Here is a 72,089-nt window from a genome sequence, read left to right as displayed (position 1 = left end):
AAAAAAAAAAAAAAAAAAAGCACCTAAAATTAAAAGTAGAAAGGTAGATTTGAAGAAAGATAAAAAGAACATGTCAAAAAGTTAAAATTAAACGAGAATGAAAAAACGGAACCGGTGCCCGGACCATGCTCTCTTCAGCATGTCTTCAGTTCCAAAGTCTGACGCTCTATCAATTGAGCTATACGATCCTGATATACGAAACAGTCGTTATTATGTCAATACAATTGATTGGTGTTACAACATACTTAGATGGAATGCATAGCCACCCAGTGCCAGTATATATTTGCTCAAACTCCAACTACAACAAGCAACCAATTTTATTGAGGGCGTTTCTTAGGTATATCCTTGTAGACGGGGTTTTACGGTATTATAAAGCATGATCATGATATTATGCGCTAGTGTGTGTTTCCGGGGGCTATTTTAGATATAGGCCTACATGTATTTCATTTGTAAAATGCTGAATATTTTGTAATGGTGTCATCTTGTATATGCCCCCCCCCCATGTTTTTAGCCCTTTTTAATTAATAGAAGCTCGATTATTCTTATTTGATGTTATATTTATTTGGGTTCATTAATCATAATTTATGGCAATGATAGTTGCAAAATAGAACACAATTTTTAACCTATGATTTTCATCATGCGCATGAAAAAATACCATACTTATAATTATTTTAACACCACAGAATGTATATTCGTACTTTTTGGGTACTTGGGTTGAGTTAAACTACTAAAAACGAGATCTGTTCAAAACTAGCCTCCAATTAAGTTGGTTAAATCAAACAACGAAAATTTTGCGTATGCCATAAAGGCAGGTGAAACTAAAATGCTTTGTCACAAAGTAATTTATCATTTTGTCATAAAGCAACTGACTGAGACTGAACTAAACAACTGAAAAAATCTTGAATCACCGGGAAGACTTGCGGACCTCAGGAAAGCAGATTACGAATGTTCGATGGAGCATTTAAAAAATGTTAATTTAAGTGTCGATCGATCATCAAAGCTAGACCCCAAATCGCTGAATCAAATCGTTGCTCCATGTAATGTTTCCTCAGGTTAGCAAGTCTTGTCCGTTTTGCAGAAATCATATGATACGATTTCGCATGTAGCAAAAGGCTGCATGCATGCAAAATCTTTCAAGACATTCAAGCAAGAGACTTATTTCTTATTGATCACAAAAACATGAAGTGTTTCATTTTGGAAGTATTACTTGTCCTTTCGATGCTTTAATTAAAGAAAGTTACAACATAAAGTTCCAAGAGTATACTCCCCTTTGTAACTTGCTCACATTGTGCGGATTTGCAAAATCCTTGTCTTCGTGATTGGGTCACTCGGCATGTATGTCACCGTTTCCGAAGTGTGTTGAAGAAACTTGGTTTCCCCAAACGTGTTTGCCCAGGCCGTTGCCAAGTATGCCTCTGTCAGTGCCATGATTGGAACCAGCATCATCAGTGGACTTCGGGTATATATATAAATGCGCATTTATAAATGCGCACGTGACATCTACAAGTCGCCATACCGTGTTCAACGATGTAAGGTACCCGGATGTGCACAAATTCCACACGCAAAAGTATAGGCGAAAATGACAGGTTACAAGGAAAATTGGTTTTGCAAAATAGTGGCATTGATTGCAAAGGGCAAAATAATTTGACCCGAAACATAAACTCTTTATTTGGATTTGCCATTACGAAAAAAAAAAAATTTTGACGAAAAAGATAGATATAGCTGATTTAAAAAGTTATATTTCATTATTTCCGTGCTAAATGGGCGTGGCAATTGGCCATATTGATGACGAAATGTGATTCTTACTGGCATTAAGGTCAGAACTGGGTAGCTGCCGATGATGTTATTTGATAATGTTTGCACGTAGGGAACTTAGGGGCTGTCATTTTCTTCGGAAGGAAGGGGTCATGGATTTATTTATTTGGGAGTCAAGTTAAGTATCCCCCGTAGCGCCGCCAATGAACATAACTCTGACCCTAATTTTAACTCTAATTATAACGTAAATTGAGGAAACTATAACTTTAGCCCTTTTCGGTATAATGACCCTCTCAAACTAATCTCAATTCTAACTTACTCATTCGCTCGCAAATGGACAAAAAACAAATTCAAAATGTGTTTTTAAGCACCTTTTTGTGTCCCCCGTGCTAAATCGGTAATCTGTACACCCTTTGTCACCCTTTGACGTACAATTTAGAGTATAAACACGTAGATGACTGTAAAAAAAAAAGAAAAAAAAGCGCAGTGATTTATAGTGCGCTACGCACAGGCACAACGCCTAGACGTTGATCCACAAGCCTCCGCACACTTTTACAGGTTGTCGCTGACCACTATGGCCCCACATCATTCCATAAACCATTAAACAACAATTCAGGGACTTTGCTGCTTCAAGAGCGCACACCCTAGACATTCCACAAATAACCATCGCAACCAGGATCAGCTCCCCGAGTTTCGTACGGGTTACAACGAGACAAATTAGCAGTGAGTTCCTTGTCCAAGGGAATTTCAAGCTAACTCAATTTTTCCACGAGAGCATACTAGGCACCACCAGGGTTCGAACTCGCAACCTCTCGCATCATAGTCGAACGCCTTATCGATTGAGCTAACTTGACTGCTGTACATGATCTAATCATCCCGGCTGGAAGATGTTGAGGAAGACTCGTATACTATACATCACGCTCATACGTTATATGACAATATGACGTACAATCACGTATGTGATGCATGTTTGAGGTTTATTCAGCTAGTAAGTTAGATCTCGTCATACACATTATTGTCATGGTATATTGTAATTGTATACGTCAATTTTGTTCAGTTTGATTCAACCTGCTTATAAAGTTTTACTTTACACGGAAGGGGAAAGTTACCAAAAAAACAATTAATTTATGAGTGTAAAAGGGGAGGGGTGGTTTTGGGGGAAGGGGGGGGGACAAATAATATTTATAAAATTATAAATAAGGCGAGAAAGAGAGAAACCCTGTTCTACGGGCGAACGGACCTTTCAAGTAGGGTCGGTCGGTCGGTTGGTATTTTAAAAAAATTTTTTAAATAACCCAAAAAATCACAAAAATCTGTAAATAAATTTCAATTTGAGAAAATTGTCCTGAAATTTCCGAAATTTGGGGTCGGCATTCATTTGTACAAAAAAAATTGTTTCCCAATTTGTTCAAAATAGAACAGGCTTTTCGTTTTTCGTCGCATAAGTAAATAAATAAATAAATAAATAAATAAATAAATAAATAAATAAATAAATAAATAAATAAATAAATAAATAAATAATTAAATAATTAAATAAATAATAAATAAATAAATAAATAAATAAATAAATAAATAAATAAATAAATAAATAAATAAATAAATAAATAAATAAATAAATAAATAAAAATAAATAAATAAACATTAGTTATGTTTGTACATGGGGGGTGCTGTGAAATAATCATGATCCTTTGCCATGATTTATCCTTGCAAATTTATAGCATCGAACCTCCAGCCAATGTTCCTTGCCAGTGCTAGCCACGAAACAAGGTCACAAATGTAGCCACTCTTTCAATGGTCGCCATTTCAGTGATTAACAGTGATGTAATGCAAATATGGCGCTAGCCAACTGGTCACGTGCGCATTTATAAAAGCGCATTTATATATACAACCGAAGTCTACTGATCATTTGGATATTGCTATTTTAATACCAAATACTGATAAAATTGTCCAAATATCAATATTTAGAATTTTCCTTTTAAAATTTCTCACCCTTTTATTCACCCTTTCACTATATTTTCAGGGAAAAAAATATGTCTCTTGCTAACCATACAAAATTATGTTTTAAGTCACATTGAAGATTTCAAATCAATGAAAAACCAAAAATTAATAAAAATGGGTAAAAAGCGTAATTTTTACCAATATTTTGTACTTTTAAGACTAAAAGTATTTCATATGAAAAAGATTACAAATTAATTGCTATGAACAGTTACACAGCTTTAGTTTGACACCACAAAGACATCAATAGCTTACCAAATACTGCTAAAATTGTCAAGTGACTTTTCGCATTTCATTTTGCATTTCGCACCTTTAAGTTCACAATTTTCATGAAAAAAGGGACACAAGCATGTAATCAGAAGGATATTGTCTCTTAGGCTAACTATACATTTTTACATTAACGATTTCAAAACATTTGAAAAACCAAAATGTAATAAAAATTGGTAAAAAGCATGATTTTTGCCCAATTTTTAACACTAAAAGTACTTCATATGAAAAGGATTACGAATTGATTGTCATAAACAGTTACATTAAAGTTAAACAGATTTTATCTGACACCAATACCCCAAATACTTAAAGTAGTGATTTTTAGAATTTTCAATTTAAAATGTTTTTTTTTGTTTGTAAAATTTTCATGAAAAAAGACATTTTTCTAATCAAAAGTATATTTAGAGAATAAAGGTATTGTTTTTAGCCCCTGGAGTGCATCTATCGTCTCATATAACACGGGCGACATCATTATTTAAGTAAAACAACGAGGCGAAGCCGAGTTGTTTACGCCAAAAATAATGATGTCGCCCGTGTTATATGAGACGATAGATGCACGACAGCGGCTAAAAACAATACCTTTATTCTCATTCTTAAACACTTCAATTCAAATAAAAATATCATACAAATTTTAATCAAATTAAATCCCACATTTTGCAAGGAATTACCTAGGGCCTAAAATCGATCAGTCCCGTTGTTGCTGTGCGCCTCCGATTGGTCCAAATAGCGAGTACGCGTATCGCGTCGACGCACACGCACTGACCCGTGTGATATCGTGTCATATCACACGGGTAAAGCTGGGTAAGAACCAATAAGATTGCAGGAACGTTCTCAAGTGTTTAAGAATGTCTCTTAGACTAATCATACAGAACTATATTTTAAGGCACATTAAAGATTTCAAAACATTCAAAAAACCAAAAATGGTAAAAAGCATGATTTTGTGTAAACAGTTTTGCGTACTTTTAATTTGACACCAAAAAGGCATCATTAGCTTACCAAATACTGATGAAATGATCAAAATAGTGATTTTGAGGATTTCCCTTTTAAAATGGAGGTTTTTGGTAAAAAAAACCAAAATTTACACCCCCATGACAGCACTTTGGCGAGTAAGAAATAGGATTTTGAATTTTGTTGAAAATTCTGAATGTTGTAAACTCTCGCTAGATGGCGTCTTTTAAAATGGCCGCCAAAATACAATTAAATTCATGACAATCTAGGCTAGAATAGCATACTGATGGAATATATTGACTGAACTTTGTACTTTTGAGGAGGCTGAATAATACTATTTGGGACCAACCTCATTGACATGTGGGGACCTCTATTTTTCAAGATGCATGTATATAAATATACGGTCAAAAAATCACACTTTTACGGCATTTGTTTCATTAACTGTATATTTATCATATAGCAGGTGTTGGCTGACATTGTGCTCTGCATTTAGTTCAGTTTTTGGCCGGGATAAATGACTTCGGGACAAAAACGAACGATATACACGTCTGTAAAAGAAAAGAAAGTAATATTATATTAAGGGTACAGCCTATAGGAATAAAGACCAATCGAACATATTCTTGTTTATGCCATAATATTGTAGTCTTTCAACCCTTTCATAACTTCAGCTGTGTAACTTACGAAAATTCCCGCTAAAAAGTGGTTCTTTTAATTTTTGAAAATCTGGCTTTTTCGTACTGATCATACTATAATGATCACCAGACAATAATGTTCTAATCACACTATAGACTGTGTTGACATGAGACGTCAATTGCTAGGCAATTCTCGCTATTCGCAATAAGGGCGCCGCCAGCGGTTTGCGATGTAATCGTGATGTATCATGGGAAAATCGTGATGTATCATGGGAAAAGGTCGACATCAAGTCCGCGCAATACGAATATTACCATGCTATTACATAGGAACACGTGACAATATTTTTTAGTTTGTCAATATAACGGTATTACACGCAAATCGATAGAGAAAAAATTAATTGTGCACATTTCAAATCACATTATTAAGTATTATTGAGTATCGATTCGCGTGTAACACCTTTATTTTGACAAACTAAAAAATATGGTCACGTGTTCCTATGTAATAGCATGGTAATATTCGTATTGCGCGGACTTGGATGTCGACCTTTTCCCATGATACATCACGATTACATCGCAAACCGCTGGCGGCGCCCTTATTGCGAATAGCGAGAATTTCGGTCATATGCCCACGGATATGTTATGTTCAGTACGGTGTACCATGAGGAACATGCTAACTTAAAATAATTTTTGCAAACTTTGATAATTTTTTACAAACTCAAATTATTTTTTACAAACTCGAATAATTATTACAAACTTTAATTTTTGTTGTTGCAAACTTTAATATAATGTATTGTGCATGTAGAGGCCCGTTTATTGTCGGATTTCTGTATTTAGATCACGCAGGGGACGCACCATTAGATTCTCAGGGGTGCATGGGAGTTTGGGTCAGGCAGAATTTTTTTTGTATTTTTTATCGCCTCCAAAGGGAGGATTTATTTTCACCGCCTTTATTTATTTATTTATTTATTTTTCAATTATAATGTATACCTTTATACAAAGTTGGGTGGGAGAAATTTGTTTTACTCACCAGTGAGGAAAAAAATTCCATCTCACTAGTGGGCGAAGTTGTTTTTTCGTCTCACTAGTGGGCGAAATTTTTTTTCAAAAAACTCCCATGCCCCTTGGAAATCAAATGGTGCGCCTCTTAACGCGGCTGTGTACTCTAGACATTGTGAAATTCGATGGAAGTGCAAAATGTGACCACTTTAAGCTTCAACGGCCATTATTTCAATGTTCATTTTCTCGGTAAAATGACGATTTAGGTACACGATAACTCAATAAATACAGCATCTAGGTAAGCAAATATGATCATCGTAAAAAGCACGATTGACTCAAGAAACGGTTTCTCATTTTTTTATATTTTGGTCTATTTCCGATTTTAGGCATCATTTTGTGCAAAAAGGCGTTTGTGAATTTTAAAAAGTTCAATTTGATGTCTTATATGGTCAATATCTCAAAATATAAGGCCAATTGATATAAAAAAATATAAAAAACCGTTTTTGGAATGGAGCCTCAAGTTTGAGCTAAAACAAAATAAAATATTTTGGAAAGAGTGTTTTTTTTTTTTTTTTTACCTAAAAAAAATTGCAAAAAACTCACTTTTTTGTGATTTTCTTCAGAATTGTTGTTTTTTACCCCAAATCTGTATTTATATTAAGATTTATTGATGTCTTGCCTTCATAAAAATGTATACTTTTATATGTCTTGTGCGAATAATTACAAAGTTATTGCACTTTTACTACATGCATGTCTGAGAGTACACAGTCTCCTTAACAACAATTGGGCGCTATTAATACACATTAATGTTTTTAAGCAAATAAAATTCCAAAATATGGTACGTTTTCTGCCTTTGCTTGCCACGTGGTAAGCCTATGTTGAGGTTGCGATTATATGTTAAAAAAATTCAAGATGGATACCAACAAGTCGTGTGGCCGAGCGGTCTAAGACAAAAAAAAAAAAAAAAAATCATATCGCATCGCGCATAGACTCAATCTCGATAGCCTGAGTCTCGCTGGGAGTCTTGCTCTCTCGTGAAAGTCGAAAGTTTGCAAAAAATAAAAAAAAAAAAAAAAAATTGTTTGAGTTTGTAGAAAGTTATTTGAGATTGTAAAAAAATTATTAGAGTTTGTAAAAAAAATATTTGAGTTTGTAGAAAGTCAGTAAAGATTGCAAAAAAATATATGAGTATGTGAAAAATTATTTTAAGTTTGCATGTCCCTCATGGTACACCGTAGTTCAGGGACCGTGCTTTTAAAAACCCGCCAGATCGCAATCAGGCCATTGACCTGTGTAGTGGTCATACGTTGCTCGCTCAACCATAACATCATGACTGTCCCTAATAGCTACTCATTAATAATGCGTTGCGTCAGGTCATGGACTCTATTCAATAATTTTAATCCTTTCTTTAAGGTCAATAGATGAAAGGGAGACCTTGAAAAACAGATGTGTGTTTCTAGATAATATTTTATCATCCAAGCTGGTGATCTAGGATATTTCTAGGAGGCGACACTTATTAATTCATACCGCTCACATCTTTCTTCATCCAATGGACTTTGGGGAACTGCTGAGATAATAAGTGGATGTTACAATCTAATCGGCTACAATCGGCATAGTTGATGATATCTGATTCTGATAATTCACTAGTAGCAGCGAAATTACAGCGCTTTGTATCCTCTGGTGCACTATATAAATCTTATATGGATTCATGTTATTTATTTATTTTATAAATATTTCTTGTAAACACAATCTAATGTGGTGCTCACTACATGTAGAAGGCCTGGTCTGCAAATGTTCAGTGCATAAATCTAGTAAAGATAAAGCTTCATATGTTTAGTGTAATCAAATGAAATACCAAAGCTGGATATTATACAATCGTGATGCATTCCTTCTTGTTATGGACGACAAGTATTAACTTTGATATTATTATGGCAATATCCATTCCCTTCTCAATTGATTATGCTTTCTTTTCGAAAAATAAACCATGAGGCCTAGAGGCCATGATATAAACCTATATTCGGTATGCGGAAACCTTCCACGGTTAGGGCGGCGCTTGCACTCGCATATTCGCTAAACTGCCGCCTCCTTCATTTGCCAACCTTTATCGAGGGGCGTGTTTGAGGTTTTATAGTCATACATGTAGGCCTACCATTTTTCACCCTGATGTGGCAGTCAACGTCAACGCGTTGAAGCAGCTGTTTCGTTCGCGCATCTATGTGGCGTATTAAGCGTGTGCATGTGTACACCAGCGCTTTGACCGAACGCTAGTAATTATTTGGCTGTGCCCAATTAAATGCTCACTGTACTGACATCACTACTACATCAGGATGAAAAATCGCATATCGCAAACCAGCCAAATTTGTCATAGGTTTGAATTGTAATAGGAAAACCGTGAATATATGGTCTCAAACTCTGAAACATCTGAGCAGAAACGTGTCCTTTTTACTGGTTTAAAGTGAGTCTGTAGCTGTCGCCATTTTTGGAATATAATACAACATTCTCTGGCCAAACATCGGGTTAAATGTAAGTAAATAGTTCAAATCGTCTAAATTCAATAATATCAAACAGTCACGGACATTAAGTCAAGGCTACATGAGAAGTTTGGGGTAGGTCACGCATTTCCTTGGTATAAAAACAGCCAAAAGGATGTCCAAAATTCCCTCTTTTATCACAACGCGATTTATTACGAAACAGCATTTTCATAGGGCATACGCTGGTTCTTTCAATTCTAATTTAAAATCTGTTCGTCACATGCAGTCTGATTTGGTATCTATGTTTTCATCAAAGTCTTGGGAACTAATGTGGACAGTAGTTTCGTTTAAAAACGGATACTGTTTAAAATATCAGTATTTACGCGAGCGACATTTTGAGTGTGTAAAATGCATTGAAAATTGTCGGCTAAAGAATGCATAAATTAAAATCGCGAACAGTAATAGCAACAATAACTATCTACATTCCAAGCGGAAACGCTTTTCATAAGCATACCACTTATTTTTGGGCAATCGCTGCAACCGAAATATGAAATTCCAGGCCATCTGTAAAAAAGAGCGTGAGCATATTTTACTATGAACTTGGGACATCAAAACACATGTTTTAATTGGTGTCAGACCTATATTAATGATACGATAATTGTGCCCCCAATAATGGCTTTCATTTGAACTATTATTTGTTAAACTGCTATTTTTACTTTTTGAGAAATTAATGAATTTATCGAAAAACTCGACGGAGAGTGTCACCGTAACAGCTACATGCCTTAAAATAAATTCTTTACTCTTCAAGCTCTTTAATGAAACCAATGCCGTAAAAATGTGATTTTGGACTTTATATCGTCTGTAGAGCGTATATGTATAATGCATCTTGGGTACTGAATAAGGATATTGGGTCCAACCTCGAGGAATCATAGGAACTCTCGCTATAAGGCTGGTTGAAAAATGACAGCTAAAATACAATAAATGCCATTCTGCGATTTATAGTGGCATATAGCAAGTATAATATATCAATTTTGTTCTTTTATTTTCAATGCTAAAACATAAAATGTAACAAAAATACTTATTCGCCATGACCTTTTGTGTTCCACTTGCTTGCCATGGTTTAATCCAAACTTTGTTTCTTTAATTTTCATCTATGGTATTGAGGTACCTTGCTGTTGTACAATGCACGTGGCGTGGAAGAAAAGTGCACTGGCTTCAAGCTGATGGCATGTGAAGCCAACGCTCTGCAGTGTCTTTTGTTCTATTGTTTCCGATTAGAGCGCTGACATATTGGAAAATGTTGCCAATCAATATTCATGAGAGTGTACATTCAACGTCCAGCTTTCGAAATTGGGTGACTTGTGTTTGGCAGGTGTGAAATGGCTGCCTAGTGCTGTTAATAATAATTATTTTCTTTATTCATCACTTTCTTTTCCTTTCTCTGCACTTATTCTTTCTTATTCCTACACTTTAGCAGTGGCGCGCGAAAAATGTTACCAGGCCTATTGAAACTAAACTGTTGAAATATGGGACAAAATGGAATAAATTCGCGCGAAGTACTAAAAAAGTGGCATTTTGTGGCTAACATGGCCAAATATGAGGTTGATTTCGCCATCGCTCTCCGTCTCCCTCTCTCTCTCTCCTTCACCCATCTTCCTTTCTTTTTTCTTTTTGTCTTCCTCCCCTCCCTACAATCACGATCACACATCCGCTTCTCCACTTTTCACCCCTCGACTCCTTCACTACCTCAATTGCCTCTACTGGCCTTTAAAATGGATATTCGTGATATTAAGAAACCCATTTGACTTCATTGAACAGGCCTATAACCATGATAACAACATAATATAAGCCTACTGCGAAGGAGTTAATTGTAGATACATGTAGTGACACAGATAGACCTATATACATAGCAGCTATGGCACGTTGTTACGGTAATCGATCAATAACTCTATTGTATTGATTTAAATGAGGTGCCTAAATAAAGATGGGTCGTAAATAATTGTACTTCGACGGTATAGTGTGATTTTGTGTGCTGGCGAACACTCAGTCACACCCTTGGGTTTAATCAGGACAATAGGTACCTCTCAGTCAAGTGGGCGCTTTCACATGACATTCTTTTGATCACTTATTGACAGTAGCCTGCCTGGTAAAGCGTCAATACGCTGTCAGGTTAGTTACCGATTTAATGGCAGAACTCTTTTGTCTTGAACAAAAGGTACCTCTCGATGAATAGCTTGGTGGATTTTCAAATCGGCACAAAGTTACAATGCGTTATGTAATCCATTGCGCCTCCACGAATAAGATACCTCCGTGTGTGAAGCAGGGTTCTACAGATCCTGTTGTTAAATGAATGCTCTTGTCCTTAGGGTATAGTATATCACTTCATTGGCAGCAGATGAGGACAATATCTGACATTCAGTGAGCAGAATATGCCATTCATTTGATGGTATTTTGGCGGCCATTTTAAAAAAAACCGCCCTCTAGCGATAGTTCCCCACAATTCTCCAAAGTTTAAGTTAAATATTATTATTCAGCACCCTCAAAAGTACAAAATTTAGTCGATATACAAGGTGTCCCATAAACAATTACCGGGGTTAATGAATTTGAACTTGTCGAGAAATAGGCATCAGAATCCAAAAATGTAAAAAGTAACGTGTTGCCCATCTTATTTTGCATCTTATACGCTAATTTGATTTGAATCAGTGGACTGATTGCGAAGAAATGAGCGATTATATAACGCATGCGTCAAGTAACTTCATTCCAAGTTTGAAAAAGATCACTCAACACAATGTGCACTCAGTGGGCTTTATATTTTGTTCGGTGAAATCCTTTTTGTTCTTCTTAAACAATCTGTTTCTAGCAAAACATTTAATTAGGTTTTCTTCAAATTTGAAAATACTGTACGAAATAAAAAAGAAAGCTTGCATGTAAGATGATACTCGGTACTTGTTATTAAATCTTGTTTCGTTAATGTTAATTGATATAATTATCTTTAAAGAATTATTGCATGAAGAATTTCCACATGGCTAAAAAGTTAGTTTTCTTGCACATTAATGGTTTTGGAATATTTCCAAAAAATGGTATTGTAAAATGTCAATGTTATAAAACATCAACATAATAATGCATTATATCCAAAATCACACGTATAGCTGTAAGCACTTGATCATTGTCATTTTTGGCTCAAATGTTCTTTGGAAAGTTAAAATGTTAAAACATAAAGAATTAAAGCTGGGAAGCTTCCAATTGCAGAAATCAAAGTCTTTCGGACAAGCTGTTGCTTCAAATATTGTTATGAAAAATGATTGCAAAAGTTTTAACTTTAAACAAAGATTAAAAACATTAATCATAATATTTCACAATATAAAAAATTAGCAGCTACAAGCTCATCACTTAATCATGTCTTTCTGATATTGCATAAAAATGAATTAAAGTTGTTAATATTATAGCTATCCAATTTCGGCAATCCATGTTAAGTTTCTTATAATTCAACCACTGTGTATCAATGCGAAGGCAAATCAAAAGCCAAAGAATCCAAAAGAATGAGAAAATTTAAATTCTCACCATTTTGGCCGTTTCTCATCAAAATGTCCGTTTTCTCATCCAAAACTTCCTCTAGTGTTTGTTAACCCTAACCAATATAAATCTTACAAAATCTTACACGGAGAACCACTGCGCATGCATGCATTAGTCGTGATACTATTGCGCAATCACCCTAAGTCATATATATGCCCACCAAATCGCTGGCCGGGCAAGCGATTCCCCCATGGCATGAGGTCGTTGATCGTGAGCGTGGCACCCGAGGGGTCCCAAGGTCAATTCCCTGGGGCGCCAAGTGGAATCATCTTTCTTCATCTTCTCTCCTTTTTCGTTCCTTCTCTGCCTTCCGATAGCAAAAAAAAAGCACGTTCCTCGTTAGGGTTAAAATCCTCATGGTCATGTGGAATTCTGCGCCTCATGTACAGATGAAGGGTTGAGATTGAGTAGATTGAGTAGGTTGACGGACCGTCAATTTGCTAGTCTATATAATACTCTACTACAGTCTTTATGCACACACAATATATAGTAATTAACATAAACCTTCAAATGTTTTTAATAATACATATAATTTGTTTACTTCGTCTGGAAATGAGCGATTTTTTATTTTATCTGCAAATTATAGCTCTCGTCATGTATCAGTAGATATGTTGAATAATCACATAAATATATAAATAATAGCCTGTTTCATAAATTTTAGCGTTTTCATATTATACAATGTGTGTAAATATATCACTCAGTTTCCCAAATGCATAAACTATTCAATACACAGTTAATTAAAGCATGATATTAATAATAAAGGGTCGTTTGATTATGTTAAATTAATCAAGCCATTTATGTTGTTGCGACTTTCCTATATTAACAAAGTTTTAAAAAGGTGTATTCCCTTATGTGTCGGAAAATTTTGCACAAAATATCGTGTGACTTTTTCACTTTTCTCACGCTGTCAAAATCATTACCTACAGATACCGTACTGGATATAACGTATGCTACTCACAGGTATACACGAAAAGATATCAATACCGTGTGAGATACTACTGCTGCTCTGGATGGACAGGTTCCGGATGCTTAACTGGTAAGAGCACGATTGGAGGATGTTCTGATCAACAACCTCATCAGGACCAGGGGTGACACTAAATGCATTTTGTATTAGCAACGCAAACCTAGGATAAATTTTGCTGGCTTGCTCTTTACAAAATGAGGCAAGGTATAGATCAGTTATGAATAATTCACATCACCACGTGTGATTAAGGTCACCACATTATGATGTCGTAAGTTAGGGAATCGAACATGCTGAAGAGAGTAAAAACGCCCCTAGCACGGTTAGACCGGCCGGAAGTGGATCGCATCAGGCAGCAGCTTTGTTTTTCCAAGAAAGTCTTCTAATTTGATAAGGGAATGGTTTTTTCTACAATAATGTCGAAATTAAGACTTACTGTCAATACTACAAAGGAAATGCATGACAAGTAAAATATATGAAATACAAAAGCGTATTTGAAGTCAAAACATGTGTTAAATCACGTGACCTTGCATAATGGTGCCGTAGTTGTCTCTGTGTTTGTATTCATGTCCTCCTGTGAAAAAATGTCAATCATCACTATTCAGATATAATGGTATTTGGCTCCAGGCATGAATTATTGATTTTATATTAAAGTAGGTAAAGAAACTCACACAATAGTGTTCGACTACGGTGTTAGAGTAAAGCACAGATGAACCCAAAATTTGATAAGTCTAACTGATGTCAGACTAAGGTTCCAGTGACGTGACCTGGATTTCAGAAAAATCACTTGAGCTAGCCTGCAGCATTTTCAGATTGGCAACTGGTTTACATGTAGTTAATTGTCATTTGTATACTCGATTGTTTATCTGGGTAATTAATGCTTTGACCTAATTTAGTCACAATCATCAGTAACAACGACTATACATGTGATGTGAATCTAGTTGTGACAAAGGTCATACATGGGTCAAAAACGTTATTTCACCTGAAATGCTTCTTTTCCCACAAAATTTACACATGCATTGTTATTATCTAATGTCTATAATCTCCATACAGATTTGGGGTCAAATGTCATTAAGGGGTCACTTCCGGTGTAAAACGAAATACCTTCAAAATGCTTATTCTGCCACAAATAACGTAGCAGAGTTGCACTTGCACACATGCATTGTAAATAGATTAGGGGTCAAAGGTCATTAAGGGTCACTTCCGGTGTTAAACCAAATACCTTCATATAGTTTAATTATCCAAGAAAAACATCACAGCGACGGTATGTTCACACATGAATTGCTGTTGCACAGTGTATATTTTTTATTTGGGGTCAAATGTCGTTAAGGTGTCACATCCGGTCTAAAACGAAATACCGTCAACAATTTATTAGCCAAAAAACATAACAGAGTGACGATATGTTTACAAATAAATTGTTGTTATATGTGGTATTTTTTTATTTGGGGTCAATGGTCATTAAGGAGTCACTTCCGGTTCGAGACGAAATACCTCCAAATGCCTCTTCTTTCAAAAATAACAGAGCAGAGTGATGCCACACGCAAACAAAATGGAGATTTTTGGTCAAAACGTGCATTTTCACCCCAATGCGCTTTGGCGAGTAAGAAATAATTTGTTGAATTATGAATAGGATAGACCCTGTCAGAATCCTGAAACAAGACGGGTGATCAAATCGATGCCAGCTGATTGGGCTCTAAGCGTTTTTAAGAAAACGTGTTGAAGAAATATGTAACACCCAATACAAAGTCATTGTGTTGACACTGTCTATAAAGTTTTGCTGCTGTCTAGTTAGTGACTTTTGACATTTGAGGTAGAGACTACCAAACGGTACATCTAGGGGTCATTATGCCTTCTGCTTCAGGGTCCTGAAGCTGCTTTATTGCCGGCCCTTTGTTTTAACATTCTAGGCCATAGGGCCCATAATATTTTAGATCTGTTGGCTTCACATACCCGTGCCAATGTATTATGCTCAAGGGCTAGCAATTCACCAGAGCCCAGAACTGCTTGATTTGACCTTATCTTTTTTGTAAAAATCTAGGCCCTAGGGCCCTATAATCATGATAATACTAAACATTATGGGGTTTATGTACCCTCGATATATAATACTCAAGCACTATCAGTGTACTAAAGTCGGGGCTCTGAAACTGTGTCTTATTTACTGATAAACAGTTTGCCCTTTGTTTAACATTCAGGGCCCTGGGCCTATAATGTTTGGCCTATGAGTCTCGTGTACGTATGTTTTAGGTATAATGCTCTAGTGCTGTCAGTGAACTCAGAGCCCAGATGCTGCTTTATTTCCTGATAAACGGTCAGCGCTTTGTTTCGTTTTAAACATTTGGAGCCCTCATCGCCACACTAGAATTGTTTGTACACCTTTGACATTTCCAAGAGACCGAGGACAGGTATTACGGCCGCTAACCGAGGCTTTTGTTAAATGGTCGTATATGCATATTAACGGATGTTACCTTCTATTGATCAGGGTTTAAAAACTGAGGATGTCATCGGTTCGTTTGTGTCTGGTGTTACTGAGTATTTATTCCTGAAAGTGTCCACTGTTTACAATGAAAATCAACTAAATACACACATTCCCACCCATGTACAAAATAGCTTTATCTTTTTATTATCTTATTGTTAACACAAAATAAGTACCGAGTAATAACGTTTTTTTTTCATTTAGAATCATGTTTCAACGATCCAACTATCACATATAACAGAGATCCAGCAACGTCATTCAGCATCACTTGGAAATGGGATCCTAATGCACCAGATTGTCCTGGCGAAGTGATAGTACGATACGCTTTAACAAATAAGGATAATTGTGAAGAAATATCACCCCAGCAATTGATAACTGCTTTTGACGGGGAAGGAAGTGCAAGAGCATCTATAATAGAAGGATTGTTGCCTTATTCTAAATACACAATTTATATTGGTTTACGGTCTAATGGAACTGAACGCCAGTTTACGCAAAGTCAGAATCAGACGGCAGGAGGTAAGTATTGGTATTACGTAGTTGTTTAAATTATCATTGCGTTTGATTTTCTTTCACATTCATGGATATGAAACAATTTATTATCCTGATGATATGAAAACATGATAAATAATCGCACCATGTTCATAAAAGAAAAGCATACGATGAATGACAAGCTGGCAACAGTCAATGTGGCAACATACCATATCAGGTCGGTATAGAATAAAATAAAATAATTGATTGGTAATATGATTTTAATTTGGAATGAATTGAAAAACTTTTGTATTTACGTTATAAACCGATGACAAGGTCAACATTTAGGATACAGGGTGTATCAAAATTAAGTATACAGTTTGAAAAATGCCGCTAGATTAAAAAGTATGAGATATGTGGTCAAAATTCTCTAGTTGATAACTTAATCAACATCTTGTCCTCCTATAGCTGAAAAATCACTAACGTGTGACCAATAATAAGAATTTGGTGGCTACTTTTGTGAACCGAGTACAAAAAGCAGTTGCGCGAAGTCAATCAAAATCAAAACAACATACAAATCACAAAAAAGTCTCACCACTTTCTTTACTGTTTACAGTTATTGACAGTTTTAGTCGTAGTCTTCCACATGCCCACAATTCTTCTGTATGCAGATTTCGGCTCTTATCAACATGGCGTTCACACCACGTCTAATGAGATGTCTGTCCTGCCTGAGAATGTCAACTTGTGTAATTATGCGTCTCTGAAGTTCATCAGGAGGACTTGTGAAAACATTTATTGCAAACTCTGCTTCATCGCCAATGATGAAATCTTCCAGGAAACGTAGAGGGTGGGCAAGAAGTTACTGACGTAACACAGTGCGACGTTGTTGATCTGCTTGCTGAACTTGATGTCTCCTTATCGTCTGATAGGGATGAGATCGCAAGTCATAAACGAGTTATTCTGTTAAAGGTTGCAGATGGTATTCCAAGTCCATTTCGATGGCAGCTAATTTGACCTCCTGCTTGCACCGCCTGCAGAGTGTTATGGACTGCTTGGATATTAGTAGCAGATCTTCCAGTTCGGGGCGACCACAATGTTCTCTGTTCAGATTACGACTCGTTCCAGTTATCTCATACTTCGCAACATTTTTGTAAATAGCGACACGTGAAGGGGGCGTGCATTTGGGTACTGCTGACGGAATCTCCGAAGCACTTCTGCTAGACTCTGGGTGCGATGGTACATTGCAATAAGGAATGCCCTTTACTCTGGCGTGTACTGTGGAGTATCCATTTTAATGTTGCTATTCTCCTTGTCAAATAAAACCTAGCATATGTAAGGAGATAGTTGCCCAGATTTACCAAAATGTAACTCACACATGCACAGAATTGGAACCCTAACAATGAGGACAAATTATCTGTACACCTGCATGTATCTCTTGACTGCACAACAATAACAAGCACCGGGCATTTAAACCTAATTGACTTCGCGCAACTGCTTTTTGTACACGGCTCACAAAAGTAGCCACCAAATCCTTATTAATGGTCACACGCCAGTGATTTTTCAGCTGTAGGAGGACAAGATGTTGATTTAGTTATCAGCTAGAGAATTTTGACCAAAGACCTCATACTTTTTAATCTAGCGGCATTTTTCAAACTGTATACTTAATTTTGATACACCCTGTATAATGGCAACCATCGCCTGTGATTAAGCATTAAGATTACTGATATTGCTTGCTTACTCGCTTATGTCGACTCTTGGCTCTCCAAACTGCTCTGTCTAGCATACAATTTTTGATGTCTGGGCCTGTTAATCCCGTATCATCTGCCAACATCTTAATATAATCCTTCTTGGGTGGACCTCTTGTTCTCTTTCCATGTTTGGGCTGTCACATAAGAACAGTTGAAGCTGCTTCCTCTTCGCTTCTTGCACAGTGCCCTGCAAACTTTAACCTTCTAATCCTGAGTCTCTCAGAGATTGGTAACAGATTCCCATATAGTTCTTTATTGGTGGTGTGAGTTTGCCATGAGATATCTAGTGCCTTCCGCAAGAGACGGGTATAGCAGCCATCCAAAGCTTTTCTCATTTTGGTTGTTATTTTCCATGTTTCAACGCCATATGTTAGTACCGATTCTACAGTGGTGATAAATAACTTGATCTTTATAGAGCTCTTGGCAGATTACTTTTCCAGATCTTGTCCATGCTGTTGCATGCTTTCCAAGCAAGTGCCTTTCTGATGTTGAAGTCCTTCTCACTACTGGCAGTCCATGCACCTAGATATATGAAGTCATGCACTATCTCTAATTCGCTTCCGTCCAGTGTTTTTATTGAAGACGGAGTTTCCTTGTGCAGTATTGCCTTGGTCTTCTTGGCATTCATTGATAGTCCAACTTTCTGTGCAGCAGCTTCAACAAGATGTAACAGTTCTTGCGCGTCTTTGAGGTTGTCAGCTAGAAGTGCAATATCGTCTGCAAAATTGTGTTTGTGTGCGGGCCTATTCGCCTACTGATATTATTTATAACTATTCAATTGAAACGCAGTTTGCGGAGAGTGTGAATCAGTTGGCAGAGGGCAAGTATTATTACGTGATGTTTGAGTTATTAGAGAGTTTGCGAAATGAAGTTTAAAAAATTGCTTCAATACAACTTCAGATATATCGATTGGATTTCTTGCTTAAATTTACTTCAACACGAACGTCTGATTGTTTACTGCACCAACAGTGCCTTGTCGCTTAAACTCGAGACAAGTGTACCAGTGGGCGATCAAAAGAAGGGCATGTGTAAGAGCTTGTGAGCGGTTGCATCAAAATGTCTCCCTTTTGTTTGGTCAAATGAGTTATCAGTCACACTTCAAGACAAAAGAATTTAGGCGCTTCGTTTGAATAAACATAAACGAACTCGCTATACTTCTCAGCAAAGATTATGTTTGGACCCAGCGCCAATCTCCTTATCATATTATTTTGAAACTAGCTATACGTTTCAATTATATTTTTATGATAGTTATATGCCTATACGAGGGCTGGTCAATAAGTTCCCGCAACTATGGTGTATCTCCGCTCATGCATGACTTGGATGGCTGTTACTTCCGCTAAATTCAAGTTTGTACTTTTGTCTTTCAAAACGAATATGTATTAGCGATGCTGAATGCTTGATTACGTAATGACATTAGCATAAACACAACAGGGTATGGGCACTGCTTGATTTATGGTGAAAAGTAGTCAAGAAAATCTCACGCCAAATTGAGGTATTGATACATAATTCCAAATATCTCTTGAATAAAAGTATAGAATCTGGCACTGTTTTTGCAGCTTTGTAGACCGATAACATAGGCATGATGCTGGACTCTTTTTAGACATATGTGATGCGATCAAGCAAAATCAGTCGGAACTCGAAAATATTAAATTTTCAGTTTCTTATATGATAGTAAAAAGCATTTGCAAAGCTGCATTTTGCAGAAACCCCATTGAAATTGAGCAACCAGTTCCAAAGATATGAGCAATTAAAGAGTTTCAAAAACAAAAGGAAACAAAAGGAAATATTTCCTTTGTTTGGCTATATCTCAAAATCAATATTTCCGAGTTCCGACTGATTTTGCTTGATCGCATCACATATACCATTTTTATTAAAGAAAAGAAATCGTGTTGAATATCTCCAATTTTTAGTAGGCTTTATCACCCATTGTTCTTTACATAATAATAGATAGAAAGATTAATCGATGACAAAATTTAACCAATGGTACCTGGTTTGATTGGGTATCTACTGATTATAAAAAAGGGAGGTCCCAGTGGTGAAACCATAAACATTTCTTTCTTAATGAACCCTTAATTTCAAAAGGTCTTGTTTTTGTAATTAAAGTAGCACACCGTAGAGGCTCTGGATTGAATAAGAAATTTGAATTTCGAAAGGTGTGTCTAATTTTAGCATAAGACTTGGTATAGCAATTCACTCACACAGCTACTGTTCCGCAAACCTTGTATTAGTCATATTTTTAGAGCGTTTTTGATGAATTTTTACTTTTTTCATACATTTTTGGTACTTTCAATCATGCATACCATCAACGCATGCGCATATTTCTATTTTTGTTGCAACAAATTCTATTGTCCTGACTATGATCTCTAATACCATACCAATAACCATATTTGGTTTTGTTTTATTTTTGAGATAATTTGGATTCTTTCTTCTGCTGTGTGGGCTCTTTTTCGCGATTTTCACTTTTTTCATTTTTGCTTGTTGTTATAGGCCTATTTTTGGCGAAGTTCAAAGACGGTCCCTTTCCTCATCTGTTGACGGATACATTTCTTCTTTCACAATTATCAATTGAATATACTCAGATTACCTCATACCAAAAATAAGGCTTATAAATTGCTTTGGTCCTTACTTCTGCTTCTTTTTATTACACGTTCCTCAAAGCCACGTAATTAAAGGTACTCTGATACAAATTGTTGTGCGTTTTGAAAGACAAAGGTACAAACTTTATTGATCGTAAGTAACAGTCATCTAAGTCATGCATGAGCGGAGAGGTTGCGGGATATTATTGACCAACCCTCGTACATGTATTAGTTAAAAAGGCTCAATTCGTCGGCCTTATCGCATACTGACGTATTTGCATCGAATTTGAAAATTTAGCGATTTTCATTTGCTGCATAATCTTGATTAAAACATTATTGTCGATTAAAACCTGGTTAAAAGTAATGCAAATACACCATACTTTCGATGTAATTCAATTATCACTATCAGATCATAACTTATTCGGCAAAAATCTCAATATTAAATCAAATACGTCGTGCAAATACGTCACAATGTGAAACAGTTGCGCAAATATGTCACTGTGTGAAAAGGACAAAACAACAATTTTACCGCGCAATGACAAAGTCGCGCAAATACGTCACTATGTGAAACGGCAAATTCTTCAAATTGCAGATACGGTGTACTGGGCTTGCGCAGTATAGGTGATCGGCAAATACGTCGTTATGTGATACAGACATTTCAATATTTTGCAAATACGACATAATTAAATTAATTAATATCTTACTAATTAAGCCACTTTGAGGCATGATTTTTGGTAAGTAGAACATAACAAACTAATGTACCAATTTTCTCAAAAAAATTTAAAATGTCGAATACGTCAGTATGTGATTAAAGTTAACGTTAGCTTTGTCAATTTCATATTTATACCCGCATGCGAAGCATGGACGGGTATATTCCCATTCTGTGGTTTCATCTTCTTCTCCTCCTCCTCCTCCTTCTTTTCCTATCAAACACATCATTCTGTCAAGGCTAGCGCTAAAACTACAAAGGCCCCAGGGCCCATATGTAGTACACTTATTGGCCCTACCCGTAGAAGTGCCTTTTGCCCATCTTGGCCCCATAGGTCAAAGGTCACGGGCCCCAGGGGCCCAAATGTAAAAATACAAAGCATGCTGTTTCTCGTCAAATGAAACAGCCTCAGAGCCCTGGGTTGGTACACTGATAGCCCCAGGGGTATTCTATATACGCAAGTTTACATGAGCCCCATATGTCATATATTATGGGCCCCAGGGCCCCAAATGTTAAAATAAGCGGCAACAGATTGACAAGGCTAGCTGTAAAACTATAAGGGCACTAGGGCTCATATGTGGTACATGTATGAGACCTAAGTTGTAAATGTGCCTTTTGCCCATTTTGGCCCCTGATGTTCAAGGCTAGGGGCCCCAGAGGCCCAAATGTTAAAATAAAGGGCCGGCCATTTCTCAGCAAATAAAATGACTACAGGGTTCAGATTTGGTACACTAATAGGTCTTCAGCATTATACTGTTATATGTATATATGAGTCTCATGTGTTACATAATATGGGCCCCAAGGCCGCAAACGCTAAAACATAGGGCCGGCCGTTACTCAGTAAATAAAGCAGCTACAGTGCCCAGCTTACATCTACTGATAGAACTAGAGAATCATACTTCAACATATGTACATGAGTCTCATAAGTCAAATATTATGGGCCCCAGGGCCCCGAATGTTAAAATCAAAGGGCCGGCCGTTTCTTATCAAATAAAGCAGCTTTAGGGCTCAGAGTTTGTACACAGATTGCACTTGAAAATTATATTGTTATATGTACATGTGAGCCCTATATATCACATTATATGGGCCCCAGGGCCCCAAACGCTAAATCATAGGGCCGGCCGTTACTCAGTAAATAAAGCAGCTACAGGGTTCAGATTTGGTACACTAAACGGTCTTTAGCATTATATTGTTATATGTGTATGAGCCCCATGTGTCACACAATATGGGCCTCAGGGCCCCAAACCCTAAAACATAGGGCCGGCCGTTACTCAGTAAATAAAGCAGCTACAATGCCCAGCTTGAGTCTACTGATAGCACTTGCGAATCATACTTCAACATATGTACATGAGCCCCATTAGTCATATATATTGGGCCCCAGGGCAACAAATGTTAAAACAAAGGGCCGGCCGTTTCTCATCATATAAAGCAGCTTTATGGCTCAGAGTTTGTACACAGATTGCACCTGAGAATTACATTGTTATATGTACATATGAGCCCCATATATCACATATTATTGGCCCCAGGGCCCCAAACGCTAAAACATAGGGCCGGCCGTTACTCAGTAAATAAAGTAGCTACAGTGGCCAGCTTGAGTCTACTGATAGCACTAGAGAATTATACTTCAACATAATTATGTACATGGGCCTCATAAGTCAAATATTATGGGCCCCATGGCCCCAAATGTTAAAATAAAGGGCGGGCCGTTTCTCATCAAAGAAAGCAGCTTCCGGGCTCAGCATATGTACACAGATAGCACCTGAGAATTATACTGTTACTAACACCCACACACTCATCCACCCCACACACGTAGGACTAAACAGACAGATCGTATTATATCATAATTGGAAATACCAGCGTGAAGCGTTAAGGCTGTTCCAGTTAAATTACATACCCATTGGCTGTTCCATTTAATTTACATACTCCCTCTGAAATGGCCTCAAAAAAGGCTGTTCCGTATAATTTACATACTCCCTCTGACATGGCTGTTCCATTTAATTTACATACTCCCTCTTGAATAGTTTCCCCCTAATCATATTGCATAGCCTCACTGTGAGTAAGAGATACTGACAACAGCAACCTATGGAGAGTAAGAGTGACAACTCCCCTGGGAGGGGACTTTTTACAATTTCTTTATTTTAAGTGCTACGACAGTGCAACCTACATTCAATTAAAGCTTGTGACTTTGACTTTCACTTTTTACACATTTTCTGCCCGATTGGGCGACTTTTTACAATTTCTTTATTTTAAGTCCTCAGCAAATAAGGACTGTAAGTTTGGGTACACCGATAACATGCGGGTATAGCCGTATTTGTGTACAAATATATAGCCTTCTAGTTCCAGTTTACATTGCAAATTGCAAATATTCCCCGTCGTAGTGATGATGTAACAGGATTAACTACCATAGCAATAGATGAATACATTTTTTGAATAGATCGCTTTGCTTTATAACGTTTACGCGGTACCTATGGCCCCGACCTATGCATTGAGCCATACATTAGATATCAAAGAAATGCTGATCACTCGCACCTGAAAAGAGCGCGTATTCAATCTATGATTGCAGACATACACAACACATGGCATTGTCCCTTAATAGGCCCGTAAAATGGCGGCACTCCCTAGCTTACTGAAAAAAAGTACGCGAGTTCATGCAGAGGGTGCTGGACGTGATGACATTAAATATCGGGCGCCGTATGCATATTTCAATACATTTTCATTATTTGATGATGGGTACAAACATAATAAAAATATTAATCTGTGCAATAATTAACATGTTTACAACTTAATTAAAGAAATTGAATTTTCAAATGGTATAATAAATTATATTCACTTACCTTAATTTTGTCCCCTTCTTCACTCAGTGTTCATTCTTCATTTGTAAAGTCCAACAATCACGGTATAAAAAGTTCAACAAAGTTCAACAGCAACAGATGATTTCTTCACTTTCATTTGTAAAGTCCAACTTTAACAATCACGGTAATTTAAAAGTTCAAAAAGTTCAACAGCAACAGATCATTTCTTCATTTGTAGTCCAACAATCACGAAAATCAGTTCAAAGTTCAACAGCATACTGTAACAACAAAAATGTCAAAATTATTCAAAGTCACTGTCCGACGACAATGGATATATTTCATGCAAATTCTTGCATACCTTCTTCTTTCCTTGCTTTTGTTGCCTGCGTCGGAATTTTTTTGGCCGTTTTTTCCTGTCCTCTTGAAATTCATCTGATGACTCGTGAACGACCCATCCTGCAGGGCAGTAGAGATGCCGGTAGCCGCGAGTTGCAGAAGTGCCCGAAGTTGACGGGATGCAGTCTGACGAAGGTGGTGGTGGTGGTGGTGGACCTTGTGGTGGTGGTGGTGATGGACCTGGTGCTGGTGGTGGTGATGGACCTGGTGGTGGTGAAGGACCTGGTGGTGGTGAAGGACCTGGTGATGGACCTGGTGGTGGTGAAGGACCTGGTGATGGACCTGGTGGTGATGGTGAAGATCCTGGTTCAGAGCCTGGTTGAGCATCGTCTTCTGGGGCTGATGATGAGTACGGGTGATCATGCTCTGCTGCCATCTGCATCCTGGATATGGTTGGTAATTCAGCGTGAATTTTGTCAGAATCCTCAACACCTTTCCATGTGTCGAAAAGGGTGCCCTGGTCATCCAAGTCAGGTGGTGGACCCTGATGATTGTAGGTGTGATTCAGGAGAAACTGGAAGCTTTCATATATATCTCCGGGGTCTCCTCTGTGGTGGTTTCGCCAGATTAACTCAGCTACATGCCCTTCAAATGTACTTATTTCTACCCCTCGACGTACTTTGAAATGTTCCTTCGCAGTTTGCCAAGTCCCCTCGATTGTGTTTGTATGTACTATTATCACTTCTTCTTCCTCTTCCACTACTTCCCCTGTCGCTGCGTTTCGGTACCTCTTGGTGTAACCATCCTTATGGATAACACTAAAATGTCTATAACCTATTCCATTCAAACCACTATACCCGGACCAGCCATCTGTATATATGGTAGAGCCTTGTTCTACATGGCGTGTAACGATCTTATTCATGGTAGCCTTGTCACGGGACTCCACCGGGTAGAGGATGATCTTTCCCGAGCCTCTCTCTACCAATCCAACAATCCACACATCAATCTTTGACGTCACTTTACCTTTGTGGTATTTGTGCTTCTTCCCGAAGTGACTTTCGTCAATTTCGACAATGCCTGATAGTTTCATGTTATTGGAGATTACCTGTTCTCTGACGTATTGCATAAAAACATTGCGGATATCTTTGCCCCACTCTACTGCAGTGCTCTTGTATGCCACATTGGAGAACTGCGAACACCTTTTCAGTGATAGTTTATCAAGATAGTTTTTAACAAACAACAGTTTATCAGGTACTGCGTGCTTAGATTCGCTAAAGAATGATCCATGTCTCACGCTTGTCTCGTGATTTTTGTTTTCCTTACAGCGCCATGTAAATCCGTCTATCTTTTTCTCTCTCTTCTGTAAAGAACATGGTCCACCACATTTTTTACATTTCATCTGGTCATTATTCGCTAAAATTCCCTGCGCTATCAGCCATGGTACCCATATGAATGGTCCCCGGAGGAAAAAGGCATGGAAAGTCCAAGCATTCTCGAAACTCTTGAATGAAATTTCATCCGGGTTAACCTGATAATCACGAAAAAAACCACCCCTTTCTCTTGTTGTAGCGGCGTCCATGATGCTTGAAAAGCGAAAGAAACGGCTTGCCTTTTTAGAAATGCTAATTAATTATACAAATTCCATAAATGGTCTATTGAATTAATTATGGTCTTTAACAAAATTAGGGAGGGGTGGCCAAAATAATGACCAAATTAAAGTGATAAATAAGATGGTAAGATCAATCATATTAATATAAACAACCAATCATAATATAAATACATTTCATATGTGGAGTAAAAATAACTTAAAAGCCCCCTTACCTGCACTTCTGTAATTCCTTTTCTTCGTTTTTTTTTCAATCCTATTTCTTTTCTTGACACCCTTCATCATTTAATATTCATATCCATTGCGCATAACGTTTACAATATTTCTCATTATGCACAGCCTCTTCAAGTTGATTGGTTTTAAGTTGATCATGCAGTAAATCCACGAAGCGCCCAAGTCAGTATGCATGGACGTGTACTCGATCATGCACTGTCAGACTTGAACGACCTACTGCGCTGTGTGGAATTGTGCCTGATTGAACTTACAACCAATCAGCACGAAGGGGCGATGCAACGCCGGCCCTGCATGTTGTTTTGTACATGCTTCTCTACATGGCGTGTTTTTGCACAGTGGCTGCTTTAGCTAAATAAATGGTACATGTATATTCAATGGCATTTCCTTACCGTTTAACATGGTTAGCGTCTATCGCTTCTGTGGGTGTACAGTCTTACTGTACCATCCAGGTATTCATATCGACCCATTGTTATATTGTAGGCATACAGGCGGTAATTTCTCCCTGATTCAAAAAGTCGAAAAAGGGATGAAATGTGATTTATTGCTGCACGATCACGGCATAAATGTAACAGATCAGCCCATTCACGGAAAACAACTGGATTTAGACCATTCACATAACAAAAAGAGCAAACTAAAATTCTCTGAAAATGCGTTAAATTCCTGCTCCAAAATAATCGTCTTATAATTCTAGGCCAATGCCTTGCTGCTCCAACTATATCTTGTATGTCATCCCAAAGACTGTAAATTCTGCGATTTCTTGACTCTTGGGCATCCATGACAAAATTATAATCCAAGGCAACAGAATTAAATGATTCAAATCAATGCAAAGCGGCCCCTGAAATCGCTACACAAAAATGTGTAATTTTCCAGTCAGAACAAACAAGCCCCCCTGGAACAAATAGGTCCGTCTAAAACAAATAGATCCGTAACCACTTCTTTCTTAACCTTCTTCCCCCAAAACTCTCCTAGCCCCTCTTTTTTTGCTGGTCATAAAATCCCCCAAAAGAAATCCCCTTTTCTCACCCCTCCGGGGCGGGTGTTAATTTAAGCTTGTTTGCTATTTTTATTTTGGTCGGACGTTATATATTAGTCCTTAATAGGCCCGTCCTATGGAGCTTCAACACGTAAAAATCACCAATACGGGCTTATTAAGGGACTAATATAAGTGTGTTGGATATCGTCAAGCTTATATTAGTCCCTTAATAGGCCCGTCCTATGGAGCTTCAACACGTAAAAATCACCAATACGGGCTTATTAAGGGACTAATATAAGTGTGTTGGATATCGTCAAGCTTTATATTAGTCCATTAATAGGCCCGTCCTATGGAGCTTCAACACGTTAAAATCACCAATACGGGCTTATTAAGGGACTAATATAAGTGTGTTGGATATCGTCAAGCTTTATATTAGTCCCTTAATAGGCCCGTCCTATGGAGTTTCAACACGTAAAAAGTACCAATACAGGCTTATTAAGGGACTAATATATAGCGTCTGACCATAATAAAAATAATACAATAGCAAACAAGTTTATATTAATACCGGGTCCCGGACGAGAAAAGGGGATTTCTTTTGGGGGATATATTTTCCAGCAAAAGAGGGGCTAGGAGAGTTTTGGGGGGAAGAAGGTTAAGCAAGAAGTGGTTACGGATCTATTTGTTTCAGACGGGCCTATTTGTTCCAGGGGGGCTTATTTATTCTGATGGACGTATTTAAATTGGAAGTGGACAAGCCTACAAGAAATCAAATGTTATTTCAAAATTAATTATTACGGTCCTATGGAATACGGAATAAATGCTATGTTCATAGGATAAAAAATGTGTAATCGTGCTATTTATTCCGTTTGAAATTGAAAGGTCTGAGCTTAGAAGTAGGCCTAATTATGATAATTATGTCCTTATTAATTCTACGGAATAAATGCTATACTTATAGGACAAATTATAATTTTTATATAATCATGCTATTTATTCCGTTTGAATTGGAAAGCGCTAGTCATTAGAAGTAGGCCTAATTATGATAATTATGTCCTTATTAATTCTACGGAATAAATGCTATACTTATAGGACAAATTATAATTTTTATATAATCATGCTATTTATTCCGTTTGAATTGGAAAGGTCTGAGCTTAGAAGTAGGCCTAATTATGATAATTATGTCCTTATTAATTCTACGGAATAAATGCTATACTTATAGGACAAATTATAATTTTTATATAATCATGCTATTTATTCCGTTTGAATTGGACAGGTCTGAGCTGAAGTAGGCCTAATTATGATAATTATGTCCTTATTAATTCTACGGAATAAATGCTATACTTATAGGACAAATTATAATTTTTATATCATCATGCTATTTATTCCGTTTGAATTGGAAAGGGCTAAGCCTGCAAGAATTATATATAGGCCTATATATATTTTTTTTATAAACAATTTTGCTCATTATTATTTCCTGATATATCTACGGAATAAATGCTATGATGTTCATAGGACAATCATGGGTAGGCCTAATCATGCTATTTATTCCGTTTAAATTGGAAAGCGCTAGTTATTGAAAATGGTCATTATTGTTTCATATGTCAACGGAATAAATGCCATGTTCATATATTTATTTATTAAATTATTTAAAAACATATTTACTTAGTTTATTTTTTTATTTATTTAAAATATTAATTAAATAAATAAAATTTATGAAATGTATTGATTAAAATATTTATTAAATCGTTTATTTATTTATTAAAATATTTATTTATTTATTTATGAATTTATTAAAGATTATTTATATATTTATTTCATTACTTATTTATTTATTAGATGTATTTATCAAAATATTTATCAAATCTTGTTTTAAATTATTAATTAATTTATTAAGCAATTTATTATTATATTAAATGAATTTAAAAAAATTAAATCATTTATTTAGCTATTTTACTTTATTATTTTTTAATTATTTATTAAATTTATTTATTTATTTAGGCCTATTATTTATTTAGGCCTTTTATTTATTTATTTATTTATTTATTTAGGCCTTTTATTTATTTATTTATTTATTTATTTATTTATTTAATTAATTAATTATTTATTTATTTAATTATTTATTTATTTAATTATTTATTTATTTAATTATTTATTAAATCATTTATTAAATCATTTTTATTCACGCTGCGCGGTGTGCTGTGCAGGGCGCGTCGTAGCGCGACCTTTGCTTTGAGTGCGCCGTACAATACGCGTATATTTTCAGTAAGCTAGGGGGTCTTTATTTTATACGGGCTTTTAAGAGGACAATGCCCAACACATGTACACAGGTGATCAGGCAACCTGCTTTTCTATTCAAAAATTGTATTCATCTATTGCTATAGTAGTTAATTCGATTATTACATCACTTCGACGGTGTATACGGGTTCAACGGTAAGAGGATTAAAATCCTCTTACCGTTGAAGTTTTCACTAAACGCGATTTCGCAAATTGTTTTTACGTCGTGACCACACACAAAAGCTTGACGTTTGGAACAAAACAATTTTTAACCTAAATCAATCACTAATTTTCAACAATATGCGTTGTTTTTTTACCCAAACAGAATTAGATTTCCAATAATTTGTCTTTTAACAGATAATACAAAATTTTGCTGTCAATAAAATGTGGGAACTATTGTTCTTAAATTGACGTATTTTTGTTCTGCTCACCGCTTTCATGGTATAATGGTTTTAAATAGATAATCCTCTATAATCATCTAGACGTTGATGTTTGTGCTCTTGAACACATTTCGTAAAACTTTCTATTATTTTGTTTATTTTTCTTTCACATGATAGAGCTTATATGCTAAAGTTTTGTATTTGCGTTACAAATGAACGCTAAAAATTAAGATCTTGACCATTACCGCTTTAAAAAATTGATGCTGACATTATTCCTTGATATTCAATTTTTTTGTCGACTGCAATGATAATATCGTGTTATTTATTTGATAAAGCTAAACCTGGCTCTCCCCGAAATGTCAGCACCACCTTCATAAACACAACAACTCTAGTGTTTGAGTGGGATGGTCCACCATGTGGTCAACGAGGAGCTGATATTACGACTTACATAGTCACACTTAGTGCACTTGACAGATCAGACGTATCCATCCGAACAACAACTCCGGCAAATTATCGAACTTACAACTATCAAGGTCTTTCACCAGATACAGAATACAGTTTTACTGTACAGTCACAAGCAACTATGCCCAGTGATCCAGTTGAAGTAATAACGAGGACATTGAAATCAGGTAGGCTGATTCACATCATATATACATGTTGAAGGAGGCGTTGCGCTGTCGGCCGGGAGAATACGATTGGCGATGGTTCGAGTCTTTATTAAGCTTGCCCTAGGTGAGAATTCTCTTCCTCTCCCAAGATGTTCCTATAAGATCGGATATCCTGCAATTGTGTTCAGTTACTGTACAGGATATAATTATAGAGTTTCTTCTGCACCCCATGCTCTGCTTAGCACTTCCTTCCTTCCTATATATACGTGTTGTACCTCAATTTTGAGTATTGTCGCACGGGCTTTACGTGTACAGTTTGCCTATGTACGATCTTGGAACCTAGGATTGATTGCAGAACCGAGGATGGTCCCACTTCTCTTTTCGAATAGCTCTGACACGTAACGTGGGTTTGATAGGGTTGGACTCTTCCTGTACTCGGGACCAACAGCTTTACGTGACTTTACGTGACCATTATCTGTACGTGATAAGCAGTGTATAGGGTTTAGAAGAAAGTCTATAATTATAATATACATGTGCGATGTCTCGTCGTGGTTCGGTTCGCAAAGCTGTTGGTCCTGTGTACAGGAAGAGTCAAACCCTGTGCACGTTAAGTGTCAGTGCTACTCGAAAAGTGAAGGGGCCATCCCTGGTTCTGATATCTGCAATAAATCCTAGGTTACAGGATGGTGCATAGGGAAATTATGCACGTAAAGCCCGTGCGACAATACTCAAAATTGAGGTACAGCACGTTTATAGTAAGGAAGGAAGGTTTTAACTGGTTTTTCATCGGTTATAGTATAAAAACCGTCAATCTTTCATTAGAATTTCTGAACCTGAATTCTTCAGGATGAACTATTAGTAGTTCTGCAAAGTAGACGTTCCCTTTATGTGAAGACCCATCCTAGAAGACCTAAGCTGGAGAAGTGCTCCAAAGTCTTTAAAGTCCAATTTTGGCATTTTGAGATTTAAGCATTTAAACTTGTCAAATTATTGTAGCAAAGGAATTTTTTTGTTATGTTGCCCGAAAACATTTTTTTTTTAAATTTTCTCCAAAACTGACATTTTTGCCCAAATTTGACCTCACATATGAATTCGTCAAGTCATCATAGTCATTGCCATTCTGATACTTTTAAATCTTTAGACTAACAATTTAGCAGTTATGAGGCACAAAAGGTAAGACCATCCTTAAATCAAAACCATTAAAATTGTGCATTATTACCTTAAAACGAACAACATTATGACAAAACACCATAATATATATCAAGTCACATGTCACACATACTGTTGTCCTATCTCTACAAATATAACCACACTTCTGAAAAGCTGCAGAGTTAAGGGAGGTGTAATGAGCGAACCGTGGTTTGGATTCCAGAGGGAGGGTGTCTGTAAAGAGGCACAGCCATCAGAAAATGAATAACTGAGATCGCGCGCCAAATAAACTTACTGCAGTAATTTTCCAAGTCTTTAAAAAATAGGCATAGGTGGGAATCGAACCCGGCACCTTCCGGTTCTGAATCAACGGATAGTATCACTAAGCCAACTTCCTATCTGCACTAAAACCTGTGATATTAATTCTTGATAAAGTTTAACGGAAAAAATCAATACTAATGTACGATGTCATTCAAAATCAAATAGAAGTCCCACAACTAAAGTAGCAATCGATAAATCTGCTCACTCGATCATCAAATTATCAATCGAAAAATAAATAAATAAATAAATAAATAAATAAATAAATAAATAAATAAATGTGTCCGTTCTATCGAGCCCCAAAACGTCATTAAATAAATAAATTAAATAAATAAATAAGTAAATAAATAAATAAATAAATAAATAAATAAATAAATAAATAAATAAATAAATAAATAAATAAATAAATAAATAAATAAATAAATAATACAAAAAGAAATTATAAATTAGTTTTTCTAGGCCGTACGCTGGAAAAATAAAGCAGCATAAGAAAAGTAACAGACGCACGGTTTCGAACAAGCGACGCTCTGAACAGCAACGAAGAAACGGGCCACAACGCCTTAGACCGCTCGGCCATAGAAGCGCACAGTCCTCTCAATGTCAAAAAAATATATTAACCTTTAGCTTTATCAAGTAAAGATACTGCATGATAGAAAGGCGTGCAAAGGGTCTATCCCTGAAGTTAATGGTCATTGACATGTAACCAATTCTTTGTATACCAGCCGTATACCAGCTACAGTCAACCTATACAAAGAAGTATATTATTAGGCGTTGAATGCGGGAAGTATAAAACCATAGTCGCCACTCGTGCACTTGTTTGAGTCCACAGGTATTCGAACAAACAGCCTTCAACCCCGAATTCAGAGGTCGAGTTTGGGTTGTTACATGCAAATACAAACTAATTATATCATGAAAAAACCCACCAAGAGGACTACGATACTTATTCAGAGCCAATCTACATTCTGTTATTTACAAAAGCCGACGATCAACGTAAAATTATAAAAGGAGCAAGACGTTAAATCACGGTAAGCCTAAAATCGCACCGAAAACGCCAAAATGCAGTCACAAAATTTATAATATTACTAAATCACCACAACGAATTGTAACGTAGGTATGCAGAAAAGAGTTGTATTAGCAATAACAAAGTATGTGCAAAAAGATTTGTCTTTGGCATGTCGCTTTTTTGAAATATTGCCAAAAATATGAAATAATTTTGGAAAAACGCCCCAAAATTTAAAACAAACACGAACCTTCCAAAATAAATATATATTAGCACTCGGCGGCCCAGTCACTACCTGTCGCTGTGATTCGGGGTAACTCGTTGCTTCCCTTCTCCAGATACCTGTACTTCAAGGTCGCTCATATCCCATGCCTTAATAACCCCAAAACAGCTTATTTTGTTACTGACAATCAGTTTCAATAATCTTAAAATAAATTGTACATAAATATTCATTACAAAATGTGTTTTTAATTGAAATGAATAAGCACTTAGGTTTACAGAATAAAACCACTGATGGATTTAGGCCCTTCTTCAGCTCGGATCAGTGATGATACGAAATTCGACCCCCTAAAAAGCATTTTAAAGTTATGAAGTTGGTTTTAAAATATCTGTATTTTCTGAACCCTTGCAACCTCAAAACTGCTAATATCCCAACGTCGCCATGGGAGAGCGAATTGGCGCAGCGACTGTCCCCTCGCCTTGCACCACTAGTAAGAGTCCCGGGTTCAAGCCCCGGCGGGGCCGTGCCCAATGACTGTATGTGCACTGCGTATATCTTGATCCATACTCGCTCTCGCAGGTTTTCTCTGGGATCTCCGGTTTCAAAATCGGTGATTAGTTCTTTGGTTATCAAATTAAAGACAGTCGAGGAAATCATATAATGAAAGACAGAATATTGCCGATTTTTTTTCGATCAAATACTTTTAAATGCATGCATTATTATCATGATTTTCTTTATTATTCCAGATATCCCAGCACCATCTTCAGTTAATTATCAGGTCATAAACGAAAACTTGCGTTTTGCATGGAGTCGAGTTAATTGCACACAGAATTGTACGAGTGTGGATGGGTATCACTACAGGCTTTCTGCTGACAAAACAAGGAATAACATAGGTGAATTTTTATTGATGCTATCCCTGGCCCCCATGGAAATACAGATGATTATTTAGTAATTAGTAATCCAGTTTAAAGAACAAATAAAACGAATTTCCTTCTCATTAATTTGATCTAGTGTAATCTATTCCTCGTATTGTTTCTTTCTACCTGGATCAATTTCGTATTTGTTTTCGTATATGTTTTTCTTTATCTTCTTTCAAGTGTGGTTTCATTAGCCTACTTTTGTCGACTTCTATCATGATAGCTGCCAAACACTTCTGATACCAAAAACTTCCTTCAATTTTTTGTTATTAATTTCATTTCAAGCTAGCCTGACCGACCTAGGGAAATAATAAATAACAAAGGGTATTATAATTCTATCAATACATGTTATTTTGTAAAGCACATCCAATTTTTTTATGAAAAAATAATTTTAAATTATAAAAAAAAAGTTGGCTGACTTTTTTTAGCAAACTGTATACTTGTATTACCTTGCAGTATGATTACATTAATGTGACCTGCATGTATTAATATTGGCATGAATGCAATAGCAACGCTTTGGTCTAAATAATATGGAACTTAATGTATACATTTTTTACCTATTCTTAATGTAATTAGAATTTTTACATTTTAATGATCAAATTTTATCATAGGTTTTACACAAGGCACGGAAATTACATTTGAGACCATCCATCTTTGTACCGAGTATTATTTCGTGGTTGCTGCCGACACTAATAAAGGTATAGGAGCATACTCAGATCCTATCTCAGCAGGTATCAAAGGTAAGGATGTGAGTTGACGTTACATTTCTGTGTGGTGGATACAGGGTGTCCCAGAAAAAATACCGAGTGAATAAAATTGACCGTAAGTCGAGGAATACACATCAAAATCAAAAAATAAATAAATGTAGCGCATAGCCAATTTTATTGTGCATCACATACGCAAATATTATATGATTCGGTTGACTGGTTGCGAAGAAATTAACGATTACATATTGCGCGCATCAATGCAGTTCATTCCAAGTTTGATCAACAGGCGCGTTTTTCATGCTCGTTCACCGCTTCCTAAAGTTTGTGTATCTCATTAAATTTAGTCCACATTATCTATTTTATAATCCGACGGTGTTATGTTATTCATGCTTTCACTGAAGATGAAAAACAGTTTGTCCGGGAAAAAATTGATTTCTGCAATTGGAAGCTTTCCAACTTTAATTCTTAAGGTTGTGCAAATATGTTATATTTTAACTTTTTAACTAATTTGAGCCAAGAATGACAACGATCAAGTGCTCACAGCTTTATGTGTGATGTTTGATACCATGCAACATTAGTAGTGCAGTTTTAAAAGATTTAAACTTTGCATTACAAATTCTTGGAAATTCCAAAAGTAGTACATGTAATGTGTGTGGGAATTGTTTTAAGCCACCTAGAATTCTTTATGCAATAATTCTTAAATTCATGCAACATTAACGAAAAAAGATATTTACAATACCGAACATCATATTATATGCAAGCTGTCGTTTTCTATATCGTGCAGGTTTTCAAATTTTAACAAAACCTAATAAAATGTTCTGCAAGAACAGATTGTTTAAAAAGAACGAAAAGGATTTCACCGAACAAAATATGAAGCCCATTGACAGTGTTAAACACTAGTGCGCATTGTCTTGAATGGTCTTTCTTTCAAGCTTGGAATGAAATGAAGTAAATTGACGCATGCGTTATGTAACCGCTCATTTCTTCTTCACAGTCTGTCAAAATTTGCGTATAAGATGCAGCATAAGATTGGCTATTCGCTGCTGTTTAGATTTTTGGATTCTGATGTCTATTTCTCGACTTACGTCCACATTCATTTGCCCGGTACTTTTTCTGGGACACCCTGTAGTCTACCTAAGGTAGACCAGTAATTTGGGGCAACAGTGAGCAGCACACTCCATCAGCTCTCACTCTATCATATGATTATACTGGATTTACTTACAACTACCACTTGATTTATATATGGAAATGTTCATCTTGATACCAAGAATCTGCAGATAAACTTTGTTTTATGGTTTTCATCATTATTTTGGAGAAATTTGTGACTTTATATCTGAATTTTCCTGTTATAATACAAACTTCATCTATTGGTATACACACACCTGTACATGACTGTATTGATTTTTTGCTGTGTCAATTGCTGAACATCCTGCCTCTTCACAATGGACTTAACGAGGATAACAAAGGGAGTCACCCATCTATGGCACTCCTTCAATGCCACATTCAATGGTACTTTTAGTGGTTTTACAAACAAGGAAATATATGATAACTCAATGTGGAAAATAGAACCAAAAACACAGTCAACAACCATAGCAGTACATCCAGATATCTTTGAGCGCCTGAATCATGAATTGAGTACACATTATGGTTCTCCGCAAAATAACAGAAAATGTGGACTTATCTACAGAACATTAATGCCTGACACTCTAGAACAAGTCACAATCACCTGCTACTCATCAACAAACACAGTATCAGTACAGGGTACTGGACATTCTACTTGGGTAGATACTGTTCTTCCAGAAATTGCTGAGAAATTGTCTGATAAGAATGACCTATCTACTGTTGATCCTGTGACATCAACTCCTATGCCAGTAAATAACTTTTCTGCGCCAATACCTAACTTCTCTCTCAACTATGATGACTGTCCACCATCTCCTTGCCCAACACCACATGAAGAAAATGCTCTACATGTCTCAAGCTCTGCACAAACTCAAGTGTCAACTAACTGTACTGAAGTCCAAGCATCAGTTAAATATGTAACAAAACATATTCAAACTACATCTTCTGGAGACACTGATGCTAAACTACGGAAGCAACATATTGACACTGAAACTGACTTGCGGAATGAAATCAGGCGCTTAACAGACTCAAATAATGACTTGAAAAAGCAACTTACTGAATTCAGGGAACTTAGGTCAGCATATGTACAACTATCCTCCTCCTATAAGGAACTCTCCGACAGAAACGCGGTTTTGGAAACCAAATCAAAATCTCTTGAAAATGTTCCCAGATCATCACAACCTTTCGTACATCCAAAGAAAACTGCACCCACTTCTCACTGTATATCCAACAGCATCTCAACTGCAAATAGATTTTATGCTCTTGAGGTACAGGACTGTAATGAAGTTATACCTCCAGCTGGACCAGTAAGGCTGCCCATTCACAAAGCTACACAACCCCTAGCCATAAAATCGTCAAGAAAACTACAGCACAGAAAAATAGAACAACTGACAAAACTTATTTGGAAGCAGCATTGTCAAAACCATCAACCCAGGTACCTAAACCTTCATCACCGGCTGCACCACAGAAACCTCCTATAGATCCAAGAAAGAAGCGAGTCGTGCTAATTATGGGCGATTCCATCCCCAAAGGACTTATTGGTAGGAGACTGTCAAGTCGCTACCGAGTTGTTAATTACAGTCTACCTGGCAGTACTCCTGAAATGTGGCTGAAATTTGCACCTTCGATTTTGACTGAAATTCAGCCGAACATTGTCATCGTTCATTGTGGGACGAACAATATCCATCTCCAACAACCAGCATCCTGCATGAACATACTGCAACAACTTGGTGAACTCATAATGAGAAGAGATGATGTTCATCTTGCCTTCTCTGGACTGACTGCTCAGATGAAGATGATGAGACAATCATATGTTGTAACCATCAACCGTGCAATCGCCCACCTATGTAAGACGAAGGGCTGGACATACATTGCCAATGATAACATTAATCTTCACCATGTAGCTTTCGCTGATGGAATTCACTTGAAACCAAGTGGACTTCTTGCTCTTGCTAAAAATTATATTGACTATCTTCGCGGACTGGATAAATCCCCTTTTCTCCAAGATCTCTCATCGTGGAAAAGGGGTTAAATGAAAATAATAGTGTTAATGTAACTCTTTCAGATCAAGACTATGATGATAACTCTGTCAATATTAACCATGTAAATTATTCTGATACCTTGACAACAAATTGGTCTGATTTTGGTAACACTCATGCTATATCTCATCATAATGAGTCTTTTGCTGTTGATAATGATATGATTTCTGATGTTTCTAATAATGTTGATAATAATATACAAATTGAAAATGATATTGATGCAAATGTTTCAAAGAAGAATACATTTTCTTATAGAAATGTTTCAAAACATGATTATTCTGATATTTCAGATGTTGAAGTTTGCTCTTCAAATGATAATACAAATACATGTACAGTGTTTCCTTGTAGCACATCTTCTAATGATGCATTTATGTCACCGAGTAATACATATGTTTTAAATGATAACACTTCTGATTGTAAACATAATGTAAAATCTATTCCTAATGTAAAAGGTACTAAAATAATACATCTAAACATTGCCAGTCTCCCCAAATATATTGATGATATTCGTTATGTTGCTCATATTAATAATATTGATATCATTGGTCTTTGTGAAACTCTTCTTGATGACACTTTTTCTGATAGTGAAGTTTCTATAGATAATTTTTCAATTCATCGTTCTGATCGAAATAGGGGTGGCGGCGGAGTAGCTGTATACATTAAGGATAATATAAATTATAATATCCGCCATGATCTTATGCCAAATGATCTTGAAATTATATGTATTGAATTGATGCCTCAACATTGTAAACCTTATATTATGATTTATTGGTATAGAGTACCTAATTCATCTATTGATCTCTTTAATCACATTGACACTGTTCTCTCCAAAGTTGATTCAGAAAATAAGGACTATTTCCTGATAGGTGATCTCAATTGTGACCTACTCTCTGATCATCCTCATTGTTATACTAAGAAGTTAATGGATTTAAGTTCATTTTATAATCTTAATCAGCTTATTAAGGAACCTACTCGTATCACTCAATACTCTAAAACTCTTATTGATCATATTCATACATCAAATTCTAGTAAAGTAACTCATTCAGGTGTTATTCATAATGGTATTAGTGACCACTCACTTATATATTTTATAAAAGGAAAAGAACAGCATCTCAATAATGGTCACAAATATGTTAAATCCAGGTCTTATAAACAATTTGATCATTATTCTTTTGTAGACGAACTTAAGAATGTGTCATGGGCTTCTGTGTATCAAGCAGCAAATGTTGATTTGGCTTTGGATAAATTTGAATCAATATTTTTAAATGTTGCAAATAATCATGCACCTCTAAAAAAGAGAAGAGTTAAACCAAATACAAGCCCATGGTTAACTCCTGCTGTAACTAATTTGATGCGTGATCGCGATAATGCAAAATGTAATGCTATTAAATCAAATAAATCTGAGGACTGGGCTCATTATCGTGCTATTAAAAATACGGTTACCAGTGCAATAAGGAAAAGTAAGCGCACATATCTTACCGATTCACTTGCTTCTTGTAAAGGTAACACTAAGAAAACATGGCAGCAATTGCGCCACATCGTGCCATCTAAGAAATCATATTCAAAAATCAATTGCATTAAAACCAAAGATGGTGAGGTTAGCAATAACAAAGAAATCTCTAATGAACTCAATAAATTTTTCACATCTATTGGTTCTAATCTTGCTGCTGAACTTGGTAGAAATGATACTTGTAAATATAATAATGGTTGTGATGATGATGTAAATAATGTAATGTCTTTTGATATTATCCCAGTTACAGTTGACTATGTACTCAAACAATTATGTAATATTCCTACCAATAAGGCAACCGGTCTTGATGAGATTTCTGCCAAATTATTGAAAGCAGGAGCACATGTTATTGCACCAATATTAACTCACATTATTAATTATTCTATTATGTCATGTACTTTTCCTACAAATTGGAAAAAAGCCAAAGTCACACCTATTTTTAAAAGTGGTCAGCATTGTGATCCAAATAATTATAGGCCCATTTCCATTTTGTCTGTTGTATCAAAAATTATTGAAAGAGCCATTTTTGATCAGTTTTACACTTATTTAAATTCTCATAGTCTTATTTCTCCCAATCAGTCTGGTTTCCGACCTCTACATTCTACCTCAACTTCACTTGCTTCCATAACTGAAGACTGGTATGGTGCTATTAATGATGGTAATATAATTGGCATTGCTTTAATTGACTTAAGAAAGGCATTTGACACTGTAAATCACAATATTCTGATTCAAAAACTGAAACATTTTGGAGTTAGCAAATACAGTATTGGATGGTTCAAAAGTTATCTCTCTAATCGTACTCAAGCTACTTTTGTAAATGGTACACTTTCTAACTTTGATTCTATAAATTATGGTGTTCCTCAGGGTTCAATCCTAGGACCACTCCTTTTCATTCTATTTATTAATGACTTGCCTAATTGTCTTCACTTTTCTCAAATCAGTATGTATGCTGATGACACTATAATTTACTGCTCTGCCAAAAATGACATTGATATTGTAAATAGCTTAAATAATGATCTGTCGAGTATCAAATTATGGCTAGACAATAATAAACTGAGTCTGAATGAGAATAAAACTAAATTTATGATGATGGGTTCACCGCAGCGACTAAGTAAAATTAATAACAATAGTTTAAATGTACATATAAATGGTAATGCTATAAGTCAGGTTTACTCCAGCACTCATCTAGGCGTAATAATTGATTGTAATTTAAATTGGCATGATCATATGGAAAATGTTTGTAAAAAATCTGCAAGAAACATCTCAATGATCAGAAGGGCTACATATTTTGTCTCTAAAAGTACCCTTAAAATTATCTATAACTCTATTGTTGCACCACACTTCAACTATTGTGATGTAATTTGGGGCAATTGTAGCAAAAATGATTCTATTAAGCTTCAAAGATTACAAGCAAGAGCTGCTAGATATATTTGTAATGTTCCTTGGGATACCCCAGGAGCTGAAGTTCTGGAACAACTTAAATGGTTATCTCTTGATAAGATTAGAAATATCCATCTTGCTGAATTTATGTATAAAGTGACAAACAATATACTTCCTGAAAATATATGTAAGTTATTTACGGAAAAGGAATATAAATACGACCTCAGGCGCAATCCAAGAAATGTTAATATTCCTTTTCCTTCAAATAACTATAAGAAGCGTAGTCTTTCTTACAGAGGTGCTACTATGTGGAATAATTTGTCATCTTCAGCACAGTCCTCTGTAAGTCTTGCTTCCTTCAAAAGACTGTTATTCAGTGATTATGATTTAAATTTTACCTAGTTATTTTGCATTACTTATTTTTCCTACTGCTTGTATGTATATGTTTTTAATTTCACATTGTATATGTTCTTATTTTTTGATATTATATCGTTGTTTATACTTGTTGTAAAACACGGCCCCAGGGAAGACCAGCTCAAGGGCTGATCTGGGCCTTTCCGTGTATAAATAAAATTTGAATTGAATTGAATTAAGGACGCTATATAACCTTGAAACCATGCTTTGGGAATTGATTCTACACATTTCAGTGGTTTCATAGTTTAAGCATTTATGTTTAAAACCATAAATGCTAATTACTTAGGCAAATATGCTAATTAGGGGGCGGCTTCATTATATAATACATTAAAACATATTAGGAACACTTTGGCCAAGTTTCAGGGCAAAAGTATGCAAAATAAAAGTACCATTAACATATGAATTGATTTTTAGCAAAATATTGGCAAAAATTATATATTAATGACCTTTTAGCTCATTAACTGTATTGATTATTGATAAAAGCAGTTGGATACAAAGAAAATATAATTTGATGTATTGTGGAAACCGTATGTCCGATTTGCGTCAAACAAAAGGCATATTGATCAGTCTACATTACCCAACTCAATTAATCTGCTTAAGATATGCTCAAATCATTTCCTAATTTCCTCATTTCTCTAGACTACAGCAAAGCTTTTGACTGTAAATCACATAACATCCTGATTTCTAAACTTAAAACAACTTATGTACCAGAGCCAAAAATGATGCTTTCTTTATAACTTCATCCAACGCTTCCCTAAAAAATGATCTGACCTTCCCCGCCACATTACGGATATTTATTTGTGCAATAGTTTAAACTGCTTCAAATTCCATTCGGGGGATTACTTTCAGTCCATTCAAAAATGTAACCCTAAATGGCAACTATGTTTTGTGGAGATGGGGTGGGGAGGTGGGGGGTGGGGGTATTATCTTGTTGAGGTGTTATTTTATCCTGCTTGACTAGGTGCAATATATTGATATATATTGGCTCTCTTGTATATATTTAGGGGCTTCTTGCTTTTAATATAGTGATGTTTAAAAAAAAAATAATATGTTAATATGTTAATATCTTTGTAATTTGTATGTATATTTATTATAGTGCAGTACTTTCGCTTATGTTTTATGACCAGTTTGCAAGGGTGGAGTGCACTTATTTCTCAGATGTCAGTGATTAATTTGTCGCTTTTGCTGGACCATGTCAACCCTTGCATGCTGGTCTAATTATTTTTTTATTATTATTGAAATTACTAATGAATAATATATAAATAAATAAATGAATAAACCTGTAAATTGAGAAATGTGAAACTTTGAAAGTCATTAACGGTTTTCATAATTGCAAATATGAATTAGTACGAATGCAAACATTCATACCTTGAAATACTTATGTTTTACACTGGGAAGATACTGAACTTCCTTCCGACTTAATTTCATAAAAATTATACTTTTATTTATGCAGGGCTTCCTGAACCATCCAACCTACGAGCTTTAAATGCCGATTTGAATAACATTACAATTGAATGGGACCCACCAAAATTATCTGGTGTTTGTACCGATGTACAGATTTTAAGTTATACCATAGAGTATGGTATCAAGGGAGGTACATATGAAACGGTGATAGTGGCTCCAAATTACTATAAACTGGATTTGGAAAATCTCACCAGTAACAAGACTTACGTAATCCGGGTATGGTACGGTACAAATAGTACCGGTTTTATCTTTTTTTCTTTGACAATGGCATGGATATTTTGCATATGTTGTTTAGTCGTATTCTTATCGATATATGACCGTGTAACGGACCATAGACATCCTGATTGTGTTGTTAATATATTCTTCTTCTTCTTCTTCTTCTTCTTCTTCTTCTTCTTCTTCTTCTTCTTCTTCTTCTTCTTCTTCTTCTTCTTCTTCTTCTTCTTCTTCTTCTTCTTCTTCTTCTTCTTCTTCTTCTTCTTCTTCTTCTTCTTCTTCTTCTTCTTCTTCTTCTTCTTCTTCTTCTTCTTCTTCTTCTTCTTCTTCTTCTTCTTCTTCTTCTTCTTCTTCTTCTTCTTCTTCTTCTTCTTCTTCTTCTTCTTCTTCTTCTTCTTCTTCTTCTTCTTCTTCTTCTTCTTCTTCTTCTTCTTCTTCTTCTTCTTCTTCTTCTTCTTCTTCTTCTTCTTCTTCTTCTTCTTCTTCTTCTTTCTTCTTCTTCTTCTTCTTCTTCTTCTTCTTCTTCTTCTGCTTCTCCTTCTCCTTCTCCTTCTCCTTCTCCTTCTTCACAAGAATATCTCAAATCCACTACGGCTCAAATATGGCACACATATGGACCATAAACTTATAAATGTGCCTTCTCCCATTTTGGCCCCAGATGTTTAAGGTTAGAGGCCTCAGAGGTACAAATGGGTTTTTTTTTAAAAAAGACTGGTCGTTTCTTAGCAAATAAAGTAGCTTGAAAGAAATTGAGTTGGTTGCATGTTATAAGTTGGGTACAATCTTGAATCACTGAAATTTCAGTGACGTAATTGGATTCATTTCCCCTATAATATACATATAACTTTTGTTACCAGTGTGCAGTTACTTTTTGAGAAAAATGCAAAATTAGTCACAAAATTTATCAGAGGGTGTAGTACCACCTTAAGTAGTCAGTAATTGTTTTAGTTGTACAAATTCAACATTCAAAGCTGTCAATACATCATAGCCTCCCTAGATTTGAAAAAGTAACCAGTAGTTTTGACATGCTGATGTGTGAATTTTCACATAAGCCCAATTGCACACTCCCGCATCCGCCTGCTCCACATCCGCCTGCTCCTCCACCCCTGGCATTTTTCATTTCAACAGATGTGATTTTTTTACTGAATAATGTATAATTATATGCTTCGGTAGACTGAAAGAGTATAATATTAGGCTTAAAATGAGGTATCAACCACTGCTGTAGGATATGGGGTTACGGAAAGCCAATCAAATTTGTATCCCAATTTTCAGAAAAGTGTAATCCCTCCACCCTTTTAGCATACCCAACTTATGACATGCGACCAGTTCACCTATAAGAATAATTAAATATTGCTTCGTGGAATATAATTTTCATCATATGTTAAAACTACCCTTTAGTACATCCTCAACGCAAGCTATTTATCGACTGCATCGCGATATGTCCGATTCAAGTACAAACCTTGTGATTAAAAAATCTGATGCAAATATCGTTGGTGCAAATATCTTATGACTTTTGGTTCAGAATATTTTGCTTTTGTTACTACTTAAATTCAGATAAGCGTACGCCGGTCACGCATTACTTAACTCGCAACTAGCTTATGTGCTACGCCCAACTGCGTGCACGCCATTTATTAATGCACATTGTTATGAGTTTTATTAGTTATCACCAATTATAAGCCGAAAAATGTACTTTAGTCAATATCGATGCACGGCCCTGCACGGGCCATTTTATTTTTGTACGAAACACGATCCCAAAAATGCTTGTGATGAAAATCATATGTAGTCATTAACCACGTTCAAAAATATCATAAAAATGTATTTTAATTGACTTTTAAAATCCCAAATTCAAAGATAAACCCATTCTCATTATTGGATTGAAATGTCGTTGTCTACCTGCAGTGAAATCGAACCAGCGAGTAATGTGCATTGACAGGAATCAATGCATGAAACGCACTTATCAAAGGTGAACAGCTATAGGTTAATTGCCTAATGAATATTCAAACAGTATTTTTGTTGTCATTATCATTATTATTATTTTGTTTCTGCATACATAGTTATCGGCCAATGGAGATGAGGGTTTGCAAAGTCCGTGGAGTGAAATCGAAACGATAACAGAGGAAGGAGGTAGGATTAATTTTAGAATGAAACCCAGTATTAGAAAGGCAAAACAAACGAGTTAAAATATCATTTAAAAGTCATATATACATTACTATCATAATTTTCTTTGTTAATCCAGATATCCCGGCACCATACTCAGTTGATTATCAGGTCATAAATGGAAATTTGCGTTTTACATGGAGTCAAGTTGATTGTGCACAAACTTCAAGTTGTACTAGTGTAGAATGTTATAACTACAGACTTTCTGGTGACAAAAGAAACGATACCATAGGTGAGTAGGATACGAAATATTCTTCTCATTAAATTCATGAGGTAGTTCATTGGTAGATCACCAGCGCGGTCATCTTCGGAGTCTAATTTCACCCTTCACAAGATGAGCACTCCTGGTGTAGTTCTCTCTTGGAAGATGACAAAATTGGAAAAATCACCTTGTTGCAGTTTAACTAACAAACAAAATCATCTTGTACCTAAGCCTATGAATAACAGGGCTTAAGCTACACTAGCAAGTGCCACACCGTTGCAACGGTCCACTCGGGGTGATGTAAGGCAGCAGGCAGGACTAGTGTAGAGCAATGAAAAGTGTCGTTGAGGAATAGTCGTTGGTAAAGCATCAACATTGTCACCATCGAAGCCTATATATATTTTTTTACTCCTTGTATTTTTTTCTTTTTTCCTGCGTTGATTCCGTCCGGTTTTGTTCTTTGTAACTAAAAACCACAATCAACGTGATCATGTCCTTATTTAGTCCGAATCTAAACTGCACTGTGCTAGTTCGATACGTCGCTAGTCTGAATATGGAATGCAATGTGCTAGTCCGACACGCCACTATTCTAAATCTGGAAAACACTGCTTTAATCCGACACTGCACTAGTCCGAATCTATAGTAAACACTTCTTCAGTGCGACATTATGTTAGTCCGAATCTGAAAAACATTGTGTTAGTCCAAATCAATATTCGGACAAGCGCATTCTTTCTCAAATTCTGACTAACGCTGTATTTTTGGACCGAAGCATAAAGCATATTTAATTAATTGTCATTCAGCTTGTTCCAGCGCCCATTCACTTTGCCTACCAATGCCGAAATACGACTTATACGAAGGGACATGGAACATTCCTCCGTACCCTATTCTTGGGTTTTCCCGCTTCGGTTTTCCTGCTAAAATGGGCAGTTTTGGCATAATTTTTGGCAAATGTTCTCGAATCCACGGGGGGGGGGTCCCGTCGGATCCCCAAAGACAAGTCTAAAAAAACTTGATCAGGTACTGTTTAAATCAGCGATACGCTTTACCAAAGTGTTTTCGGTAAAGCCCCCCCCCCCCAGTACGAGTCAATTGGCGGCACAGAAATACTCAAAGAGATACATTTAAAATGTACGATTTAGACATATTATTTTGTCAAAATTTTCTCGATTCCAAGGGGAATCCCCCTCTGTCACTCCCGCCCCGGATAATGCAGCCATACACAAAAACTTAATCAGATACTGTTTAAATGAGCAACTTTGATATAAATTTTTGAACAAAATTTCTCGACTTGTGCCGGCTGGACTTGTTCCTTAAACTGCTGGAGAACAGTGCGGTTAGACCATGTGTTGTATTCTGGTAGGTTTAGTCTTAGTTCCAAGGTGTTCTGCCATGTCTCACTTTACTATAGCCTTTATCCATTCAGTGTCCACTCAGTATCCTTCATCTAATCCAGCTATGGTTCAAATAGTTTGGAACCACCTATTCCAATGGCGGATGAAGAGTACAACTCTCAACGGCTAAAGAGCGGATGAGAATGATTATGTCATTCCAACGGTCAACAGGATGGTGTTGAACATGTCACCATATAAATAACTTCACTGGCCAACGTGTTCCGGGCCAGGGGCGTGCCACTATAAATATGTGGATTTCGGCTGCTGTTGCCTCCGGAAATATGCTGTTCAGGGCTGATCACCCGTTCAGTTGCCAGACACGGACTAAAATAAGTCTGGCCAACAAATGATTACGAAAACTACAAACAAATATCCAAATACTAGATCGAAGGTAGCTGGGCAGACGTCTTCTTCTGACTCTATGACAGGCCAGCGGGAACCTGGCACACCATCACAGACTGTTGGTCCCGATATGTCTCGTCTACCTACCTTCAAACCACTTGTAGTATCCACCTACAATGTGCGTCATCATCATCATCATCATCAGTCGGCTGCGGAGCAGGCGACTACAAGCTTTCTCCAACTAATGCGATCTTGGGCAAGCGAAACAATTTTGTTTGGCTGCAGCATCCCTTCAGTATCTCCCAGGAGGTGCTGGACATACTGTAAGTACAGTGTGCGCGGCCGTCCCGGTTTCCTCTTCCCATGTGGTGGAATATAAAGCGCATATTCTTTCACAGGCTCGCCATCTTCAAGACGCAGTATATGGCCGAGAAATTTGAGTTGATGAATCTTGACTCTGGCAACCAGTGGAGTGGTGTTGGTCAGGTTGTAGATGGTTTCGTTTGGAATCCGATCCACACGCTTGATGTTTAACATGACTCTGTAGCAAGATGTTGCAAATGCATTGATCTTGTTTTCCATGTCCTTGGTAATTACCCATGACTCGCACCCGTACAGAAAGACAGTAACACACGTTGTCTGAAACAGCTTGATTTTTGTTTCGATTGGCAGGGACGGGCTTCTCCAAAGGCGTTCCAGTTTCCAGAAAGCTGCCCAGGCTAGTGCTTTTCTTCTTTTTAGGTCTCCAACACTAGAGCCCATCTTGGAACCCAAATACCTGAAGTCTGTGACATGGTTGATGGTACTACCATAGACTTCAAGTGCTGGTTGGGCGTTACAGTTTGCAGTCATATATTCTGTCTTAGGTGCGCAGATTACAAAGCCTAGATCTGCTGCTGCAGTTGCAGTCCTAGTAAGCTGTGACTGGGCCCGGTCTATGGAAGATTCCAGCAGGGCAATATCGTCAGCAAAATCCAGGTCATTCAGCATCTTGGCAGGATACCTGCTTGACCGACGTGGATAGGTAACAATTCCAGCGTCAATTCCAGAAGTTGATTTCATCAGAAGGTGGTCTACCAGGATAATAAACAGGAATGGTGCCAACACATCACCCTGAAGCACTCCAGTTGTTACTTGGAAAGGCTCCGAGATACTGCCATCTACCATAACGGCACTATTGGAGTCTTTGTAGAGCACCTGGATGGCATTGACCACAACCTTTGGTATTCCATAATGCCGCAGCACTGAAAACATGACGGACCTGTTGATGGAGTCGAAGGCTTTTTTGAAGTCCACAAAAGTGACTGTTAAGGGAAGTTGGTACTCCTTGAAGCCTTCCATGATCCTCCTCAAAATGTGCGTACACTACACCAACAAGGAAAAACCCATAAACTATTTACGGGTTGTAGCGATGCAGGCGTCGACATTGTCGGTGTGCAAGAACACTGTCTTATTACATCATCCCCCACTGACGAGTTATGGTCAGACGACAAGAACTGGGTACTTATTTACAGTTCTGCCACAGACCAGAGGCAGGGTGGTGTTGGACTTCTAATGTCAAGGCACATCCATAGGTGTCTTCAGAGCGTGCAGACCATCAATCAAAGAATACTAACAGCTTCATTTAATGGGAACCCCCAGCTTACGGTTACAATTATTTACGCCCCAACTGAATCAGCAACCTCAGGAGAAAAGGACAGTTTCTATAATCCACTAGAAGACCATCTTGAAAAGGTGAAGAGGCACAACATCCACCTCGTTATTGGTGATTTCAATGCCAGAATTGGCCAAGATAGCCATGTATCTCATCCAGCTGTGGTTGGTCCTCATTGTTTTTACGACACAACAAATGACAATGGAGAGAGACTAGTGAATTTATGCCAGGAATTCAAGCTCCGTCCTTCACAATCAAGATTTCCCCAACCCAAAAGTCGTCTCTGGACATGGATGCACCCAACGGGCTCAAAACACCAACTGGACCACATCCTTGTCAACAGCAAGTGGGTTAATTCCCTGCGCAATTGCAGAGCCTATAACTCTGTAGAGCTGGATTCAGACCATCGAATACTCAGCATACGACTGCACACCAGTCTCCGAACCACCAAAGGTAAACCTTGTAAGAGGCCTAAGTACAACTGGAAGAAGCTGCTTCATGCTCCTACTAAGAACCATTTCCAGATTGAACTTTCAAACAGATTCCAGGTCCTCCAGTCTGACGACAACGACCAGTGAGAGGTATGAAATGTTTGAGAAAGCAGTCGAAGAAGTCGCGGAAGAGGTTGTTGGAAAATGTAGCCCTTGTGGAATGCCAAGCTGGGTGACAGACAACACCCTCAAGTTAAGATCAGAAAGAGATGCAGCCAAGAAGACATATCTACTTGTTAGAACTCATCATGCCAGAGAAGTGTGGAGAAAGCTCAACACCCAGCTCAACGAGTCATATAGGGCTGATGAACTTGCCTCTATACACAGGCAGATGGAAGACCTGCAAGTAGCAAATGAAAATGGCAACTACAACACCACATGGAAAATAAGAAGAAGAAGAGATCAAATCCCAAAGTAAAGAAGAGAGATGGGACAATCCCCTCAAGCGACAAAGAACTACTTGCTGAGTGGAAGGACTACTTCTGTGCCTTGCTGAACAATGACAATGGACCACCAACATCTGAGCAATGAAAACAAACAAAGCTGCTGGTCTGGACTGTGCGATTACCACTGAGGCACTCCAGGGTAGTGGTGAAGCTATGGTAGACATCATCTATAAATTCTGCGTAGAAGTTTTTACAAAGCTTACGCCACCAGAACAGTGGATTACCAATGTTATTGTTCCCCTTCCAAAGAAAGGAGACCTCAGCCTCATGAACAACTATAGAGGAATCACACTGATGTCAGTTGCAGCTAAGGTGTACAATAGGATCCTACTGAATAGAATTAGGGACCATGTTGATCCTGTAATAAGAAGTAACCAGGCCGGGTTTAGACCAGGCAGAAGCTGTGCACAGCAAACGCATATCCTCCGTAGAATCATGGAGGTTTTCCATAGTTACCAACTTCCACTAACTATAACATTCATTGACTTCAAGAAAGCCTTTGATTCAATCAACAGGAAGATGATGTTTTCTGTTTTGCGGCACTATGGTATCCCTGAGAGCATCGTAAAGGCAATACGTGTACTGTATACTAATTCGCAAAGTGCCGTATTGGTAGATGGCAACATCTCGGATCCCTTCCTAGTGACTACTGGAGTATTGCAGGGGATGTTCTAGCCCCATTCCTATTCATTGTTCTCATCGACTATTTGATGACGATGGCTACCGAGGGGAATAACAGCGGTGTTGAAACACACCCACGTCGCTCCGGGCGTTATCCTGCCAAGGTTGTGAACGACTTGGATTTCGCTGATGATATTGCCTTGCTTGAATCTTCCATCCCTCGAGCACAGGCACAGCTGACCAGAACAGCAGCTGCAGCAGAAAGCCTGGGTCTCATCATCAGTGTTCCCAAAACTGAGTACATGACCATCAACTGCAATCCTCAGCCACCACTCCAAGTATACGGAGAACCCATCAAGTATGTCACTGATTTTAAATATCTTGGTTCCATGATGGGCTCTAGCACCAGTGACCTCTCCCGACGGAAGGCGCTTGCTTGGTATGCATTTTGGAAACTGGAACATCTGTGGAGAAGTCCAACAATCACGGTTGCAACAAAAGTCAAGCTGTTTAACACCACTTGTGTTACAGTATTGCTCTATGGCTGTGAGTCCAGGGTGATATCAACTGATATGGAAAATAAGATCAACGCTTTTGGTACATCATGTTACAGGATAATGCTGAACATCAAGCGCACCGACCATGTTAGTAATGAAAGGGTCTATACCATCACCAACACTGTGCCTCTTATCAACTCTGTCAGATCACGACAACTACGATTGGACATACCCTGAGGATGCAGGAAGATGAACCATGCAGAAGATATGCTCTCTACACCCCATTACATGGTAAAAGAAGACCTGGAAGGCAAAGAACATCCTACTTGTCTTATGTGCAAAAACTGTTGGGGGATTGCGACAACTTTCTACTGCCAGATGCCATTGCCACTTTGGCTTCAGATCGTAGTACATGGAGAAACTTTGTAGTCGCCTGCTTCGCAGCCGAATGAAATGAACTAGCGTGGTGTATTTCGTATTCAGACGTGTACCGAATATTGTTGTTTAGATTCGGACCTGCGGCATTTTCAGAATTGTAATAAAACACTGCGCTACTGTAGTTGCGTGTTTTTCAGAATTAAATTTCGGACTAGCGCAGTGTCGGACTGTTGCATTGGTTTTTATTTTCGGGCTAACGCGGTTAACGCACCTCTAAGTATATGAGTTTTGTGTTGTCGGACTAGCGGCGTGTCGGACCAGCGACGTATCGGATTAGCGATGTGTCAGACTGACATGTGCATCCCGGCTATACTAGCAAGATGCCAACCTTTATACATTATGCTTACTATCTACAAAATTCACCATTGTGGAGTTTAATCCCAACCAATGTTGAATTTATCATGGGAGGCTTTCAAATTTAAGCTGTGATGGAATTTATAAAGCAGTAGTTGCAAGAGTTGGTTGACAGCGACTCATTAAGTTTTTAACCACACCGAACCTTTAGTTTCTTCTGCTCCTACACTTTGACACAAGGCACATTGAATGCGATAGCAACCCGTTGTTCACACCTTTCTACACCTCTCCTATTATGTTAGAGTCTTTACATTTTGACATTTTTAAAATTATATTACAGGTTTTACTCAAGGTACGAACATAACATTTTACAACCTTCTACTCTGTATCGAATACTACTTTGTAGTTGCTGCCGACACTGATATGGGTATAGGAGCATCCTCAGATCCGATCTCAGCAGGTATCAAAGGTAAGGATGTTGGTTGATGTTACAGTGGACATCATAAACCAAACCTATGGATACTGTGTAACTCTGCAGTAAATCATGGCATTTGTTGCGTCTGGAACATCCTTCTTCTTCAGGCACCTGAGTTTAGTCATGACAGTTTTGCTGATTTGCAAATACGATTATTGGCAAGTCTAAAAATACGTATGTTATATCATACTGGAAAATGTTCAGACTTCCTTCCAATTTAGTTTTATACGAGGGTCATTCAAAAAGTTCTACCTGCATCATCACATCTCTGTTACCTTACGTGTTAGGATATTGAAATTATCCATGATTATACTCTTGAATCACGGCAACAAAATAAAAGTAATTTGATTAACATTTTTGGTTGTTTAGATATGCTGGTTAAAGCGAATACAGATTTGGTACGTCAGAAACGGTTAAAACTGAAGCCAAAAGTTAGGTAAGCATCATATTGTAGCTTTGGATAATCCCCATCAAAATGTTTTTAAGATGCTATTGTCCAACACTAATAAATATTTTGTTCCTATTTGAGGTCCCTCAAATGCTTTGGCACCTCAAAATAAAATAAAACACCTTTTATATGAGAAGAAAACTTCAATGGGTTCAACAGACACACAATTAATACTAGTGGAATTTGCCACATTTCAACTATACCACGTTTAGGGGTAATTCGTAATTACGACCTTATTTTAAGCAATGGATGTATCTTGAAGTAGAAATAAGATGAGCTATTTGTTAATAACATTGTATATACTTACAAAATACAAAATATGTGCATACGACTTATTTGATTTTAACTTATGACCTGATTAATACGACTTGAACCAACAAGTGCTCACCCGATCGAAGTCAACAACCTATGGAAAAGGGTCATTATAAAGGATATTCTGAACATGTATCGGTTTTGTTGTGCAAAAGACACGATATTATTTGAACAGAAATAAAGCATTTTAATCATTTTCAGAAATAAATCTGCAATGATTTCTGTATAGATCTGGGGCAACCTTTTATTACCAAAATTGGTCTTTCTCTTCAGATCGTTTGCGATATACCAATTCTATATTCGCTTTATCCAACACATCTTAACAACCAAAAATTACATTGTAGTCAAATAACTTTTATTTTGTAGCCAAGCTTTTAGAGTATATTCATGGGTAATTACAACTTCCTGGCACGTAGATAACAGAGATGTGACGATGGAGGAAGAACTTTTGAATGACCCTCTTACAAAGCATAATAATTATCATATATTTATGCAGGGATTCCTGGACCATCCAACCTACGAGCTCGAAATGCAGATTTGAATAGTATTACAATTGAATGGAATCAACCACAATTATCTGGTTTTTGTGTTGATGTACAAATTACAAATTATGCTATAGAGTATCGTATCAAGGGAGGTACATATGAATCGGTGGTACTTTTGCCAAATTACTATAGCTATGATTTGCAATATCTCACCAGTTATAGGACTTACGAAATTCAGGTATGTCATGGTGCAAATGATGATAGTTAACTTCCTTCTTTTTCTTTTTTAAATTTCTTTTTATTACTTTGACTTTCCTTTTTCCTCTTCTTCTTGATCCCTTCTCCTCCACTTCTTTTTCTCCTTCTTCTTTTTGTTAAAACGGGTACAAATCTCTTTTGTGCTATTTATCTACGTTTTTTAGAGGGTCAGGACTAATGATTTTGCTGCTCAAGTTAAAATGGGATGTAGCACTGAATGTATATCAAAGCACGCGCCTTTTTATTTTTACAGACCAATTCACGACCCCGAAGGGGAATGCATTGGGAAAATATAAATTAAGAGGTTTGAAATTTGTCATTTGAATGTCAAACATGCCTAATCAATAACCTTATTCACAAGTTCTTAAAAAAAGTATAATATCCTTTCAAAATCGCAAATTCAATGGAAAAATTCCTGAGTGGTCTGAAATGTCATCAACTACCGGCAATAATTTAGACTATCCCACATTCTCGGATCCACCTCAAGGTAAATACTCAGAGCTAAATCCACCTCTCCTTCACACCACAGATAACCACCTATCACAATAAAGTTGTCACAACCGTAACCCCGGCCTAACAAGGCTAACTACCAGCAACAAAGTTGTAGTACCCCTGGAGCACTGTGTGTCGAGGATAACTCAATTAATCTACAGACCAACTCGTTATTTTTTTCTAATAGCTCTCCTTATGTCTCCGAGACTGTTGTGTTTTGAATATAAAAGTTCCTTAAAAATAATTTTCAAGCTATGTAACGTGATTGTGGCGTCAATTATGATAGCTACGCCCCATTGTCAATTCGAATATGGTAGACACATGACATGCATGACCCAGTTCTATTGTCATTTTGCGAACGCGTTGGTTATTATCAATTCGCTGTCGTAGTCCGACGTCACTTCCTGCCGAGGTCACAACTACTTCCACAGTGATGGATCAAGCTGTTGTATAACAACGCTATCTACGCTGTACACGTTGATGTTCTGCTGTTTGAAAATCAAGTTTTAGCCATTCCTTATGGGCTTCACTGCCTAGTAAGCTTTTGCAAGATGTTTTCCCTCTGAAATCACGAGGTTTTAGGTCTTAAATATGACTGGTAATTTAAAAATTGGATAAATAAATTCCATACATTGATATTGCCATTGCGGTTCTCATGAAAGCGTGATCCAGTGACTATGGTAACGCCCCTGGGTCACCAATAATGACGTCATGTCTACGATAGCGAATAGACTATCAATGAAAAACACTTCAGATATCGACTTGCTTGCTGAGATATACATTGATTGGTCAGGCTTAGTAGCAAGACTGTGAGACCACGGACGTGATATATAGAAAACTCGCCGACCCAGGATAGGTAAAGGAGAACTTCCCCCCGAACTCGGGGGAAGTGGAAGTAAAAATGTGTACAAATTTGAGATGGTCCGTGTATTGGGTTGATTAATATTTATGAAGTTTACATTACCATCCGTTATCCACGGACCCGAAGAAGGGTCTAGTAATGATTTCGAACCAACGATACTGCGCAACTACTCGCAGAAATACGCGCGCGTAAATGTTTTAATTATTCTGCCAGGTATTAACAAAAATCAAGGCATACAACGCACTTATCAAAAGGCAGCTGTTAATGTTGGTTTATTACCTCATTAACATGCGATTATGAATTTGTTTTATTATAGTTTTGTTTTTGCATGTATAGGTGTCGGCCATTGCAGGTGACGGTTTGCAAAGTCCCTGGAGTAAAATTGAAAAGATAACGGAGGAAGGAGGTAGGGTTAATTTAAAAATGAAACCCAGTAAGAAAGCCTTTAATTCTAAATCTATAAATTATTTATTTCCATATTTATTCTTGTGATTAACAAAGTTCTCGTTAATAATATTTCTTCTCAGTATCCAGCGAGCCACGAAATTTGACAGTTACTCAAGTCACTGCAAGCAGTGTAACAGTAGAGTGGACTAGACCTCTTAGTCCAAACGGTGTTTTAAAGTACTACCAGGTATGTCATTCTTCGCTGTTTGATATGTGTATATTAAATGTAAATGTGTGTGGGGTGGGATAGGTTTATGTGATTTAGGATTAGAAAGGCGTTCGTGTCTGGTATACCAGAATGCCTGGGGTGGTTTTTAGGTTTACAGTCCCTCGTTTCAAGTAATGAGTTTTCGTTTCTCTTTTGTTCAGAAACTAAAAATCAGGGGCAGAACTTGTCTGCAATCATAACATCTAAAGCTGAATTTATCCTACATCGCTGAGCGACAGCGAAGAAGCACCACTACCTCATTCGTCAACCGCATTTAGCTCAGTGATAGAGTAATAAATTAACATTTAGCCCAATGTCATGATTGTGCTAAGCTTATTTTCGGTTACATATCCACCTTTGTGTTTGAATTGAATGTAGACAATTATATATGGATTGGATATCAATCACGTGTGGGTGATGGAAATATAAGCGTCATAAAATTTCGGTTTGTTTGTTCGTTTGTATGAGACATAAGCGATGCATGATGAATCAGTCTATTGTCCCCAGAAATCACAACCCATACCTCTTACCTAGACTCCCGTCTTCACTCTCCTATATTACCTCCTCTTACTCCTTCTCCTCCTCGGACTCCTCCCATATCTTCAGTGTCTCCTTCTCCCCCGCGCTTCTTCCCATACACTCAATATCTCCTCTCCCCTGCACACAATTCCACTCCACTCTCGAGCTCTACTCTCCCACTCCTTCGCTTCCCTCTTCCGATCTCCCTCCCTTTCTCTCTTCCCCACCTCGCCCTCCCCCCCAACACACACCCCTCCCCCTTTCTTTCTCTCTCTCTCTCTCTCTTCATTTCTTTCGACCAATAAATAAGGAAGTGAATACAAGTCAACTAGTCTATATTGGATGTAATATAGCTTTAATCGATCCCCGTGTATTTTTAAAATACACACTCGGGTAGACTTCAAGTGTCTATTCTTTTGTAATTTTGGTTGAAATAATTTGATGGTCTATATTTTTTTCACAGAGAAATAAGCTAAGGCTTATTCGGAAATCGAACCCACGCTTTAAAATGTAGATTGACTTGTTCGACTTCTCTGCTCGTGAATATTGCACTGCGGAATTTAAAAACCTCTTTTGTAAACTTTGATCAAGGTATCTTCAAACCTGATATTCTGCGGTTTTACGATTATGTAACAAACTGAAATGAAAACCGAAACTGGTTTCTACAAATTTGAAGTTTCTAACAAATGGTACAGACAAATATATCGTGACTGAGCTTAGCAGGATACTAGAAACTACGTGATCAAAAGCAAAACCAATACCAAAACTTATTATTTGAAACGACCGATTGTATGTGTTTGTTTGCTTGTTGTTGTTATGTATGTATGTATATGTCAATGTTTTAATACAGATTACTTACACTGAACAAAAGGATGATGCCAATGACACTTTGACACAAAAAACATTGATAAACCACAAGGACTTCGATAATTTGAAGAGAAGTTTGATAAACTTGGATGCAGCTACAACATATGACATTACTATAAGAGCAAATAAGGAACCAGTACATTTACATGGAATGCAGGCGACAATGTCCGTAACTACCAGGGCCGTTCCGACCATTAGGCCAGGTAAGGCGGTCGCCTAGGGCGGCAAACGAAGAGGGGCGAAAAAAAAAAAGAAAAAACGGGAATGGAGAAAGAAAAGGGGAGAAAAAATGATGGCGGATAAAAGGGAAAATAAAAAGGGGGCGAACAGAGAAACAGAAAACAAGGCGGAAAGGAAAAGGGGGACCTGAGAAAAAGGAAAGAAAAGAAACGGGGCAGAGAAAAGGAAAGAAGACATGGGGCGGAAAAGTAAGAAGAAACGGGGCGGAGAAAAGGAAGATGAAAATGGGCGGTGAAAAAACAGAAGCAAAAAAGAAAAGCAGAAGCAAAAATAGAAGAGAGGAGAAAAGAAACAGAAAACACAAAGAACAAAAAGTGGGATAAAAATACAGAAAAGAAGGAAAACCATAGGCGTAGATCCCGGGTGGATGGGGTGGGATAAATTCCCCAAATTTTTGCCAGGGATGGTCCATACAATCATCCCCCCTAGTAAATGTTGACGCCTGTAAGTGGGTTTCTGACAAATTAATCTCATATTTGGCCATTTTAGTCCCAAAAGTGCAATTTGTTTCGCATTTCGCGCGAACTTATTCCATTTTTGCACCACATTTCAACAGTTTAGCTTCAAAATGGCAAAATTTTGTACCACGAACTTTATAATATTATGTCGCCAAAAGGTGCTGTTCACTATAGGGCCTACTTCAAGAATTTTTTCCAACCCCATCCCTCCAATGTCAAAAAGAAATCTACGCCACTGAGGAATCGTTCGTGGGCAGTATGGGTCAAAACTGATGAGTTCTCAATGAGGTAACCCCCTTAACACTTTTTTTGGATGCTTTGGCGGGGCTGCAGGGAGAGGCTTTGCCTAGGGCGGCAAAATCCCTAGGAACGGCCCTGGTAACTACAAAAGGTACCTTTTCCTGATTCGTACGACTACGACTCTCTCACCCTGCGTGACCTTGTCTTCAAGGACTAGGCCTCAGTTGGTCGTCTTAAACCAGCATAAAAATACTTTTATTTGGCCAGTCCTATTGACTATAGCCCGAGAGAGTGTGACGCTCAAAATTTGTGGAGGCGAGAAACAATCCGTATTTCTGTTTGTTGGAAGGAACTATTCTTTCTGTTGATCGGTTAGGTGTGATGCCACCTATTGAACGGAATATAGAAACAGAAATTAATACGCAGTGCAATTATTATTATTGTTATTAAAGATGCGCAAGAAAGACAAACGATTAATGGGATGTTGCAAAATTGAAAGCGATTTCTCTAATAAAATCTTTTATCGTGTTTATTGGTATAAAACGCATTGGAAGATATAAAATTATTTTATAAGGCCTCTTCGTCAAAGTCACCTACTTAGCGATTACCTATATCATTTAATGGTAATTTTGTTACTGTTTTCATTTACAGAAAGTTCTAGTTCTAGTTTAACATCCATACAGGCCAAATGGGCAGTAACTGCTGGAGGAGTCGTTGTTATTATTATTGCTATTATCATAGTTCTTCTCGTCATTTTATACAAAGTAAGAAGACAACGCAGTGCACCTGACATCTCCATGTTGCATGTGAGTAGACGAATATCACCGTTCAATTTTTAGTTTTTCATCCGGCAAACAAAAATAATTGGGATTGCACTACATGACTTAATCTACTCGTAGATCCATCCTTTGTGCTCATATTATGCCTTTGTTACAATTAGACGGACTGGATAAAAAATACAAACATATTTTATCAGGGGCAATATCACCAGTTCGGCATAGATTCGGGGTCCGATTTCCGTTCGTTTCTCTATGCGTTGTAATAATCCTGCAAACGTCTTATGGCTCTGTCACACTATTGACGGACTGGGTTAACGAACATCACCGTATACAAAAATATTTTATCCGGTGGAAAAATCACCAGTCCGGCAGGAGATTCGGTGGAATTTGGGGTCCGATTCCCGTTCTCTCTATGCGTTGTGGCCGCTAATAATCCTGCAGGCGTCTTATTATATCCGATCGTTCAACGTCCGATAAATGACCGGATTTGGGCTCCGATTCCTATTCGTCTCTCACCTTGGTCTGGGGCGGACATTTTAAAAATGAATTTAGGAGAGCAGCAACGACATCACTTGCATTACATTTCAGATGTTAAATCTACAACATATGCAAAATTTGAGGAAATTCGCACGAGTCCGTTTTATTTTAGGGCCATTTGTCTATAACTGGTCTTTACATGTAGCCCTATGGAGAGAGTGCCCGTTGAGGGCGCTATAACACCCATTTTAGGAACAAAAATGTGATTTAAAAAAAATGGACTCGTGCGAATTTTCTGAAATTTTCAGAGTATGTAGTATGAACATGTAGACATATAATCAAGTAGTTGCCCTACCTGCTCTTCTCCGAAAAAATAAAAAGTCCTATACCTCAATGATAATGAAACCTAGGTGCAGCTCTCTATGCGTTGTGGCCGCTAATAATCCTGCAGGCGTCTTATATACGAATGGGAGTGGGGTATTATAGGAGGGGTAAAGTTTGAGAGAGCAAAGAAAGAGGGAGGAGAGAGGGAGGGGGGAGTCGAGAAGGGGAGGGGAAACAGCAGGGGGAGGGGAGAGAGATAGAGAAGGAGGGGAAAGAAAGAATTAATTTGTGTTTTCATTACGCTTTGTGTTATAAAATAGAAATATGACATTGACAAAGCTAAAATTAAATTTAATAATTGAGCCTTTATTAAATATTATAGGCTTACTATCATAAGAATATTTAATCGAAACATCATATCGAGTTTAAAAATAATATGATAAGGAGATTAGCGCTGTTCAGGAGGTCATCGTCTTGCGAGTCCATTCATCTTTATTGAAATGAAGCACCTCATCGTTTTTTGTCTTTTGTCTTGAAGTGTGACCAATAACATTCTTGACCAAACACAAATAGGGAGCAGTCACTTACACATGCCCTTGTTTTGATCGCCCATTGATACATATGTCCCGATTTTAAGCGAGAAGACGTTATTGGCGTAGAAACCAATCAGACGTTCGCGTTGAAGTAAAACTGAGCAAGAAATCCAATAGATATATGCGCAGTTACCGTTTACCGTTAAGGTTGAAGTAAATTTTCAAACTTCATTTCGCAAACTCTCTGTTATCTTGGCAGTCTTTAGAATTTGTGGAGGGAATACGATTTGATTGTGTTCTTCATCCATGAGGAACTCCAGCTATTGCCTTGGTTCAGAATTTGCGATAGTGTGTCACTTGGTAGCAGTGGAAAATGATTTCTACATACTTTTCCCTGCCTGGTTTGGAATCATATGTTTGGAACATTTCCTTGCTCATGACGTTTGGGAGTTTGCTTCTTGGATGAAAGGAACCGTACCCTCGACTTATGCTCTGAGCGTTTGATCGTGTCTCCTGTTATAATTTCCATTTTCAAGGGAGTGCTAGCATTGAGATGTGAAACAGGGTGCAGTGCTGGCATAAACCTAGATTGGTCTTTCCCCGAGTTTAAGGTTGGCTGGAGATGGGGATGTGTCGATGTCGTGGAGGGAGTTTACGTGGAAGTTGTTCTGGAGACCAAAGAAACAATACTTTATTCCAAGATGTATCTACTTGTATATCCTATGTAGTAAGTTTCCTTGTACTGCTCGGGCATATAAATAAATGTCCTCATCAACATCTTTGACAAGGCTGGTGAGGGCTTTCTTGTGTTCATGGGGCTCATATCCTTGGTTCGCTTTCCGGTCTGTTTCTTTGACACCATTCCACCGCACAAGCTTTTTCTTCTCTTCTGGGATTTCTCGACCAATCGTGCGCGCTGTTATATAGCGAGTATGTATGAATGATTGTTTAAGTGGAAAACAGGGAATTCCCATATTAACATAATTTCTATTTTTGGTGTTAAAAGACAAGGGGATTCCCATATTAAAATAATTTCTATTTTTGGTGTTAAAAGACAAGCATAAACTTCTGTGAATATTTGAAGCGATTGAACAGGTTTACTGATTTAGTTTTTCATAAATTACTGCAATTCAGATAACTGGAACTACTATGGCAGACAACGAGGACTTATCCGCATTGGTAAGTCATGTTATGTTTAAAAGTGGTGCATATAATTCCCAATTGTGAGCTAAAATACTCAAAAATTAAAGGAAGTCTATTAGTCGGTCTCAGAATTGTGCTCAAGAGGGAAATAGTGTCCACTTTATATTTGATGTTGTTTTTTAGCTTGTATGGGTCTGGTGAACATGTTTGTAAACGCCAATTAAAATATAAACGTACCCAAAGATGTCAACTGGGGGTCACAGGGGGTAATGGAACAAGAAATGCTCAGAATCAATTCAAATATAACTCAAAATGTTCCTCTTAGTACAAGGAACAAAAAAGTCAATCATTTCATTACTCTGAGATGTTTAGTTTTGGAGATATGGCCGAAACAAGTCAAAGGTCAATGACCTTTTGCATGGGGTCAAATTTGTCAACATTTTAAAACGTTCTAAACGGTTATATTTTGGGTAAAAATGTTTTATTAACATTAAAAGAATTAGCCACAATATTCGAAGCATCTAAGAATGATCAAATTATTAATTCTATTCTGCAGCATGACGCCGAAGTATTACCACCTCCTTCTAACGTACCGAAAATACAAACATCCCCTCTTACGGCAACAACGCTACAAGTATCAGACCTCGAGTTTCACAAACAGCTTGGAAGGGGTAGCTACGGCATCGTATATAGAGTAACATTTAAGAAACCGTTCTTAGATTTAGTAGAAGCAGCCGCTAAACGTATAGCAGAGGATGATCTAAAGGAGGAATCCGAGGTGATGAAAGATCTAGATCATCCAAACATTGTCAAGCTTCACGGAGTCTTAGATGATCGCATGGGCACAAAGATATTGTTACTTGAATACGCGCCAAATGGTACAGTCAGCGACTATCTTACACAGCACCAAGGATCGCAAATAACCGTCAGGTTGTTGAAGAAATGGGCCAGAGAATCCGCCTTAGCGTTGCAATATCTTCACAAAAGGCGGATCCTTCATAGAGATCTGAAAGTCTCCAACGCCCTGCTGTTTGATGATGTATTAAAGTTATCGGACTTCGGACTAGCTAGAGAGATGGTTGACTCGGAGACTACTTCAACCGCGAAAGGTACGTGGCGCTACATGGCACCTGAAATCCACACAGATGATCACTTCTCCTTCAAATCTGATATCTATGCGTATGGATTGATGGTACTGGAAATAGGCTCGGGAAAGGCTCCATTCGAAAATCTAGATATGATGCATGTGGTATATAAAGTAGCTACAGAGAACATAAAGCCGAATATTCCACCTGACTTCCCTGAAGCATTAGGAGATCTGATATCGCGTTGTTGGAATGCAGACCCAAAGTGTCGTCCAAGTCTTGAAGAAGCACTGGAGGTGATCGATGGTAAGGTATATAATTGTGTTGTTACTATACTCTCAGAACACTGGTTAAATATCGGTTGGTTCGTTTATTTTGTTTTTAACCAACATTTAATCAAAATCTAAGATACATTGGGTAAACGTATTTGAACAAATTATTGTGTTGTTTGATTGGTAACCAAAGGCACACATTCATTTAAAAAGACATATTTTATGTAAGTTTTTACAATTTGGTCATATTTACCTTTTAACTCAACGGTTGGTTAAAATAATTTTACCAATGTTTGGTTACATTGTAACTTCTAGTTAAATGTCTGAAATTAATGTTGGGTAAAATATTTGAACCAATACAATTTTAACCAGCATTCTGGGAGTGTATTGCTGTTGTTCTTGTTAATATTATTCCTTAGCCATTTGCAAAATTCATGTGGTCTGTAACTGCAATGTTATTTCTTTCTCATTTTTTCTGCTAATCTAGCCACGTCCCTAGATAAATTCCAAATTCAAGCGTGTTTCAATTGTTAACCACTTATTCAGTATACGAGTGGATATTCATAGGTAGTGGTAGATAAAATGAATTGAAGTTTTAACCTCAACACTACACTATTTTTCGCTCACCTGGAACGTTTTCACTAGTCCGACTAGCGTCTTCAGCAGATGGTGATGCTGTGTTGATATCTTGTCTACAATTGAGATATCGCACACTGATGACGTCATATGATTGAAAGAATGACGTCATAGGAGAACACGCTAAAGAACTGCGGTTACCAAGACTGGACTTTCTTTCGCGGTCAGCCCAAAGAAAAAGACAGGTCTTCTCAGAACCAAGACACAGAAACAGCCAACAAAGGATTTGTAACCTTACCTTACATAGAATGCCTTTCTGAGAAGCTACGCAGATCGTTCGGGACTGCGGGAGTTTCAACCACCTTCAAACCTCAAAATACACTGAGGAGTGCGCTAGTAGCCCCTAAAGACAGGGCAGACCCGTTTAAACAATCTGGGATTGTGTATCAAATCGACTGTGCTGATTGTGACGCGAGTTATATTGGCGAATCTGCCAGGAAGCTTGAGAAAAGGCTGAACACAAGTCTACCGATGACAGCTCCAGATCAGCGGTCAGAGAACATGTAGTGAGATCTAAAGGCCACCAGATTGATTGGGAAAACGTCAAGGTGCTCCAACCCCGGGGCTAGAACGGGAACAGAAAGAATTTTCCCGGAGAGTTCTTGAAGCCATACAGATAAGGACTCAGAAACCGAGACTAAATCGTGACCAAGGACTAGAAATAGATCCTAGTTGGGACAACCTGCTGATGCCGTAACATCCTATGATGTCATTCTGTCAATCATATGACGTCATCAGTGACAGATATCGCAATTGTAATCAAGATATCTTCACAGCATCACCATCTGTTGAAGACGCTAGTCGAACTAGTGAAAACGTTCCAGGTGAGAGAAAAATAGTGTAGTGTTGAAGTTAAAACTTTAATTCAGTATTCATTAAAATATTCCCGTGCGACATTGCCATGTGCTATAGCGCGATTTCCTAAGGTATTTCGTTTCATACAGGAAGTAACTTTCTATGACCTTTGACCCTAATTCTGTATAGACACTGGCTATGGCCAAGAAAAGGTTGTTTGGTTTACTCATCTGACCGACCCGAATTTTAAAAATCTGGAAAAAGATTTTACTGTACAAAAGAATACCGACCCTAATTTTGGAAATTGAATAAATTGTTTTTCTGGCTCGAGTTGTCACTTGACATTTGTGCCACCAGCAATTGGATCTAGTGACCAAGTGACATTGTTGTTGTCGGTAGTAGCAACAATGTGAAAGCATTTGGGGAATATAAACGAAAAGTAACCCCTAAAATGACATTTGACCCCAATTCTGAATAATGATTTTTAGACACTGGCAGTTGCTGATGCATCTGTAAAAGTGACGTCATCGTGCATGTAATTTGTGGAAGGAATAGCTTTTTTAAGTAAAAATCACATTTTTGGCCATTGACCGGAAGTGGATAAGCTTTGACCGAAAGTTTATTGTTGACATTTGAGCTACAAGCCACTGGTCCTAGTGACTAAGAGATATCGTTGTTCTATGTAATTGGCCGAAGTAGCAGCATTTTTTAGATATCTCGTTAAATACCGGAAGTAACCCCAAATGACATTTGACCCCTAATAATTCTGGATAATAACTTTTAGACATTGGCTATAGCTAATGCATGTGACGTCATTGTTTTATGTATTATTTGTATATGGAAGAAGTAACGCATTTTTGGCCATTGACCGGAAGTGACTAATGTTAGTGCAAATAACAAGAATCTAGTTATTGGGCGAAGTTAACCAATTATGGGTAGAATTTGCCTGGAGTTTAGTTTAGTTACACCAAATGTTGGTTTAATATTTGCCCATTAATTTAGACTTGATATTTAACCAGCGTTGGGTATTATTTGCCCACCGATGACGTATGAGTGTTTAAAAACATACTGAAATCGTTTAATGCGTTGAACCTATACCATTTTCCACTTTGATGTGGTTGTGACGTCAACGCACTGAGGCAGCTGTTTGGCACTCGCATCTATGCAGCGACTTTAAGGGTGAGTGTATGTAAACCACCGCTTTGTGCGAACACTACAAAACTGCGCCCAATGAAATGTCCACTGACGTCACTGCCACATCAGGGTTAAAATGGTATAGTAAACATATTCTCAAAATTGTGTACTACTGTATAGGTATAGCTGATGAACCAACCACATGCCAAAAACAAGATACGGTCACCGATCTACAAATGGTACCCCTTCAGGGAATTCGATAAGGAAGATGAGGCAACATGAGAGTTTATGCTTCTACACTACAAAACATGCTTTTTGGGAACATAATCGCCATCACCAAGCAGGGGCGTAGCAAGCGGGGGAAGGGTGGACGAAGTCCAAAAGCCCCGAGGGTTCAGGGGGCCCCGAACACAAAAACGAAAATTAAATAAGGGCTGATAATGGGATAATGGAGAGCAGGGCCCAATTTACCATTGGGTCAGATGGGCCAGGGTCCAGGGCCCTTTGGGGCCACAAAATTGCCCTATGCATGTTTTTTTTGACCAAAATAGGGCAAAATTGTACCATTTTTTTCTGCGCTTCGCGCGCATTCAAATAGCGTAATTCATGTTGATCTGGGGTTAAAATAGTCTGAAATAGATTTTTTTTCGCGTGCAAATGTCCTAGTATTAAACATCAGAACAAAATATGTTAGTCCCCCTCTATAATATATGAAAACCAAAACTTGGCTACTGTCTTGATTGCACATGCCTTCCTCGGCACATGAGCCTTCAGGGCCTCTAAATTTTGGCCTGGCCCAGGGCCCCCATAAGGTAAATCGCGCCCTGGTTAAAGGGGCCCATACTGATCCTTGTCCATGGGCCCCTGATGCTCTTGCTACGCCACTGTCACCAAGTCATAATCAAAAGCGGCGACTTCCAATACCAGTCGCGAGTCGCGACTACGACTATTGAAGACTTCATCGTGCAACCCTAGTAGTAGTAGTAGTAGTAGTAGTAGTAGTAGTAGTAGTAGTAGTAGTAGTAGTAGTAGTAGTAGTAGTAGTAGTAGTAGTAGTAGTAGTAGTAGTAGTAGTAGTAGTAGTAGTAGTAGTAGTAGTAGTAGTAGTAGTAGTAGTAGTAGTAGTAGTAGTAGTAGTAGTAGTAGTAGTAGTAGTAGTAGTAGTAGTAGTAGTAGTATTTACCACCACCACGATGCGCCCACATGACGGTATTGACGTTATTAAAATTGTACGCTGCATCCAGAGTGCAGATATTTTGGCGTGTTGCGTGTTGAGGTCCACTAATTAAACGATATTTCATACTTCTGTGCCATTTTTTGTATGTTATTATTACTCAGATGATTGTATTATTTTTAAAATTGCTGATTTATCCGTATCTTGCTCTATTGGGCTTTTAAATTTGTAGTACATCTTGTAGTTAAGATTGTTTTGTTTGTAAAGCGCATATTGAAAAACGTAAGTTTGTAACGCGCTCTAAAAGTGTATATTATTTTTATTATTTTCTGTATGTAGTAATATGCATTTATCCATTTCAAGGACCTAATGAAAAAGGTCACTGGTCAAAGGGTAAAAACAAATGTGACCCGGCAGCACAAACGAGCCGTAAATTCCCTAAATTGTACTCTGAGTTACGGTCTAAAATGTGTACGAAGGTCGTATTCATCGGTCACTTAAGCTGGCGCGACATCTGTCTTATTTTGATAGTCACAACACCAATCAATAATCATATTATTGAAGTGGATAATAAGCTTCTACCTTAGATGGCTATAGAACTTTTAATAGCTCTGGTCTTTGTTTGCTTTTGCTAAATCTTTTCAAGTGGTGGGTTACCAGGCATTGTATTTTGTATAGGTATGCATAACCAACAATTAACAATGAGAGAACCTTCTTAAACCTCGTTGACTTGGGGATGATTTGAAATGACCGCCAATTATGATTGTTTGATATTTATTGCCAGCAATGTGGAAAAAGAGACACACGTAGAAACCTTAAAAAGCTATAATTTTGTTGAAGGAGCAAAGTTTAACAAACCATAACCCCGCTTCTGGATATCGTTTGAAGTCAAATGATATACCATTTTTAAGTTTATGATGTTTATTTTTAAACACGAAATAAAACAAAATTGACCGGGGAGGAATTTACGACTCATTCGCCATGGACGGTCACAAATTTGAAAATGGGTAAAATTTTCAAAATGATCCAATTGCAATGACAATGTTCTCAAATTAACACAAAGTGTATAGGAAAGAAAAAAGCAAGGTACACCAACTTGATGTGGGGAAACAAGTAAAATGCAGACTAGACAGTATGCAGGGGGACACAAACAGCAAATGTAGGCAGAAGAAGTAGGCAAAGTTCGATAGCCAAAATGTACCAGTTCAAGGCCCACAGAAGTAAGTGCTGATCCTGCAAAAACAACAAGGATCAATGGTAATACAAAACTGCACTAGAACAAGTGATGAAAATCACTGTGATCACTGTGCATGTAAACAGACAAGCTTAACCAAACATCCAGAGTAGGCACAAAACAGGCAAAGTTCGATGGCCAAAAATTGCCAATTCCAGAGCCCACAAAAGTGTCAGGAAAACAGTACACTGGACGTGATGAAAATCACTGTGTACATAGCAGTCAAACACTAAACAGACAAAAAACAACCGACGTTTCGAGCAGATAAACTGCTCTTCTTCAGGGACAGACAACAAAATATAAAGCAAACAACAAAAACTACATGCTGTAGTTTAAAAACAAATTCAAGTCAAAAAATTGAAGGCAAGTTCAAATTTAAATAACTACCGTGAATCGTAGTGAATTTGCTCTCAATGAGAGAAGACACAACTTATTTTGCTCTGAGTTTGCTGTCTTTTTCTTTTTTGCTACTTATTTAAATTTGAACTTGCCTTCAATTTTTTGACTTGAATTTGTTTTTAAACTACAGCATGTAGTTTTTGTTGTTTGCTTTATATTTTGTTGTCTGTCCCTGAAGAAGAGCAGTTTATCTGCTCGAAACGTCGGTTGTTTTTTGTCTGTTTAGTGTTTGACTGCTATGTACACAGTGATTTTCATCACTTCCAGTGTACTGTTTTCCTGACACTTTTGTGGGCTCTGGAATTGGCAATTTTTGGCCATCGAACTTTGCCTGTTTTGTGCCTACTCTGGATGTTTGGTTACGCTTGTCTGTTTACATGCACAGTGATCACAGTGATTTTCATCACTTGTTCTAGTGCAGTTTTGTATTACCATTGATCCTTGTTGTTTTTGCAGGATCAGCACTTACTTCTGTGGGCCTTGGAACTGGTACATTTTGGCTATCGAACTTTGCCTACTTCTTCTGCCTACATTTGCTGTTTGTGTCCCCCTGCATACTGTCTAGTCTGCATTTTACTTGTTTCCCCACATCAAGTTGGTGTACCTTGCTTTTTTCTTTTCTTTCCTGTTGTTCTTATTCAAGGTATCCTCTTGTATCATTTATTGATCCTTGATGTGTTTTGTGTCCTCGTCCGTTGGACTCACCATTACCTACTTTTTACAAAGTGTATAGTTTACTATATTTACGGAGTCTAAATTTCATGTTATGACCTACAAACTGCCAACTGCCAGGTTACATATTCTTTATAGGATAGGGCTAGTAGGGATAGTATTTATTTGCGCTAGAGACAATTCAATAAGAGTATTTCATGTGTGAAGTAGAATTAAAATAACAAGTTAAAGGCCTATTCAGTGATTGCCTCATCGGGAGAATCGTAAAAATCATCAAAATTCAGATTTTAGCACCTTTGCTAGTGTCATAGATGTGCTAACCTAACCTGTGGTTAAGCCGAAAGCTGGAAAGATAATTTCACATGAATCTGTAATGTGTACTCCATGTATTTGAATGGGACTTCAACTTTATCAATACTGCTGTTTTCCTCGTTTATTTTATTGATTTATTTTTGCTAAATTTTTGATAACAAAAATACCTAATGACAATTTTAATGACTTTTCCTTCAATCTTAGGGAATTTATTAATATTTGCTGGAATTACTGAATAGCCTTTAACTTCTCTGTTCTATACTAGTAAAATATTGTTTATAACATCTCTTTTATATATTATACATTATACGTGTTGTATAGGTGTTTTGTAGATTGATTATGTGAAAACACCGTGATAATTTGATGTGAGTACTCCACATTTTAACGACAGTTGTCTTGATATTGATACTATGCTTGTATATATGTGTTATGAATGAAAGTTTATTCAGGGGTGTACCTACTTTGAAAAATAAAACATTAAGACCAATTAGAAAGAATTCAATCACTTCAGTTAGGGGTGACACCCAATAGATATAATAGGATGTATAGATGTAGACTTATTAATGGGGAATGACCATTTTGTAAACACATTCAAGATAGCAAGAGATATCCAACAGTCAATTATTCTGGGTTGGGATTTCCTTTTGGCACATGAAATAGATATTCTTTTGTTAGAAGCTTGCCTTTCTGAGGAACGAAAATTTCATTGTTATGCAAAGAAAATATCTCTTGACAATTTGCAATGTATTGGTGGCAGAAACGTTGATTGTACCAGCAATCTCCAATATGATTATACCTCAAAACTATAGATGGTGATAATTCTGACATGGGTGTATCTAGTAACTATGAAGGGATTTTGAAGCAGATTCTCACATTCATTAAAGTATCTTGGTTGCAAATGTAGCCACTAGGTCTACCTGTATTAATTAAACGAGACATGGTTTGTATAGATGGAAAATAATGCAAATGAGTCTAAAGAATAGCAGTGCCACTTTTCAACGTCTCATGGAACTTGTATTTCAAGGAATACATTGGACCAAAGTTTGTTTCTTTATTGATGATGCTGGTTCGGATTGACAGGATTTTATAGAAGATATATCAAGAACTATGCCAAAATTGCGCAACCTTTATTGCATTTAATCAAAAAGGGTGTCTCTTTTGAGTGGAATGAAGAATGCGAGCATGAATTCCATACATTGCGTCACCTCCCATTTTGATTTATCCAGAGTATGAGCAATATGTGGATGCTTGCGGATTTGCAATAGGTTCAGCATTAGCACAAAAATCCAACGATAACAAAGAACATGCAGTAGCTTATGCAAATCACTTATGTCTGCCTCTGAAACAAAGTAGTCCACTTATGATCGTAAGCTATGGGCTATAGTATGGTCAATACGCTACTTGAAACATTATCTGCAGTGAGTGGGCACTCATTTGACGTACCTCGCTCTATTTCTTGCATCCTTTATGAAACCAAAAATCTGCTGTTTCACAAATTTGACCTCACAAAAAGTCATTTCCATCCTAAATATGTATACTTTTATGTACATTAGACCAACAATTTAGAAGTTATGACACCCCAAAGTTTCCATAATTCTAGGGTTAAGACCACCCGTAACTAAAAGTTGCCAAAATAATAATGCAACTTGTGAGTGGGCACTCGTTTGACGTAACTCGTTCTATTTCTTGCATCCTTTATGAAACCAAAAATCTGCTGTTTCGATGAACGACAGAAGACTGGCGCCAAAGAACAACCCCAAAGCTCCCCCAAGGTCACCTAGATAGAATAAATAGCATATTATTAATTGATATTTAATTGGAAACATTTAATTTTTTATCAATCGGAATATGCTGATGAAACTACTAGGCTGACGGCCCGTTTAAAATAGATTGGAAAAAAAATGAAAAACAACATACTTTTACAATGGAATTCATTGTCGAGTTCCAACGTTTTTAGAATTACATTATTTATTTTACTTTTTTGACAGTACAGTTTTTGACGCAGCCACAATTTCAGAATTGTCGCCTTTCCGGAATTACCGGAATTGTGATAGCTCATACTATTTGACAGTAGATATTGTCGCAATTCCGGCATTGCGACAGTGGGTACTGTCAAATCTTGGAATGGTGACTATTCGTGTCATTTCACACTGCGAAACAGGTACGAAATGACCTCTGTGTGGTTTGTGAAATAAATAAAAAAGAAGCAGGCTGATTATTTTACATTATTTAAAACATTTATTAAATAATAATTAATATTCTGACCGTCAAAAATTAGGAGTTGAAAAAATTCCAGAATTGTAACGATATTCTCTTTTTGATGCAGTCTGTCAAAAATTCCAGCTAATTCGTATTTGTTGACATCGACAGGATGCGTCACAAGCCAGGAACTGTCACAATTCCGGAATTGTGACAACTACTACCTTTTGACTAGGGTGCGTTATAAGCTGGAACTATCAAAATTCCGAAATTACGACAATTCCTGCTTTGTGACTCAGTAGTAAGCACTGTTCACAAATTAACCATGGGGTGTATGACAGGATTTGTGTTCCAGATTGTAATGTTGCAATCATTTGTGGTGTGATCAAGCGAATAAGTCTAAATAAGTCGGGCATATTCCATTTTTAGATTTTAGATGGTTGTAGAACACATTTGCAAAGCTACGTTTTGCAGAAAACTCCATTGAAATTAAACATTTAGTTCCAAAGAAATACAAAGTTAAAGAGTTTTCAAAACAACATGCACAAAAGAAATTATTGTCTTGGTCTGGCTATCTGAAAATAAATATTTCCGACATCCGACATTGTTTGATCACATCACATTTTATTACTTACATATAAGCTGAAAAAATTGGTAGGCAATATGTTCTGATATTTGTTCCACCTTTAAGTCACCGATGAATATATCAACATGTAAGTAGTTGCTTCTGTAAGTGTTTAAGGAATACATAATATATTCGCTGTAGAAGTGACGTAAGGCTGCCATTGCAATAGATTAATACAATTGTTGACTATATCGCCCTGCACTACAACGTTCACGCAGTACATATCC

The 72,089-nt window shown here is 37.2% G+C and overlaps 1 protein-coding gene and 1 long non-coding RNA gene across 2 annotated transcripts; both read left to right on the top strand.

The window, feature by feature from the left end:
• The first annotated feature begins 45,592 nt into the window (after positions 1 to 45,592).
• Positions 45,593 to 53,640, top strand: LOC140143949 (uncharacterized). The gene is made up of 3 exons (XR_011857814.1): positions 45,593 to 45,614; positions 52,099 to 52,227; positions 53,490 to 53,640. It is a non-coding gene; the product is annotated as an uncharacterized lncRNA (long non-coding RNA).
• Positions 53,641 to 54,165: 525 nt separating this feature from the next.
• Positions 54,166 to 67,622, top strand: LOC140143940 (uncharacterized). The gene is made up of 7 exons (XM_072165778.1): positions 54,166 to 54,223; positions 55,618 to 55,724; positions 57,115 to 57,205; positions 58,721 to 58,875; positions 61,317 to 61,361; positions 61,882 to 62,716; positions 65,428 to 67,622. The coding sequence occupies exons 1-7, from the start codon at positions 54,166 to 54,168 to the stop codon at positions 65,508 to 65,510; spliced, it is 1,374 nt and encodes a 457-aa protein (XP_072021879.1). The 3' UTR covers positions 65,511 to 67,622.
• Positions 67,623 to 72,089: the final 4,467 nt, after the last annotated feature.

Source organism: Amphiura filiformis, unplaced genomic scaffold (assembly GCF_039555335.1).
Source record: "Amphiura filiformis unplaced genomic scaffold, Afil_fr2py scaffold_33, whole genome shotgun sequence".
Classification (NCBI taxonomy): Eukaryota; Metazoa; Echinodermata; class Ophiuroidea; order Amphilepidida; family Amphiuridae; genus Amphiura; species Amphiura filiformis.
The sequence above is the reverse complement of the archived record's forward strand: the minus strand, read 5'-3'. Positions and strand labels throughout refer to the sequence as shown.

Bases quoted from the DNA above. Each gene is read 5' to 3' on its own strand.
- LOC140143940 (XM_072165778.1), top strand. From the start codon at position 54,166: ATGTCATCAACTACCGGCAATAATTTAGACTATCCCACATTCTCGGAT. The intron at 58,876-61,316 runs GTGAGTAGACGA...ACTGCAATTCAG, and splicing joins CTGACATCTCCATGTTGCAT to ATAACTGGAACTACTATGGC. The intron at 62,717-65,427 runs GTAAGGTATATA...ACTACTGTATAG, and splicing joins AGCACTGGAGGTGATCGATG to GTATAGCTGATGAACCAACC.